General features: G+C 25.8%; 3 protein-coding genes and 2 long non-coding RNA genes across 5 annotated transcripts; 4 read left to right on the top strand and 1 right to left on the bottom strand.

Moving 5' to 3' along the window:
- The first annotated feature begins 29858 nt into the window (after positions 1-29858).
- Positions 29859-30786, top strand: LOC122501773. Its single transcript, XM_043611497.1, has 2 exons — positions 29859-30193; positions 30556-30786. Exons 1-2 carry the CDS (start codon positions 30025-30027, stop codon positions 30735-30737), a joined length of 351 nt encoding a protein of 116 aa, XP_043467432.1. The 5' UTR covers positions 29859-30024; the 3' UTR covers positions 30738-30786.
- Positions 30787-38026: 7240 nt separating this feature from the next.
- Positions 38027-39551, top strand: LOC122501772. The gene is made up of 5 exons (XM_043611496.1): positions 38027-38149; positions 38525-38596; positions 38661-39026; positions 39164-39290; positions 39408-39551. The coding sequence occupies exons 1-5, from the start codon at positions 38113-38115 to the stop codon at positions 39529-39531; spliced, it is 726 nt and encodes a 241-aa protein (XP_043467431.1). The 5' UTR covers positions 38027-38112; the 3' UTR covers positions 39532-39551.
- A 4768-nt stretch (positions 39552-44319) lies between these two features.
- On the bottom strand, positions 44320-44907 carry LOC122501802. Its single transcript, XR_006301585.1, has 2 exons — positions 44714-44907; positions 44320-44435 (listed from the first exon to the last, which is right to left on the bottom strand). It is a non-coding gene; the product is annotated as an uncharacterized LOC122501802 (long non-coding RNA).
- Positions 44908-45886: 979 nt separating this feature from the next.
- LOC122501771 lies at positions 45887-46625 on the top strand. Its single transcript, XR_006301584.1, has 2 exons — positions 45887-46108; positions 46388-46625. It is a non-coding gene; the product is annotated as an uncharacterized LOC122501771 (long non-coding RNA).
- Positions 46626-51868: 5243 nt separating this feature from the next.
- On the top strand, positions 51869-57595 carry LOC122501793 (transmembrane protease serine 11G-like). Its single transcript, XM_043611542.1, has 9 exons — positions 51869-52001; positions 52334-52535; positions 52717-52966; positions 53057-53194; positions 53403-53541; positions 56078-56279; positions 56574-56823; positions 56977-57117; positions 57285-57595. Exons 1-9 carry the CDS (start codon positions 51953-51955, stop codon positions 57426-57428), a joined length of 1515 nt encoding a protein of 504 aa, XP_043467477.1. The 5' UTR covers positions 51869-51952; the 3' UTR covers positions 57429-57595.
- Positions 57596-72089: the final 14494 nt, after the last annotated feature.

Genomic DNA, 72089 nt, shown 5'->3' with positions numbered 1-72089 from the left:
CAAAATAAAAACTTCAAATAATTTCAAAAAAAAAAAAATTAATAAAACTTTTTCAACAAAATTTATTTTACAGAAATATTACATAAAAGTACGAAAAACTTCGATTTTCAAAGATTTGGATTTGAAACCTTTTAAAAATTCAATTATTTATAATTTTATTATTATTTATCTAAAAATTTTGTCCAAAATTAATTTTTAAATCAATTTTTATTAAAAAATTCTACGAGAATTCAATTATTTAAATACAAAAAGAAAATCTATTTAATAATTGAATGTTTTTTAAAATTGAATTTTTATTAAGAATTTTATTAACAACTTTTGAAAATCTTTAATTTCATTTAATATGAATTAAATTAAAATTTTATTGAATTTATTATATTAAAGAAATTTATAACAATTTTCTCTTATAATTCAAAACTTTTTGAAGAATTTTATTAAATTCTTTTAAAATAATTGAATTCCTGAGAAGAATTTAAATAATAATTTATGAAAATAATTGAATTCATAAGAAGAATTTTATTAAATTTTGTATAAATAATTGAAATTTCGCTATAAAGTTTATTAAAATTTTTGACAATAATTTAATACTTGAGAAGAATTTCGCTATCTATTTATAAAGATAATTTCATTCTTGAGGAGAATTTTTCAAAATTTCTAAATTAAATAGTATTAAGTAGTAAAAACAAGATTTAGTCAGACGTGTCATATATCCTTTGTTTTGCATTTTTTTAAAATAAGTAGTAAAGATATGTTTTAGTCAGACGTTATATTCTATTTTTTGTATTTTTCTAAATTGAGTAGTAAAAATAAATTTTTGTCAGACAAAAATACAAAAAAAAAATCTATTCAGTAATTGAATGATTCTTAAAATTTAATTTTTACTAACAATTTTATTAACAACTTTTGAAAATATTTAATTTCTTTCAAGGAATTAAATTAGAATTTTACTGAAATTTATTATATTAATGAATTTTATAACAAGTTTTTAATTTAATTCAAAACTTTTTAAAGAATTTAGAATTATATTAAATTTTTTAAAAATAATAGATTTTCTGCGACGAATTAAAAGTTATTTATGAAAATATTTGAATTATTGCAACGAATTTTATTTAAATTTTTGAAAATAATTGAATTTTTGGCAAAGAATTTTGCTAATTGTAAAAAAAATTGAATTCTTGACGGGATATTCGTTAAAATTTTGAAAAATAATTGAACTTTGGCAATTTTTCGAGATAATGTTTCTTTGTGTAAATTTGAAGAGAGGATTTAAAAAAATGATTTACTAGATCTAAAGGTATGTGGTGTAGAAACTAAGATAATAATACCATATAAAAAATACTTTTCTAAAGGGATGATGGCACGACGTTTGAGAAACCGAAGGGAAACCGCGGAACGAGTCTAAGTGCATAGCGGGTTGAGTTTCCCGGCTTGTAATATAACCCCGACCTAAGGCTAAGAGTCGGTCGTCTCTCATAATGGTATTTCCAGTTGGCTGGAGGGTTGAAGAGTGCCACCTTCGGTGTTTGCCGTCGGTTGAAAGTTTTTCGGTGATAACCCCGGGAATTCGATAGGCTTTCCAAAAGAGATAGAAAAAAAGACAATCTCTCTCAAGAGGCATTCTTCTCATTCTTTTCGATAAAAGTTCGCAGTTTAGGTTTTAGAATTTTAAATTGCACTAGAACGTTCAAAAACTCTACTGATTGTTTGCTCAAGAAATCGAAAGTTCTAAAAGACAAAAAGTTATTTCGCAATGTCTCCGAGGTGAATCTAAAAGTTATAAAGTTTCTCCCTTGTGGTTATATTGTCAATTTTTTTGACGAAATTGGAAAACATTGAAATCGAAATGTAATGTAAGTTTTATTTTTCTTATTTTCCATCAACAAAATTTATGCGTAATTCACAAAATTATTAGTTAATCTTATAGATGGTACGATTGGGAATCCGAAATTTATTCTGTATTGGATGATGAAATCATATTGACAAGACCGTCAATGTCCAGGGTTGCCACAAAAATTTAATTTTGTTTTCCCCTGATTTCCGAAAAAAATTTTGATCCTTTCCCTAGCCCGAAACAATATTCTGATTCACTCTAAAACTATTAGATACTCAAAACAATTTTCTAGTACATTTATTTAAGAATTTCTGTAATTGTAAAATTGTTCGAAAACATCAATAACTTCTTTTTTAAATAAATATTTAATTATTATTTTTTCCTAGGAATTAAAACAAGATTTATTTTTTACAGTGCAACATTTTTTCAAAAATTTCAATAAAATTATTCGTATTTCAATTATTTTCCAAAGTTATTCGCACTTCAATAATTTTCAATTTTCACTATTTTCATAAAATTTATCAAAAAATTTAATTATTGAAAAAAATTTTTGATACAATTCTAAAATCATTCAATTATTTTCATTAATTATAAAATTTCATTTAGGAATTTAATTATTTTTATCGCAGAATTTCAAATATTTTTAATACAATTTTAAATAAATTCCTGGAAAAATGCAATTATTCTGTAAAATTTTATTAAAACTTGACGAAAGAATTGAATTTTAAGAAACATTCAATTATTCAATAAATTAATAAAATTCGTTGCAATAATTGAAATATTTAAAAAAATTATTCAATTATTATTTAAATTCTTCTACTTAATTTAGAAAAATTGAAAGAATATGAAATTATGTCTGACCAAAATTTGTTTTTTCTACTTATTTTGGAAAAATACCAAAAATAGGAAATGAAGTCTGACTAAAATTTATTTTTACTACTTAATTTAGAAAAATATTTATAATATGATAAAACGTCTGACCAAAACATGTATTTACTACTTATTTTGGAAAAATACGAAAAATAGAAAATGAAGTCTGACTAAAATTTATTTTTACTACTTAATTTAGAAAAATAGGATACGACTTTTTTCAAAAATTATAAAAAGTAATTGATTTAAAGAAAAATGTTAATTATAAATTCTAGAAAATAATAATTGAATTAAAATGATAAAAATAATTTTGAAGGAGTTGCAGTAATAATATTATTATAATAATAAAAATAATTATTTTTTTACTCTGTCATCTTTAATTATTATAAAACATAAAGAAATCGATTACTTCGAGTCGAAGACTTGAAGTGATCCATTTCTTCATGTTTTACAATAATATTCTTATAAGTTATTGAATTTCAAAATGTTTGAATTTAATATTTTATTAAAATCATTATTTCTATGGAAAAATAATAATGAAAAATATTTATTTAAAAAAGAATTTATTCGTGTTTGGAATAATTTTACAATGAAAGAAATTCTGGAATAAATATAATAGTATTTTTTTTGAGTATCTAATAAGAATAATAATTTTTTATAATAAAATAATTATTAATAATAATAATTTTTTGAGTATCTAATAATTTTTAGAGTAAATCAGAATATTCTTTATAGGATCAGGGAAAAAATCAAAATTCTGTCTGGAAATCAGGGAAAAGTCAGGGAAAAAGAAAGTTAAATTTGTGTGGCAATCCTGAAAATATATATAGATACAGTTTAAGTAAAAGTTTTTTAAATTTTATATTCACAAATTGAATTACCAATCAATATAAACTGCGATGAATTTATTGAGATTTAAAACAATATTATATTACCCTACATAAGAAAATAGAATTTTCATTATTTATTTCGTGTCGATAGGAAATATAATTAATTTTTTAATCTTCATTATAAATTTATGGTTAAATTCTCTACTATTTTGCACCTGTCAATGTTTTAATTTAATATAGTGTATCGTTAACTGACATTTAAAATTTTATTACCATTGGTCAAAATCTTATATTTTTAACGTAATTAAATTTGAAATTTTGTTAATAATTTATAAATTTTATTGATAGTTAAAATTATTATAATTTATTTAGCTATTTTCAATTCAGATAGCCAAGATTGTAAATATATTTACTGTTCACAATGTACATCGGATAAATTAATTTTACAATATCAAAAAGTAATAAAAAAATTAACTCTAATTAAGTAATAAATTTTGTGAAATTCCCCTAAAAAAACTAATTTCACATGACTGCCACTGGGTAATAAAGCAAAAATCAGAGTGTCCATATTTACATCTACGTCACAGTATGTATAATTGCCAAAGTTTCAGCAATATTTCAACGCGACGCTCCATTCCAGTTGAATCTCTAGGTTTGTAGCATGCGGATGATAAAATATGCACAATGTTATTTTCCAGAAAATCTCGTGAAACATTTTGCGAGTGAAAACGACGCCAAACGAGGCTGAGTTTATGTGCTGCATATTATATGAGAATGTATATAAATAAAGTATCAATCGGTTACGTGTTTATTTTAATAAATATACAAAATATTCCCCACATTAAAGTATTTGATTAAAACTACAAAATTCATTTTTTGAAAATAATTAATATACATTTATATATCATTGGCTTTGAGCGTGTTTTATTAAAATACAAAAATCTAATTATTTATTTTTTGAAACGTATATTGCGTATTAAAATTGAAATGCTTTATTGGAAACATATTATTAATTCACATCAGTAATATTGAATTTTCGATAGAAATATGAATATATTTTTTCTCTTTTTAATTGAGATTCTTTTTAAAGTAAGAGGGTTTTTTTTTATCCTTTTGAGAGAGGATTGAAAAAATTTCTAAATTATATTAGCGTGTAATTGAATATGAATAATAAGATATCCCTCTATGAAGAAGACGTGCGAACAGCTAATTTCAAGTTGCGAATTAGGAGCGCAGTAGAGCGAGTAATTAAAAAGTTTGTTGAGAGGGTTGTTAAGTGCGGGTCAGAAAGAGTGTCTGCTGGATAATTAGACAGTTACGGCATCACCCTTATCCCCAAGGATTCCCATCTTGCAGTGGTTTGTTCCTGAAAATGAACGCTTTACTTAAAACACCCATCTTCGCCCGTCTTATTCTCTCCTTAGTTCATAGTTAAAATTACAAAGCTCTCCATTCTTTTACTGCCTCATCCACATTTCTCGTCTGCTTTGTAACTTTCATCATTATCTAGAGAAAACAAAAAATTAATGTGTTTGATACATTTCTGCAATTCTTCTTCTTCTTGGAGAATTCCTTATTCCAGACCTCGAACCATGTGAAAGTATTTAAAAATACGGACTTAATGAACCAAAAATTAAAAATTACGGTCCAATCACTGACAAAAATATAACTAGACTTAGTCAAATAAGAGAATATTTTACTTAAAACTATAAATTAAATTTTTCAAAACCATAAAATATAAAGAAATGGATCACTCCGAGTCTTCGACTCGTAGTAATCGATTTCTTCATGTTTTATAATAATTAAAGATGACCGAGTGATACAATCATTATTTTATATTATAAGAATATTATACTTCTTCAAAATTATTTTCATTATTTCAATTCAATTGTTATTTTTTAGAATTTTTAAAAAAAAGTCATATCCTATTTTTCGAATTTTTCAAATTAAGTAGTAAAAATAAATTTTAGTTAAACATTATTTTTTATATTTCGTATTTTTTTAAAATAAGTAGTAAAGACATGTTTTAGTCAGACGTTATATCGTATTATTAATATTTTTCTAAATTAAGTAGTGAAAATAAATTATAGTCAGACTTTATTTCCCATTTTCCGTATTTTTCTAGAATAAGTAGTATAGGCATGTTTTAGTCAGACGATATATCCTATTATATTAATATTTTTCTAAGGCAAGTAGTAAAAATAAATTTTAGTCAGGTTTCATTAACTATTTTTCGTATTTTTCTAAAATAAGTAGAAAAAACAAGTTTTAGTCAGACTTCATTTCCAATTTTTCGTATTTTTTCAAAATAAGTAGTAAAAATAAATTTTAGTCAGACTACAATTTTTATTATTCGTATTTTTCCAAAATAAGTAGAAAACCCCAGTTTTTATTTACAGACATATTTTCCTATGTTCAATTGAACTTTTTCAAAAAAATTAATTTCAAAATTCAATTATTTCTAAAAATTTTTGCTTTAATGCTTTTAATATTCAATAATCTAAAATTTTAACTGAAATCTATTTTTAAATCAATTTTTATTAGAAAATTCTACGAGAATTCAACTATTTAAATACAAAAAAAACAATTTATGGAATAATTTCATGTTTCTTAAAATTGAATTCTCATAAAAAATTTTATAAACAAATTTTTAAATAATTGAATTCTTTCGACGAATTTTAATAAAATATTTAAAAATAATTCCATTTTTCGAGAAATTCGATTAAAATTGTATTAAAAATAATTAAAATTCAACGATGAGTTTTATTATTCAAGAAAATAATTGAATTCCTTAAAAATAATTTTAATATTTACGAAAATAATTGAATCCCTGTAAAAATTGTATTATTTATAAAAATAATTGAATGATTACGAAGAAATTTATAAAAAATTTGTAAATAATTGTATTCTAGTGAAATTTTTATTATTTTATAAAAATAATTAAACGTTTTGCTTAGAATTTCATTAAATTTTTTTTAAATAATTGAATTTATTTGGAAAATTTTATTAAAACAGTAGATATTAAAAATCATTGAATTGAGGGAAATTTTTGAAAAATATTTGAAATTTTGACAAAAATTTTATTAAAATTTTTGAAAATAATTGAATTTTAGAGGAGAATTTTATTATTTCTAAAGATAGTTACAAATTTTTAGGAGAATTTAAAAAAAATTTTGAAAATAATTGAATTTATGCGAAAAATTTTATTACACTTTTGAAAGTTATTGAATTTATGCAAGAATTTGTAATTTCTTTAAATTCATTCAAATTATATCGAATAAATTTAAAGTAAATTGTAGAACAATTTACGAACTTTTTGTCTTTTCGAGCGTTACAGGCTCTCAATTATAGAAAAGCAAAAGATATTTCTATTACAAAAAATAATAAGTGAAAAAACAGAGATTATATTTTCCAAAAAAGAATATGCTACAAAAAAAAAAATATTTTCCAAAGGGTAAAATTAGGTAATTTTGACAAGAATGTGTTATCTGTGAAATGGCTTAGTCAGGGACGAGTTCTGTATTTTCATCAGAGAGAAAACGAAACAGCACTGGTAAGCGTACGATAAGGTATAATTGTGTGCATTAAGTTATATAATATATGTAGACGCATATATATGCATGCGAGAGCTACATAGAGTCCTACTGGGAAATGTGTCTGAAAGGTGGATCTTTCGTGGACCTGTCTTGCTCGCTATTTTGTCTCCTGCAACCTATGAATAAAGGATACGCGCTTGGCGAATTATATTTCCATAAATGTCCGTCCGGGACGCATAACGGAATGCGTGCATATGTGGCATGTTTGACAAAAGGAAAGTAGGTTAACAAATTACAAACATGAATAATAAATTTAACATCTTTCCCTACCGTTTCTTTTTTTTTTTTTTTGTTACTAAAAATTATGTAATTACTCTTATTTTGTCATGTGAAAAAACTGCAGAATAAACAGCACACGAAAATTTAATATAGAAATCCCCGAGAGAAAGGCGAAAGAAAAAAAATATAATTAAAATTATTAGAGCTTTTTACCTTGATATACAATTTCAAAAACAGAAATCCACTCTGAAACCATATTTACGTAGATTTATATTTAGGGATTTAAAAGTGAAAAGCTTCTGAGATATATGGGAACCTATTTAGAGGAACTTTATTCCGTAAAGCTTTGTCTCTCTTTCTCTTTACCTCCCCCCTCTTTTTGGAGGGGTACTTTCAGGGGTACTTTCAGGGGTACTTTTAGGGGTAGAAAAGTCTGATAAGAATTATGACAGACTTGACAAAAGGGTGTTAACCTTTTGCAACGAGATGTCTGGACATTATATACCCCTTTGGATGACAGAAAAGCACCAGCCACGAAAATCTGCTTGCATAGGGCTTCGCTCTTGCCCCTGGGGGCAATGGCTGACTGCAAACATCACTTTTGCCATGACCAAAGAACAGGTCAAAAGGGTCGCTTATATACGGGAATTTACAATCACTTTAGCATCAGAATTACTTAGGCATAACACAAACATTTCATGATTGTCGCATGCTACACTGGGTCACTGCGCCCTTTATCAAGATTAGAAAATATTTTCAAACATAGTTAAATACGTTCTCCAGCAATTCCCTTATATGTTTCCTGTGCAATTAGTAGGTCGCTGCTATAATCTAATGCTAAAGCATTAACGGAAATAGCGTCGTACATTATCGTTAGAGAATAGGTTTTGTTGATTTTCAACACGAAGCAACGATAACAGTTAAGTGCTGACGTTTTATTTGACTAAATAAATATCTCTTTAAGTATAAATTGTATTTATATATTCAGATTGTTGCCACAGGTCAGGGGAATTTAGGGAAAAGTTGGGAAAAGAAGAATAATTGGTCTAGGAAATCAGGGAAAAGTCAGAGATTTTAAATTAAATTTTTAAAATTCATAAGAAAATTCTCAATTTTGGTGTCTTTTTTTGTTTACCTTAAACTATCAAATTACCACGAATTCTAATACAAAACATTCAATTTTTTCTATTTCTGACAATTAATTTCTTTTCAAAGAACATGTACTTTTTAAAATTTAGAGTGGCCTTCATGAAGTTTTTTTGCATTAAAGTTCAACAACAATAAAACTTATTTTATATTTTTGGTTTTTTCGTGCATTGTACGTTCGGACCTTTAAGAAATTAAAAGAACTTAATTCTTAAATCACTATCATCAAATTATTACTTAGGAATTATTTAATGAATCATTTTGAAATATTTCAAAAATAATTGAATTTTAGAGAAGTTACAATTGATTGCAGAAATTCAATTGCTTTCAAAAGTAATCAAATTTTTCAATTATATTCAAAAATTTTAATAAAATTTTTGGCAAAATTTCAATTCTTTTCAAAACTAATAAAATTCTTACTTTTATAAATAATAAAATTCTTCTCCAAAATTCAGTTATGTTCAAAAATTTTTTTAAATTCTCATAAAAATTGCAAATATTTTCAAAAATTTTCCTCAATTCAATGATTTTTAAATTTTTAATATTTACAATTTTAATAAAATTTGTCAAAAGAATTCAATTATTTAAAAAAAAATTTTTGGTAAAATTCTAATCAAGTTTCTCGAATAATTTTATGAAAATTCGTAAAAAGAATTCAATTATTTAAAAATTTGTTCATAAAATTCTTGAAGTTTTCTAAAGTTTCAATAAAATTTTTTGCAAAATTTCAATTATTTTCAAAATTTTTCTTTATTTCAATGATCTTCAATATCAACTATTTCAATATAAATTTCCAAAAAAATTAAATTGTTTAAAAAAATTTTTGGTAATTATGGAGTAAAAGGACTTTTTTAAATTTTAGAGATAAATGGTCAATTAATTAATTATAAAATTTTCCATATAAAATTCAACACAAATATTTAATTATTTTCATGAATAATAAAAATTTCACAGGGATTCAATTATTCAATTCTCAAACTTTAATAAATAAATAAGTAAATAAATAAATAGTTCAAGTATTTTCATAAATAATAAAATTCTTCGCAGAAATTCAATTTTTTTCTAAAATATTAATAAAATTTTCCACATTTCAATGATTTTCAATATCTACTATTTTAATAAAATTTTTCAAAAGAATTCAATTATTTAAAAAATATTTAATAAAATTCTACGCAAACCTTTAATTAGTTTCGTAAAATAATAAAAACTTCACAGAAATTTAATTATTTACAAATTTTCTATTAATTTCTCAGCAATCATTCAATTATCTTCATAAATAATAAAATTCTTCTTAGGGATTTAATTATTTTCATATAAATAATAAAACTTATCGACGAATTTCAATTATTTTTAATACAATTTTATTCGAATTTCTCAAAAAAATGTATTAAAATTCGTCGAAAGAATTTAATTATTTATAAATTTGTTAATAAAATTCTTCATAGGAATTGAATTTTAAAAAAAATTCAATTATTCAATAAATTGTTTTTTTGTATTTATATAATTGAATTCTAGTAGAATTTTCTAATAAAAATTCATTTAAAAATGTATTTCAGTTAAAATTTTAGATAATAATTGAATATTAAAAGTATTAGACCGTGAATTTTTAGAAATAATTGAGGTTTCAAATTAAAATCTTTGAAAATCTGAATTTTTCATATTTTTAACTAACAATTCTGTGGAATTAATTTTTTTGCGAAAGATTAACTGCAGATTTTTTTTTTGAAATTATTTCAAGTTTTTATTTTCTAATATCTATTTAATTTGAAAAATTTCCAAAAAATCAAAATTTCGAAAAATTAAATATTGTAAACAGATGGATTTGAAAATTGTCAAAGAACTTTTTCAAAAATTATTAAAAATAATCGATTTAGAAAAAAAGAATTTTATAGTTCTCGTCTTTGCTGATTACAAAGTGTTTTATTACAATTAATTTTTGAATTATTAACACTTTTACACATAACTGTTTTTCTTTATTATATTTTAGACTTTCTTAGAAAATTTCAGCTCAATTTATTAAAAATTTAAAGAGAAAAGTGGTCGGAAAATTTATACCATGGAATTTCTAACAGTCACATGCCGTTAAATATTTATTTGAAAATAAAGTTATTGATGTTTTCGAATAATTTTAATTTTACAGTTAAAGAAATTCGCAAATAGAAGTATTAAGACATTTTTTTCAGTATTTAATTATTTTTATAGTGAATCAGAATATTAGGAAAAAAGTGAAAATTCTGTCTGGAAAGCAGGAAAATACAAAGTTAAACTTTTGCGTCAATTTTGATGATGAAAATCTTTTCAAAAATTACTGACTAAATTAATCTGAATAAGAATATACACAAAATAAAGTAGATGGGAAAGTACGCCCATTAAGTTACAATTAAAAAATTGTCAACCGTACATCATCTTTTGAAAAATGGATCTAAAAAGATTTATTGAAAATCGAAATTTATTTACTATCGAAAGTAATTTGACTTTAGATTTTGAAAGTTAGAAGAAGTTGAATGCAGTAAGTTTTGAATTTAAGTAAGAGGGGCAATTTTCTAATTAAACTACCCTTGAAGAGAAGAACTGCAAGCAACGAGACAGATTCCCCTTTGCTTCGGAGTAAGCTATGAGGTCTGCAGTGCAGTCCTCGTGGCTTCGTTCCGCGTGGCTTCCATGGAATCGGTAAGAAAGTTACATTATTGCGACATTTCGGGCTTCACGCCTCATAGACCACTAGGTCGCGGTCGTAATTTAAAGACAACGATAGTAACCCAGCCGGAGATATAGTGACAGTGTCAGCAATGTCACTGTTTCTTGTTAGATACAGCAATAACTTCCCTCGACGTCGAGACTCTAATGTGCCGTTGCAGGTATTCCACTTTTATTGGCGTATCATCTGCCACCAGGTTCAAATGATATTGTCGTGCATCTCTTTTCTCGGTTGGCTTTTTCCTTTCCACCGTCACACCTGTTTTACGAAATTCAACGGGATTTCCTCACTGAAAATATCTCCGAGAATAGGCGTCTGCTGAACATTTCGAGAGAAATAAAACCAAGACTGAATTAATTTTTTCCACCGGGATTTGCCATAAAAGTTTTCACTGCCAGGGAGATTTGATTACTGCAGAGGAAGAGTTGCTTGAAATTTACCCTTTCCTAATAGAATGTTTCCTATTTTTCTTGTTGCTTTTGATTTTTTGTTTCTGTTTTCTGATGTAAAGTGAAGATGATGTAAAGATGAGTTATGAATAAAGGAATTTGAACTTTAGGAAGGTTTTACACTCAAGCAATGGCGAGGTTTGGTTTGAAAAAGTTCAAGATGATAATATATGCGCAAAGAAAGGGCGACGAAGGATAAAAGTGATGGAAAATCTCGATGGAAAGATGCAAAAGGGAGAGGGAGGTTTTATATGTCGTGAACATAAAGATACCGAAGCATCACAGCTAAGCGATTCTGAAGTATGACGAATGAAGCCGCACTATATCGGGGTGCAAGTGGAACTACTTTCGAGAGACTTCAGTTTATGTACATCAAACATATATCAAAATTTGCCTTGTAAATCAATTCCAGATTCGGTTTATAATTTATCACTGATGATGATAAGTTCGCCAGTTAGAAAATCATAAAAGTCATTGTTTCTTCCGTGCATAAGAAACGTGACTTTTCGCTCGATTTGATTCTTCGCTTTTGGCAAGTCGAGTGAAACTGATTTTAATTCCTCGCAATCTTAACCATTCAAGAAAACTCTTTGCAAAGGAAATTAAAACTGTTACGCCTCATCTTTACCAATGAAATCGTCGATTTAAATTTCTTGTACGAAATTCAAGAGTCGAATATTCTTTTTTATAGCCGGAAATAATTTACAATTAAATTTTCATCCTTATTTTATGCCATAACGCTTCATTTTGTAACGTAGAAAATTAATATTTTGTTTTCAATTCAAATGCAGGGTTGCCACGCTTTTCCAGATTTTCCAATAGAATTTTTCCATGTTTTTAAAACTATATTTATTTTTATACCAAATTAAATAACTAATAAATTATAAATAAATATATAATCATTATTATTTATCCAATGAAATTAAAATTTTCAAAATATTCCAATTTTCAAACCTTTATAAAACATGACAGAATCATTATTTTAAAACTATTATAAGAATATTATTACTGTAACTTCTTCAAAATTATTTTCATCATTTCAATTCAATTATTATTTTCTAGAATTTTTAACACAAAATTTCTTCTTTAAATAAATTATTTTTAATAATTTTTTGAAAAAGTTCTACTTAAGAATTTTTAAATCCATTTGTTTACAGTTTAATTTTACGTGAAATTTCGATTATTCGAAAATTCTTCAATTAAATCTAGGATTAGAAAATAAAAACTTGAAGTAATTTAAAAAAATTCAATTTAACATTTTTAAGAAATTAGTTCCATAGAATTTTTAATTAAAAATAGGATAAATTCAGATTTTCAAAGATTTTAATTTGAAACTTTTACAAAATATTCAATTATTTCTAAAAATTACAATTACTAGTAATTTCTGTAAAATTTAATTATTATCTAACACTTTAAGTGAACTTAATTTTTAAAACAATTTTTATGAGAAAATTCTACGAGAATACAATTATTTAAATATAAACATAGATAATTTATTAATTGAATTAATAATGTATTCTTATACATCATTTTATTAACAAATTTTTAAATAATTAAATTTTGTCGAATAATTTTAATAAAATTTTTAAGAATAATTACATTTTTCGAGGTATTTGTGATTAAAATTGTATCAAAAATAATTGAAATTCTTCGCAATAATTTAATTATTTATCAAAATAATTGAATTATTGCGAAGAATTTTATAAAAAAAAGTTTTAAGTACAATTAATTTTTTCAAAAAAATTCATGCAAATTCTATTATTAATAATTGAATTCCTGTAAAATTTTCATTATTTTAGAAAATAATTGAATATTCGTGTAGAATTTTGTCAAAATTGTTTTTTAATAATTGAATTCTTTTGAGAAATTTTATTAAAATAGTAAATATACAAATTATTGAACTAAGAACAATTTTTGAATTTTTTTTTTATTAAAAAAATTTTGAAAAAATAATTGAATTTTATAAAAAAAAATTTTTTAATATTAAAATTCTTTTCACGAATTTTAAAACAATTTTTAAGAATAAATTCATTTTTCTAGAAATTCGATTAAAATTGTATTATTAAAAATAATTGAATCCTGTAAAAAATTTGATTTTTCTTAAATTACTTGAATTATTGCAAAAAAATTTATAAAAAATTTGTAAAGAATTGAATTTCTGTAAAATTTTTATTATTTATGACAGTTTAGGAAAATAATTAAACATTTGCGTAGAATTTTGTTACTTTTGAAATGTAATTGAATTTCTGCAATTATTTGTAACTTCTCCAAAATTAAATTTGTTTTAGTGTTTTTAACTAAAATTCTTCTATGAATCCATTATTTTTAATAACTAGTTAAATATATATTAAAAAATTTAACTAATTTCAACAGAATTAAAAATTAAAATTATTCAAAAAAATTAGTTCTATAAAATTAACAATTAAAATTATGAAAAATTCAAATTTTCAATGATTTTAATTTTTGAAACCTTTTCAAAATTATTTAAATACAAAAACAAATAACTTATTGAATAATTGAATGTTTCTCAAGTGAAATTGAATATTTTTCCAATACAAAAGAACCTATAACTGGAAAACAACAATTTTCCAGGATTCCGATAAATATTTCCTCACTTTTCCAGGTTCTTTCAAGGTTTATAAAATTCCCTGACATTTTCAGATTTTTCAGGTTTTAAAATGTCAGTTTTGCATTTCGGTAGAAATGGTAAAAAAAAATTAAATTTCTTTATTACTATTTAGATTGTTATCAAAGTGAACTTCTTAGGTGTTTGCTGCTTTCTTATCAGCTCAAGAAAATTTAACTTGATTTCCTGCACGCGCTCAACGGAGCTCTAGAGAAATACGGAGCATCCGGACTTCAACCCAGACTTGTCTGAACTCTGTTTACGATAAGGAATAAACCTTGCTATACACTTGGCAATCCCATCTCCAATGTCACATCTTCTTGACCAAGCCAGACAAGTTTTCGTTGGACCAAAAACTTTTCAAAACAAAGTGGAAAACACTTCAACTTTTCTCTCTCTCTCTCTCTTTTCTTGAATTTGATAAGAAATATGCTAGCAGACAATAATTACAGAAGAAATTTATGCTGTTTCTAAAAATGTTGACAAAAATTTTAATGAGAATTTTAATGAGAATTGGTAAATTTCTATTTTATTATTGATGTTTGTATCAGTGATATTTAGGACGTAGAAGAAAATTTTTAATAACCACCGAAGTTTTATTGATACTTGACAATTTTTTCTAAAAGGACAATAAAATACAGAGAAGTCACTTCAAAATGACGGGCCTCGGGAGACCTACACAAGTAGCGTATGGTGTACGCAGTCTGGCGCATATTCTGTATAATTTAGTCATATCCATGCTAATCCCACTGGCCTGCGTTATTCCCCATGATGGATGCACGGCGACTGGAGAATTGCCCTTTTCATTGAAATACAACTAAAATTAAACTCATTTGTTGCCCTTGTAAATTTACGACAGTTATTATATCAAAAATGTTTTGTCTGCAATTGTTCACATGTAAGGTTTGATTTATTAAATAGTTTCGACGGGAGTCAATTTTTCCCAAATTTACAGCAAAATTAACATTAATTAATTGTATTAATTTTTTTTATCTGTTTTATTCTTTCCATTCTCGTTGAAAAATTGAGATTATAAAAAATGTCAATTATGTACTTGAATGGGAGGGAAAAAATAACAGTATTTCAAGGAATATTTCTCATAACGGTCCAAGTTCACTACGATAGAAACGTTGCAGCAGATGTTCGAGATTCTTATTTGACAGATATGTCGATATTCTCAAAAGGACTTAAGGGGCAAAGTGGAGACTTGCCAGATAATATTGCCGAAAACGTTGCGTTCTGAGACGTCTTGATAGACATTACAATATTGCTACTGTAGTTTAGAAATATTTTAATGCTATGCTATCTTCTTCTCTAATTTCTGTTATACACCTTATATTAACTATTTCAGTCATTATAGACTAGGATTAGAGTATATATTAATCGGAATCATTAATTTAGGGAGCACAATGTGTAACATTATGTATTACTTCTCGAAAGAGTTTTTTTTAGTCTTTTTTGGGTATTCGTGAATCATATCCGAATGTTTTATTTTTATGCACCTCTTCTATGTAATGCTGATCTAAAAATTATTAGATTTTCAAAAATATTTTCTATTACATTTAATGACAAATTTCTTTAATTCTAAAATTATTCGAAAACATCAAGAACTTTATTTTCAAATAAATATTTAACAGCATGTGACTGTTAGAAATTCAATGGTAATTTTTTCGACCACTTTTCTCTTTTAATATTTAATAAATTGAGCTGAAATTGTCTAAGATAGTCTAAAATATAATAATGAAAAACATTTATGTGTAAAAGTGTTAATAATTTAAAAATTAATTGTAATAAAGCACTTTGTAATCGCCAAAGACGAGAAATTGATTAGAAGTGACAGTGACAAGTGATCATTTTTAAGTGATTTGTAATCACTTAAAAATTACACATCTCTGCTCTTCTTTATTGTATTTTAGACTTTCGTACAAGCAGCTCAATTTATTAAATGTTTAAAGAGAAAAGTAGTCGAATTCTAAAAATTAATTTTTTTTCAGTACATTTAATAAAAATTCTTGACTTTTCCCTGAATTTCCTGATTTGTAGCAATTCTGAATGAGAACATAAGCTATCTGTAGATTCATGGAGGTAATAATATTTTATAACCTGTTATTTTTATGCCAGAATTTAATATGTCGTAACAGATATTAAAATTTTTATTTTTGATGCGAATTATCGTTATAGAATTAGGGAGGATATGTGTCATTTCCGTAAAGCCATTTCTGTCAACGAACAGCAATCTGTATCGAGGAAAGTTTAATCCTGTGCTGCGTGTCTCTGACGAGGTTAATGAAAGCTTAGAAACGTAATACAATCTGTCGGACAACTGACGTGACGGGTGTGACTAAACTGCTATATCGCCTTACCACAATCGTCTCCCTGAATACAAGTGGATTATTTATTTATTTCCTTTAGTTTTCTTCAATATTATCAGCCTTTTTCCTTATTTTATTGATAGTATCAAATCGTGTTATACTGATCCTGCAAATGACACCACCGAGGATTATCAAATTTAGGTATATTTAATTGTAATACATCCAAACTTTTTTCAATCTGTAGGTTCTCAATTTTTATATTTTAGAAATTAATTTTGAGAAATAATTCCTTTAAAGTTCCCTTTTGAGATAATTTCTAGATTCTCTATAGACAATTTTATTTCGTGAGTCAAATGACTTATTTCTTAAAAATACTATAAAGTAGAGAAAAGAAAAGTAAATCTGTATTGCAATAGAACATTTACATAAATCAGCGTGTAAATCGAGGAAGTGCTTTTCTTGCCGCAGTAGTGCCTTTGTAATTTGGTGTCCAAGATACGAACTCGCGACATGCTATTACTTAATTTCATGCAACACGACAGCGTCCTTCTGAGAAGAATTCAGATTTGTACTATATTAGACTGCAAAAAGAGAATTGCAAATGGAACGTTAAATATTCGAATAGCATAATTTTATAGTTTTCATTATAAAATTTCAGTATAATTACATAAGCATTCCAATTATTGAACTAAATGATGAAATATGAAATATGAAAAATTAATGGAAAATAAACAAAAACTGTTTGTGAAAAAGAAAAACAGTTTATCGAACTAAAAATAAAGAACAGAATCCATTAGTTTGATTTTCATCTATCTTCATTAAGTAATTTCTTCATTGAGAGAATTTCTTTTTAATTACAATAACTTTTATTGTTTCGAGTTTCTCATCTTGACTGTTACACAGTTTTGCTTGGATGGAAAAGTTGTCTGTGAGTTCAATATTATAGTAGAGGAGTTGGCGAGAGGTTAAACGTTTTGAATAACGGCCCGAAGATGTGAAGGAGAAAGAAGAAAGATGGAGACAATGGAAAGAAGTATATATATATATATATATATATCTAAAGATGGGAAAGATGGGAAAGATGGTAGGTAATCAAAAGGAAGAGAACGTTGAGTTCAAGTCAGCATTTTCAGCAGCACTTCGGGCACGTATTAAATCTGTATAATGGTCTTCAATACAGTGTGTGCGTGTACGTGTGTTTTCAAGAGCACCCGATATATGCGTTTCAATAAAATATTGAGACAGGTAGGAGGCAGCTTTTGGGGTGTGAGAAATAGAATGGGACGACAAGACTGCAACTGAAAATAACATATTGAATATATTCTTCCACTATGAATTTCTCGGAATTTAAAAACTCTGTACAAAATAACCGTTAGACCTGCTGGGAATATCAATATATATTTTATTTCGCAAGAGTTGCGTTATACATATGCATATTTTTGCACTCACGTACCCACCAAACGAACAAAATTGCTTTTTCTTTTGCCTTTTTTTCATACCTGCAATAATTTCAATTTATACGATTAATTTATTTCAATAATCTCATTTCATAGAAAATGAGATTTATTGTGATTTGTATTTGTTTTCTTTTTTTATTGCAACAGTTGAAGAAATACGAAAAGGATGGACGCCATCACCAGATGGCGCATTGCAGTTCAACTGATCGCAATGGTTTTCACTTCCATTTCAAAATTGCGTTTTCTATTTTTTAACATTGTAGCAGCTCGACAATAAAAAAATTTTACTGACTTTTCTATTTAAAAATAATTGCTTTTCCATAATTTCCTGTCATGTCTAGTTATATTAGAATTGTAAAAGAACTTGGCAATTATTGTACTTATATAACGCATGTTTAAGCAGATTCAGTATACTGACGCTAAGCACGCAGCCATAAAGGAGTAATAAAGATGGCATACTTCAGATACAAAGTATACTAAGAAATACACAACAACTCTTAAATTTAAGATATTCTATAAATGTATTACTATTACAAATAGAGAATAAGAATTAAGAAATTTAATAAATATGACTATAAAAATAATTTTTAAAAATGATTTTCTACAGGATTTACGTAGGTCAGGAAAATCAGGGAATTCAGGGAAAAGTCAGGGAAAGTAGAATTGGTCAGGAAAAAGTCACTGATTTTCTATTAAAAGTACTGAAAAAAATTAAATGTTCAGAATTTATAGGACAATTCTGAATTTTTGTGTCTTTTTTGCCGGGCTTATAAACTTTGAAATTACCACGAATTCTCAAAAAAATCTTAAATTTCTTCTACTTCTGACAATAATTTATTTTAAATAACTTAATTCTATTTAAGAACTGCCTTAAAGTTATTACTTATAAATCACTTGATAAAGTATTTTTTTGAAAAATTTTAATTTCAATTCTGTTGAAATTAGATTCAATTTTAAAAATTTTAAGGCAATTCTTTAAAAGAATTCAACTATCTTAATAAATATCAAAATTCTTCCAGAAATTCAATTAATTTCAAAAAATAAAAAAAATATTCGTCAACATTTAAATTATCTTTATATAAATAGCAAAATTCTTCACTAAAATTCAATTATTTTTAGGAATGTTAATAAAATTCATTGCAAAATTTAATTATTTTCATAAAGAACAATATTTATCATAAAAATTCAATTATTTTCAAAATTAATAAAATTCTACGACAAAATTTAATTATTTTCATAAAAATCGAAAAAAATTTGTCAACACTTCAATTATCTCTATAAATGAATAGCAAAACTCTTCGACAAAATTCAATTATTTTCAGGAATTTTAATAAAATTTATTGCAAAATTCAATTATTTTCAAAATTTTTTAATAAAATTGTTGACAAAATTACAATTATTTTCACAAATTATCCTCAATTCACTGATTTTTAATATTCTACGATTTTAATAAAATTTACCAAAACAATTCAATTATTAAACAAAAATTTTGATAAAATTCTACACAAACATTCAATTATTTTCAAAAAAAAATAAAAATTTCAGAAGAATTTAATTATTTAAAATAGAATTTGCATAAATTTTTTCGAAAAAATCAAATGTTTTAAAATTTGGCATTAAACTCTTCCGCAGTAATTCAATTATTTTTATAAATTTTAAAATTCATTTTAGGGATTTAATTATTTTTGTAAATAATAAAACCATTCGGAGGACGTCAATTATTTTCATAAATAAAAATATTTATCTTAAGAATTCAATTCTTTTTAAAAATAACAAAATTCAAATATTTTCAAAAATTTTAATAAAATGCATTGCAAAATTTCAATTATTTTCAACAATTTTTCTTAGTTTAATAATTTGTATATTTACTATTTTAATAAAATTTCTTAAAAGAATTCAATTTTTTAAAAAAAATTTTGACAAAATTCTACACGAATAGTCAATTATTTTCTAAAATAATGAAAATTTTACAGGAATACAATTATTAAAAATAGAATTAGCATGCATTTTTTCCAAAAAATCTATTGTTTGAAACTTTTTTATAAAATTCTCGTCAAAATTTCAATTATTTTTATATACAGCAAAATTCTTCACCGAAATTCAATTATTTTCAGGAATTTTTCTTAATTCAATGATTTTTAATATTCTACCTACTATTTAAATAAAATTTCCCAAAATAATTCAATTATTAAAGACAAATTTTGATAAGATTCTACACAAACATTCAATTATTTTCAAAAAAATAAAAATTTCACAGGTATTCAGTTATTTAAAATAGAATTTGAATACATTTTTTCAAAAAAATCAATTGTTTGAAACTTTTTTACAAAATTCTTCGCAACAATTCAATTATTTAAAAAGAAAAAGAATACAATTTTAATTCAATTATTCAATAAATTATCTATGTTTATATTTAAATAATCGAATTCTCGTAGAATTTTCTCATAAAAATTGTTTTAAAAATTTCTTTCACTTAAAGTTTTATATTTATGTATAATAATTCAATTTTGGAGAAGTTACTTATAATTGCAATTTTTAGAAATAATTGAATTTTGTAACGGTTTCTAATTAAATTCTTTGAAGGTTTGAATTTTTCATACTTTCAACTTACAATTTTGTAGAATAAATTTTTTTTAAAAAGTTTAATTGAATCTTTTTTAAAATTACTTGAAGCTTTTATTTTCTAATCCTATATTTAATTGAAGAATTTCCGAATAATTGAAATTTTACGTAAAATTAAATTGATAACGAATGGATTTGAAAATTCTCAATAAGGACTTTTTCAAATACGAAAAATAGGATATGACTTTTTTAAAAATTATAAAAAGTAATTGATTTAAACAAGAATGTTAGTTAAAAATTCTAGAAAATATTAATTGAATTGAAATGATGAAAATAATTTCGAAGGAGTTGCAGTAACAAATTAACAATATTCTTTTAATGAAAAACAATGATTTTATCACTCCGTCATGTTTTACAATAATATTTTTATCAGCTTTTAAATTTTGAATGTTTTGAAAATCTTCATTTCCAGGGAAAAATACTAACAAATATTTATTTAAAAAATATTATTATTATTATTATTTATTTATGTAAAATTAGATATTGACAGTGATTCATTTTGGAAAAATTTATTAAGGGGGGGTTTACGAATTGTAAACCCAAAAATGGGCTAAAAACGTGAGACGTAATTTATGGACGAAGCCTTTCGAATAATTTTAAAAGTAAGGAAATTTGTCAATAAATGTAATAGAAATTTTTTTTTGAATATCTAATAATTTTTAGAGTGAATCAGAATATTCTTTAGGGTCAGGGAAAAAGTTAAAATTTTATCTTGAAATCAGAAAAAAAATTAATTTTTTTTCGCAACCCTGTTCTAATTTTTGGATAATTTATTAATTTAGATTTATTATTTTGACATATATCGAGAAGTTGGAAATTTCGATTTTGTATGTAGTTCTCTTCGTTTTCCCAGATTGATGGGAAATATCAATTTTATGTCTGAAGTTATTGCTAGACTGTTTGTGCTCATTCAAATATATCCGAGCATAAATCGAGTAATGCCTCGACGAGCTTTTCGTGCCTCGAGCGGAGATGTTTTCCGCGTCGTCTCGTCGTTGTTGGCCGAACGGATATATTCATTCACCTATCAATCACCTCCCCTCGCTCGAATCACTTTCTTTCGTTTACGGATCATGTAATATCTTCACTTTTTCGCTTCGATCTCATCCTTTTTTTTCTTCTTTTTTTCTTTCTTTCTTTTTTCAATTCTCCGTACATAACTCGATAAAGCTCATGTCAGGATTAAAAAGTTTCATGTCGATCGCCAATTTATTTCATCATTGAGTTTTATACCGGACCATTTTTCCAACCTGGATATTGCATTTTCTTTTTTAATATTTTTTTTCTTTTTATTTCACACTATAAAAGGTGGAGTTTAATATTTTTTTAAAGGTTGCAATCAGATTATCAGTCAGATTTAATTTTTACAACTTTGATTTTAGTCTTTTGTGGGCGTGAAAAGTCTTTTCGACGCGTTTTAATGATTCTTGCAGTCTTTTGAAATGCTGCTTTCATGATTTTCATGAAATTTGATGATTTTATGATCAACCCCTCTTTTATAAATTCCATCAAAATTGTAGAAAACCATGTTCGGAATTGTAAAAAAATTCTATCTATAAATACTTTGTAATAAAAGTTATCCAACTGAGAAGAACCTTTTTGCAACGAAAGAATTTTAGAAATTATTTTTTGATATTGAAGTGCCTTTTGTTATGATGTGAGTAAAAATAAATTTACACAGATAAAGGTTTTTTCAAACAAACTTTTATTTGTTGGGCACTGACCCAGAGAATTGGGGATTATTGGATTCTCGTTAGGCTGCCCGGCTGACGCTTCACACCGTCGAAATCAGAAAGGTTCTCTCGTTACTTTCTAAGATCCCGTTTCTTTTAAACTAAAAAATATTTTTCAAAATTTTTTAAAAAATTACTTAAAAAATTACTTATTTATTTCCTCCGCGTGTATCATTTTCAAAAATCCAATAAGTAAATTAATAATAAATTTTGAAATTGGGAGACAAATTTAATAACATGGCGTGCATTTGATATCAATCAGAATGAATGAATTTAATAACTGCATTGAAGTTTTGCAATTTGTTTTTTTTTATATTGCTTGCATGAATTTCAAGCTCTAATAACAAAAGAGAAAATTGCAAAGTGAATTCGCGTATGCCCGCCAGTAATGAAAACCGTTCATTGCGGTTATTATCAAACGAACAAATTGGTTTTAAAAAAATATTCACTTCAAAGCAACGAGCATTTCTTTAATTGCAACAAAAAAAAAGAAAAAAAAGAAAATAATCATTCTTGTTCAAAGGCATTAATCATACCTTCTGAAATGGTAATTAGCTATCTTTCTCTTTCTCTTTTCTCTCCGACAAGCAGTAAAAGACGCAGTGATCTGAGAATGCATTAACAACTTGGGTATTATCAATTCCAGCAGAGAAGTTGCTACAACTTTGCTACCAACGATGCATTTGCGTGATCACACATTCTCGTGTAAATTCTTGTACATCGACAATAACTGTACAGAGACTAGACGCAAGACTGAATATTACGAAACAAACCGATACACATACATGCGGGCACACTTACTAGTCCATTTAGTTGGTGAATTTTCGCGAGCAACTACCTACGTGACACATAATTCAACCAAACTCTGTAACCAACTTCCAAGTTACAGCAGAGCAACGATAAGTTGCTTACCCATGTATTTTCCAGATACATCCAATTTACCTACAACCGGTCAGTTCCTTCGGGCCTTAATTAATAGTCTATTTTACTCCGCACGACAAATTGCAGCAGTTTAGTTAAAATCAGTTAAGTTCCGAATTTGTAAAACCAGAGAACTTTCATTTTAGTTATAAAGAACTTCAAATTCCGAACCTAAAATTTTATCGCTTCTCCGAAATTGGAAACTTTAAGAAACATCCTTTTAATGTCTCGCTCTGCAAAATACATCTTTTGAACGACTCTAATTCCTAAACGATATTATATAACATAATTAATAATATATGCCCTAAAACTGTATCTCCTTAGCTAACTTCTTAGCAAAAATTTTTTTTTTATTTTACTAAAGAAACGACTTTAGAAAAACTGCTGAAATTTTCCTTTAAAAAAAGTGTCCCCACGGTGGCCACCATTCAAAAATTCACTGAAAAATTAAAAAAAATAGTTGCAAAAATCAATTTATAAGGTCATTTTTATTTGAAATGTTTTGTTTTTGGCTTATAATCAAAAAATTCGTTACAATTCTACTTTTGTTTGTTTTTCTTCTTAAATATTTCACGTTTCAATCCCCAAAAATATATTTTCCTTATTATTTTATTGTACAAAAAGCAAAATAAATACGTTATCTTTACTGACTTTCCTCAAAAAATTTTCGATAAATATTATTCAAGTATAAAAGAAGAATCACTTTGACGAAAAAATTATTTGCGACAAAATGTATCTTTCAGTAGTTGTACTTTTTGCTCTTTTAGGCATATTTTTATTAACAGAAATTTATGCCATTGGCGCTGGTGGTGATGGAGATAAGAATTCCGGAGATGTTCCTAACAGACCTTGTCTGAGAACAGGTGAACACTGCAATAGAACGAACTACAGGGATTGCTGCAGCAGACAATGTATCCGAAGTGAGTTTTCATTTTTAAAATGCTTAAATAAATATTATAATATTTTTTATTATTAATAGTTAATACCTTTCAATTTTGCTAACGAAGAAATCAAATTTCACTTTAATATTTTATTATTTAATACTTTTTAATTTTCCAAACGAAAAATTAAATTTTACCTGAATATTTTACTATTTAATACTTTTTAATTTCTTGACAAAAAATTAAATTTTATTTTAAATTGTTTGATTCGTTTTTCGTTTCAATTTGGAATCCTTAGAAAAACTGTGATAAGAAAAAGTTACAATCTTATTTTTATTTTGCAGGAAGTCACCGGTGCTTTTAGTTTACCAATTTACATTCAGAGTTGTTAATTCTTCTCATGGGATATAACAAAAACTGAGCAAATATATTATTAGAAATAAAATTTAAAAATATTTAATTAAGTAGAATACTTGTATTGTGTTGAGTTAGAAAAAATAAAATAAAGTTCCTTGAAATAGTTCTTCCTTCCATTATAATGTTTATAAAGTACCTAACTCTCATACAGAAATATTTTATAAATTCAATATTCGTAACATGCGAGCATTATTGTTTTGAAGCAAAGTTTACAATAGCGCAAAAAATTAATTTAAATGTAGAAAGTAAACATTTTACCCTATCCCGAGGTAATTTGCTTATATGTTACATAAGAAATGCAAAAAAATGTTTGTACTTTGTAATAACTGGTCCAATATATTCAAATATTAGTTTACAGACAAATATAAAAATGCTGAATTGCTTTATCAGGATATACTATATTATAATTTGATAAAGTAAACAAATTTGTGAAAATATGCAGTGATTATAAAAATGCATTTATACGTAAACAGTTGAAAAGAGTGAATACACACATCAAACGAATCGAATTAAAAGCAGTTAGAACAGACAATAAATTTGGCTTTTGAAAATCTACACATAAAAATCGACATTACAACTTGTGTTTGCCATTGTGCTTTTCGCGTAAATGTAAAATACTCGTCGAATGTAAATATTTGCCGTTCTGTCGACAAAGGACTTTTCAGTATTCAGAGAGATTTAAATGTTGAAAAATAAAAACTTGACGCTATGGAATTTGGAAAATTTTTTAACAATTCAAAGACGTGTACTTGATTTAGATGCAATTTTTATTTTCATTTTATTTTTTTTGGGTACTGTGCATGTGCGTGAAATGAAATGAAATTATTATTCGTTCCGAATAACAAATGTCTGGCTATACACTATGCTATCGCACGCCAGTGATTTTCGAACGTTTACGCAAACCCGCCGTTTATAGCCCGGTCACGCCCCAGGCACTGTGGGGCGCCTAAAGGGGTGACAACTGCGGGGGCATAGCGCACAAGCCCCTTTAACTCAGCGCGATATAATCTATTGTAATTGAAAATTATGCCGCACGACTGGATCTCTCGGGACGGGACTGCGGCTCGAAAGACTAAAGGAATGAAAAAATTCCCTCACACCGCGAAAATGGAGCGAGCTTTTAAACTTGTGAAACGACTCTTCTCTCAGTGTTGCGTTGGAATAAACAGATCCTTTTAAACAGGTGTGTTAAACCGAAAACAAATGTTTTGTTCTTTTTTTTATCAAAAACACGCGACTAGGTGCTCTTTACATTCGTCTAAGTATTGCAGGACCTAATCTAATACTTTTTTCAGATTTGTGACACTAAACGATACTTTTTTGTACTAATCTCTTAATTTGAATCAGTTAAAAATCATCGTTTTAACTTACAATCAGTGACTGACTTTTTCCTTTTGAAACTGTTAAAAATAACTGATTTTCAGTGAAAAAATAACTGAAAAATTAATTAAACTTGATTAATTGAATCAGTCAAAAAAAATTACTGAAACATCAATTATCTTTAACTAATTGTTGGTAGAAATGTTACTATTTGAATTAGAGACTGACTTTTTGCTTCTAATCAGTTATTTTTAAATTTTAACTGATTCTAATTTAGAGAGTAGATTTTTTAACTCATTGAATTAGTCAAGTTTAACTATAATTTTTCAGTTATTTTCTACAGAAATCAGTTATTTTTTCAAAGAAAATTAGCTATTTTTAAACTGATTCAGAAGCAAAAGTCAGTCACTGATAGTCAGTTAAAACCATGATTTTTAACTGATTCAAAATAAGAGCTTGAGAATTTCCAATACTTTAAATTCCTCTAAAAGTTTAAATCAAAAGATTATTCTAAAAAATTTTAATAAAATTCATATAAACAATTCTAAAAGTTTTTAAAACTCTACGTAGAAATTTAAATAAATTCCAAAAATTTTACGAAATGCAATTATTTTCAATATTTACTATTTCCGTATTTCCCTAAAAAAATTCCCAAAAGAATTCAAATATTTAAAAAAATTCTATAAACTTCTTTGTAAACATTCAATTATTTTTATGAATAATAAAATTTTCACTGAAATTCAATTATTTAAATCACAATTTTCATGAAAATTTTTGAAAAAAATAATTTTTAATAGAACATTAAATGAATTCCTCAAAAAATGCAATTACTCTTAAAAGTTTTATTAAAATTCTTTGAAAAAATTCTGATCTATAATTTGTGTAATTAATAATTTATAATAGTGTAAATAATCTTCGTAACCATTCAATTTTCAAAAAATTTTAACAAAATTCTTCGTAGAAATTTAATTAAATTAAAAATTTTTCGAAATTCAATTATTTCCATTATTTACTATTTCCATAAAACAATTCCCAAAAGAATTCAATTATTCTAAAAAAAAATTCTATGAAATTCTTTGTAAACATTTAATTATTTCCATAAATAATAAAATTTTCTCAGAAATTCATTTATTTAAATCACAATAGGATTCATAAAAATTTTCGAAAAAAATTATTTTTGCTATTACTCTTAGAAGTTTTATTAAAATTCTTTTAAAAAATTCAATTTTAAAAAATTTTGATATAATTTGTTTATATTAGAATTTAATAATTATTCTCAATGCATTTTCAATTAAATTTCATTAAAGAATTTAATCATTATCAATAACTTTAATAATATTCTTCGTAAAACTTCAATTTTCAAAATATTTTAATAAAATTCGCCATAAAAAATAAATTAAATTCATAAATTTTTCTCAATTCACTGATTTTCAAAATTTACTATTTCCATAAAAAACATCCCAAGAGAATTCAATTATTAAAAAAAAATTCTTTAAAATTCTTTGTAAACATTCAATTATTTTTATCAATAATAAAATTTTCACAAACATTCAATTATTTAAATAACAATTTTCATAAAAATTTAAAAAAAAAATAATTTTTAATACAACTTTAAAATAATTTTTCAAAAAATGCAATTACTCCTAAAAGTTTTATTAAAATTTTTTAAAAAAATTCAATTTTAAGAATTTTTAAAAACTTTAATGATATTCTTCGTAACAATTCAATTTTCAAAAAATTTTAATAAAATACTCCGTAGAAAATTAATTAAATTCAAAAAATTTTCAAATTTTAATTATTTTCAATATTTACTATTTCCATAAAAAATTCCCAAAAGAATTCTATTATTAAAAAAAAATTTATATAAAAATTACTTTCAGAAACTTTTAAAAAATTCTTTGGAGAAATTTAATAACTTCCAATGCAATTTGAATAAAATTTCTCGATGGAATTATTATTTTTAAAAAGTTTAACAAATATTTGTTAATAAAATTCAATAATTCCAATAAATATTATTTGATTCAAGTAATTATTTAATTGATAATAGTCAATTAATCGGTTATTTGAATTAAATAAATTTTTTTTTCAGTGTAATAAAGCAAAGGGACGATTGATTGAATAAATAAATAAATAAAAAAACATCAGTTTTCAGCGAAAAATCCAAAGATTCGAACTATCCATGAAAAAAAAAGATTCTGTAACAGAATCAACGGTATTATTCTGAATTTGCAATTCTTTTGTTTTCGAAAAATATCTCTAAATTCAGTTTCCATGAAAATTAAAGTACTTTCCTCACTATACACGTTTTAACGGATTTAAAGGGAAAATGCATGAATTTTCAACAAGTTTCGAGTGAATAATTTAGATGAGGTTGTCGCTGCTAGAGTAAAGCTTTTGTCGAAACTATTGATGTTCATCCAAGTTAAGCCACAATTTGAGATTCATACAAGAATCAAAGAGACGAAGATCGCGTAAACCAGTTGGGATGTTGAACATCTTCAATGCACACCATACCCCCTCCCCCCAAAGTTCTTCCTTCTCCCTCTCTAACGTCGCATATAATATAATATAATGTAATGCTAAGATCAATTTTGTATTCTGAGCGTCACTTCCTAGTCTTAAGTACAAGCTTCTAGAAATTCCATTCATTACCATAGTTTTCACCTCTTATCACTTTAATATATTAAAACATCGTGCAGGTATGCGCGGGCATAGATGGCAGAGTGATTTCTAAAAGTCATTCTCTGGGATTTTCAACGTGAAAGAGAAATACGAGAGACAATATTGTTTTTTTTTTCCACAAAAAAAGGGCAATGCAAAAGGGAAGAGAAATGATTAACATGTAAATGAGAGAAAAGCGGGACCTTCACGGCTTTTCTTTTTTGTTCCCTCGTTTTCGGATGGTTTGAAGTTCACTTTGTGATTGCGCGTAAACGAATCAAAGCGTGAACTCGTTTTTTGCTTTATTAATTTCTCATGGAAATGTGTTCGGATATTCTTTTTTTTTTTTGTAGTTTGTGGTGCAACTTTATTTCTAATAAAATTTTCTTCTTAGAAAAAAAATTTCTTTTGAAATCATTGAAAATATTTTTTAAATGTTACGTATACTGTGAAATGTTGGGTCAAAAATTTCATAAATGAAGTTTTTAATTAACAATTAATTAATTAATTAAGAATTCAATTTTAAGAAACATTAAAATATTCAATAAATTGTTTATTTGCATTTTATTAGTTTTTAAATAATTGAATTCTCGTAGAATTTTCTAATAAAAATTGATTTTCATTTTATAAAAATGAATTTCAGTTAAAATTTAAGATAATAATTAAATATTAAAAGCAATATAGCGTGGATTTTTAGAAATAATTGAATTTTGAAATTAATTTTTTTGATAAATTGTAATTTAATTTTTTTTATATTATTTGAAGTTTTTATTTTCTAATATATATTTAATCGAGGAATTTACGAATAATTGAAATTATTGGTAAAATTGAATATTGTAAATGGGAATAGATTTTGAAAGTTGTCAAAGTATTTTTTTGAAAATTAATTGATTTAAAGAAAAATTTTTAAAAATAATAATTGAATTGAAATTGAGTATAAAACTTTTTCAGCTGGGGATTTAAATAAGATTTAAAATAATTCTTTCTTATTTGCTTTGCGTTCTCCTGACGTTACAATAACAATTGAGCAACGAAAATAAAAAATACATTTCATATTTTGAGAAATTAAATTATTTTACGTGACATATTGTTTATATGATCAAAAAAATATTTTTTATTTACTGATCTCTTTTGGTCTGTAATTTGTTCAATTTATTCAATTTCTTACGTAATGTAAACATTTTCATCAATCTCGACAATTGAAATGTAACTGTAGTCGACTATATTTCCGATTTTATTATTGCAATATTATATCATCAGTCTTATTGCGAACTTCATGAAAGCCGGAATTGTTAAATTCAAATTTTAAAAACTATCGTCAATCAAGTATTTTGATTTAAATCTAAATCAACTTTTTTAAGTACAACTTTTTTTTGAAAACAGATTTTTTGTAAAAAAAATCAGTAACAATAATTTTGTTTTTTTTAAATTTACCATGAGTACAATACGAGTCAACATTTTCTGTTTGACCATTTTTCTTATAATCATTGTTTGCAATTCGTTCAGTTATTTCGACATTGTACAAGATCCTGATCTTGTTGGCAAACAACTAGCTTGCATTAAGGGATTAAAAGAATGTAGTGCCTTGGAAGAAGAAAATAGAGGTAAAAAAATTTCGATTTACGATTTTAAACACTTAACTATTCATTTTGCTTTCATAAAGCAAAATTGATATTTATTCATCTTTTATAAAAAAAAATAAAAAATGAATGTCAATTTAATCTGTTAGTTGAAACAAAGTAGTTGTTTTTTAATCCTTTTTATATATTTTATTAAAATATTGAAAATGAAATTTTTAAATTTGAATATAAAAATAAAGCACTTTCTGTAAATAATAAAAATCTCTCCACTCTCACTTAATTATTAGTAAATTTTAAATTGTAGGTAGCTACTCTAATATTGTTAATAAATAAAAACTTTTTGTGAAATTTTAATTTGAAATATTTATAACTTTATTTTGTTGCAGCATTGTTTATAAAATATGCATTAAATAAATGTCAAGAGTGTACTGAAAATGAGCACGAAAAAATTCGACTTTTCGTTTGGTATTTGTCAAATTATTATCCAGCAGTTTATGAAGATCTACAAAATCTCGCAACACAATTAGCCTCATCATATTATGCAAATCCAAAATATTTCATTGGTTAATTTTCACTCATCAATTTTTTCCAAAAAAAATGTTAAAATTTCAAATTTACCGATCTCAAAATAATTTCATTATTCATGAATTTATAATATTATGAATTTCATAAAAATAAAATGAAATTTAACAAAAATAGAATTTTATTACAAAACTTTGCGCAAAATTAATTAGGTCATATGCAATGTTTTATTCATTCTGAAATTACTTCTACCTGAATAAAGAAAAAATAAAATTTAATAAAAAATGAAGTAATTACTGTTTCTGAGTTATTTCCTTTTATATAACAATTGAAAAATTTATGTTGTTTCACAAACTTGCAGACAAAATTAATTAATAAAACAAAATTTCAATGCTGTTTATAAACTTCATTTAAAATATTAAATGTATTTACAATTTTACATTTTGTACCTAGAAGGGTTTTAAATAAAAATACATTTAATATTAACTTTTATTTATTTTTCAAGTTAAAAAATATATTTCAGTGCAAATAAATTAATTTAAATTCATAATTCTTTTAGATCATTAAATTTCTTAGAAATAATATTTTTCTAAATATTTCAAAAATTGGTAAATAAAAAATTGAAATGTTGCATGAAGAGAAAAAGTGTATTAAACGTTTTCTCATTTTTTCCAAATAACAAAAAAAAAGGAAAAAAATGAAAGTAAAAAACTTGTTGGAAAACTTGCCATTGGTAGATGGCTTTGGTAATTTAAAAGTTCGCCTTTCAGGCAAAATGTACTCGCTTTTTTTATGTGGTACATAGAGAAGTCTTATCGCAGCATGTACGTGATCATAGAAGAAATATTATTTTCCATCGAATTTCAAATCTCTCTTTGCACGAAACCGAAAAAAGGGATCTCGCGACCACGCTGAGATCGACAGATTTAACCGCGCAATGCAATACGGTTAAAATTACCCTCAGATTCACCAAAGTTCGTGAAAAAGTTTTAAGCGAGAAAATTTTTAGAAATCACTTTAAATCTTCTATCAACTGGTGACGTCACTTTGAAATTGACTTCAATTCACTCACGATGGCTCTAGACATATATATATTCTCCTATATAAAATTTCTTTTTCATACACAAACTTTTTATATAAATAATAAAATAATTTTATTTTAATAAAATCATTTCAATTCGTTTATTAAAAATAAATTGCTTGGTAGATATTTTTTAAAATTATTACATTTATTAAAAAAATATTTTTATAGTTAAAAAATTGTTCAATAAAAAATCAATAACTTCATTTTTAAAGAAATATTTTTTTATTATTATTTTCCATAGAAATTAAAATTTTCAAAACATTCAAATTCGAATCTTTTTGAAATTAAACAATTTATAGGAACATTTTGTTATAAAACATGAAGTTATGAATTACTCCGAGTCTTCGACTCGGAATAATCGATAGCTTCATGTTTTATTATAATTAAAGTTCACCGAATGATTTTCAAAGATTTTAATTTGACACCTTTTCAAAATTCAATTATTTCTCAAAATTCATGCTACAATTCTTTTTGTATTAAATTATTTATTATGAAAAATTTTAACTGAAATTCATTTTTAAATCAATTTTTATTAGAAAATTCTACGAGAGTTCAATTATTTAAATACGAAAATAAATAATTTATTCAATAATTGAACGTTTCTCAGACAAAATTAAAAATACTTACAAAGAATTTTATCAAAAAAATTTTAAATAAATAAATTCTTTTAACGATTTTTAATAAAATTTTCGAGGAATTCAATTAAAATTGTATTAAAAATAATTGAAATCCGGCAATGAGTTTTATTATTTCTGCAAATAATTATGAATTCTTCTGAAGAATTTTATAAAAATTTTCAAAAATAATTAAATTCCTGTGAAAAATTCGCAGTAATTCAATTATTTTCAAAAATTTTAATAAAATTATTTGCAGATCTTCAATTACTTTTAGAAATTTTAATAAAATTTTTCGCAAGAATTTTAATATTTTCGTTAAATAATAAAAATCTTTGCAGAAATTCAACTATTTTGAAAAATCTTAATAAAATTCTTGGCAAGTATTCAATTATTTTTAGAAATATCAAAATTTTCGAAGAAATTTAAATATTTTCAAAAACTTTGATAAAACTTTTTTGTAGAGATTCAATTATTTGTGATTCAATTTTAAAAAAATTTCTCAAAAAAATTCAATTATTTAAAAAATTTTAATGAAATTCTTCGAAAAAATTCAATTATTTTTAAGAATTTTTATGCAATTCTTCATGAGAATTAAATAATTTTCAATATAATTTTAATTCAATTCCATTTAAAGAATAACAAATTTTTGAAAATATAAATGAAATTTCGCAATGAATTATATTATTTGTGAAAATAATTTAATTTTCGGGAAGAATTTTTTAAAAATGATTTTAAATAATTGAATTCTGGTGAAAGATTATATTATTTATGAAAATAATTGAAATCTTGCAAAGAATTTTATTATTTGTGAAAATAATTAAATTTTCGGGAAGAATTTTATAAAAATGATTTTAAATAATTGAATTCTGGTGAAAAATGATATTATTTATGAAAATAATTGAATCCCTGTAAAATATTTTCAATATTCAATATTTTGTAAAATATATTTTTAAAATATTATCAACTAATCTAATATATATTAGAAAATTTCACAAATTACAGAAGAATTTTACTTAGTAAAATGTTTTTAAATTCTAAGTTTCATTTTCTAATTAAATTCATTCAAAATTGAAATTTTATTTAAAATTTCAAATTAAAACCTTTTGAAGTTGATCTGTATTTTGAATATGGTAAACGCAACAAGTACTGTTTTAACATTCAATTAATTTTGAAATATTTAATTAAAATTTTCAAATAATCCAATAAATAATTTATAAGTCATAATTTTGTGATAGAATTAAGTTAATAATAAATAAATTATTGTCAGAAATAGAAAAAATTGAAGGTTTTGTTTTTTGTATTAGAGTTCGTGGTAAATTCATAGTTTGCTAGGCAAACAAAAAAGATAAGTTTCAGAATTTTTTTATAAATTCTAAAAATTTAATTTTTTTTCGTACTTTTAATAAAATTTCCTATAAACTGTCAACCTGTGACAACCCTGTTTAAAAAATTTTTTTTTTGTAATTACCTACCATTATGCACAATAAAAAATTTTGTTGTAGTTTATGTATTTCTGTAACTTATTTTTCTTCATTTGAGGGGCCGATAGTAAAAGTGGTTTAAAAAACTTAGGGAGCAAAAATGGGATAAGAGACATGGGAGCAAAAATGGGTTAAAATGATTTGGTAATTTATGGATAAATTAATTATAATATTGATAGTCAAAAAATATTTAAAATATTAAAGATTAAAGAAAGACTTATTTTAATTACAATTAATATTTTGCAAATCATTAGTATAATGAACTTATCGATAAATACATAAATTATTTTAACCCGTTTTTGATCCCAAGTCACTTATCCCACTTTTGTTCCCAATGATTTTTTAAACCACTTTTACTATCAGCTCCTCATTTACGAAAAAGCATGGGGTTTTTTTAATTTGACTATTGATTCGATATTAACTTTGGATTTTGAATTTGACAAATTGAAATTTCATGAAACTGGAGGTAAGAAATATTGTCGCAAACAAATTGTTTGTTTTTAGCGTGGACATTTTGACATAGTATCGAATAAAATAATAAATTATACCGCATTAGAGCTGTACAATAAAAAGGGAAATAGTATCGTTTGGTTCGTGACATTCCTCAAAAGTTGGCAATGCAGCATTCTACAGTGAGAGTTAATTCGTTGATTATCATTGTGCCATCTTGAAAGGGCAAGCTATAGCGAAACCATTCGAGTCGATTATTTAGACACGCATGAGCAGGTACAATTTTTAATTTGATTCTCGGTTACTTTTGTAGTTTATAAAGGGGGGAAGTAATTACGGTACAAGGACGATCTAGGTAGGTACGCACGCGAGAACAAGAGAGAGAGAGAGAGAGAGAAAGAGAGGGTGACTGTGTGGAGTTGATCGAAACTCGAGTGTTCGTAAGTACAGCAATCTTGCGGGGTAATTTTGTGCAAATAGTAATATCGTGCAGACCGACTGGCTGCTGTGGCAGGTTGCTCGCGTGCCAAGGTATCATTTTCATTACGGTCCCTCTGCGCGGCACAGTCAGATAAAACCAATTATAACCTATCCCCGATATCAAGCCAAACGTTGTCAGCGTGCACCAGTTCGCCTATAGCACAAGCTCTAGATTTTACTTGCTAAGCAGCCATTTTCTATCATAAATATTCTCAACGACCTTACCAACTGCATCAAATACCTCAATTAGAAAAATCATTTTTAGTCCTGCATAATTTCTACCTACCAAATTCCAAGTCTCCATACTTCAGTTCAAATGCTCATTATGCAAAACATTGTTTCTGAAACATTCTGAAAAATTCAACCATATATTTTTCAATTAAAAACACAAAGATAGTATCAATTTTTCCCATTCTTTTCTCCATTACTATTTTTTATTGCTATTTAGATCCATTTTTAGTTTATTTTCGTCCATTAAACTGAAAACTTCTTCTCCTCTTTGTTAAATTGTCTGCAGCAAATGTTTCATCAAAATTGCCAGACGAACGAGAAGTCATGAACGATTTAGAGTAATTTTACTTAAATGCGTATCCAGAATGAATGGAATATCCAATTTATTATATAAGTCAATCTACTTAATGTAAGTGCTGCAATTAGAAATTGGATGTACTCTTGCCCTTTCATAAAAGCCTTATCAAATTTTACATCTTCCCATACGACATTAATTTCGAAATCGTTAACTCTGACATTTAACGGGAGTAGAAAATAAAATTCGGTATTAATCAAAGTTCGTGATTCAACCTAGAAAATTCTCTCTCTGACAAAAATTGCAAATACGGTACTTCTAATCTATTTCGTTTTTACATACTTTGATTCCTAAATCCCCACGTCGAAAAATTACATGCTTTTTATTTTAAAAATATTTTAACATTTCCAGGGTTGTCATTGGTTAGGAAAAGTCAGCGATTTTTATTAAAGTACTGAAAAAAAATTGAATTTAAAAGAAGTTACAAATGATAGCAGAAATTCAATTTATTTTCAAAAGTAATAAAATTCGTCGCAAAAATTCAATTATTTTCGAAAATTTTCCTCAATTCAATCATTTTCAATATCTACTATTTTATAATAAAATTTTTCAAAACACTTCATTTATTTAAAAAAAAAAAGTGTTGATAAAATTTAAAGCAAACATTACATTATTTTCATAAATAATTAAAAAAAATTTTCACCGAGATTCAATTATATTCATGAATAATAAAACTAATCATAGAATTTCAATCATTTTCAATACAATTTTAATCAAATTCCTCAAAAATTAATTAACTATTCTTATGAAAATTTTATTAAAATTCGTCGAAAAAATTTAATTATTTATAAATTTTTTTTTATAAATTTCTGCACAAAAATTCAATTATTTTCAAAAGTAATAAAATTCTTCTAAAAAATTCAATTATGTCGAAAAATTTAAAAAATAATCCTCAAAATTTTAATAACGTTTATAAATAATAAACTTCTTCTCCGTAATTCAATTGTTTTCGAAAATTTTAATATATCTCTGGGCAAAATTTCAATTATTTTCAAAAAATTTCCTTAATTCAATTATTCTCATAAATAATGAAATTCTCTTTAGAAGAATTCAATTATTTGCATAAATAATAAATCTCATTACAAGATTTCAATTATTTTTAATACAATAAATTTTAATTGCATTCCTCGAAAAATAATATAATAATTCTTAAAAATTTTATTAAAATTCGTCGTAAGAATTCAATTATTTAAAAATTTGTTGATAAAATTCTTTTTGAGAATTCAATTCCAAGAAACATTCAATTATTCTATAAATTATTTATTTTTGTATTTAAATATAATTGAATCTGTGAGCCAAAGATCTCTTGAGTGTCAACGTCCAACCTAAATGTGTTTCTAAATCTAAAAAATCTGATTTGGAAAATATTGTTTGCAATATTTTTGTTTTTAATTATGCTCAATTAACACGCACCTATGATCGATTGTATAAAACTTTAAAGTAAAAAAAAAGATAAAAGAGTGCGCATAAAACTTCCCCTCTCAATAAAAATCTTTAATACCTTTCATCATTTTATTATTTTAGAAGTATTACTTTTTGATTCAACGGAACTTTTTATTTTTCCAAAGAAAGCAGAAAACTTTGATCTAAAAACCGATTCAGAAACTCTTTGCAATATTTAACGCGCAATAAGATGAAATTCTTTCCAAATACAGCATAAAATGTGATGGATTTTAAATATTGCAAAGCAACCTCTTTTTTAAATGAGAATTATACTTTTTTTTTTGAAATTCTAATTATCATTTATAAATCATTTTTATTTACTCTGCAGGGTTGTCTTAGAGCTTGATTAAAGGTTGAAACCATCTTATGCATATTAATTATTATTTTTATACTACCAGTAAATGCATTGCGCAACTAAAACTTCGTTTATTAATAGGAGTTACCCTCATAAAGTGGAGGCGCAACCCTGGCATCTTTAGAGGTTCTTAATTATACAAGATGAGTATCTTGGTTGTGCAAAAAAAAAACTCTCTCAAGTTTCTAATATGCTGAAAAAAAATATTATTTTAACTCTTTCAAAATTCCGTCAATTATATATTGACAGAATATTGATAAGGTTTTTTAAATACAACGTCAGTAAGTTTATTAATGAAAAAAAAATTATTTTTTAACGAACTATGCCGAAATTCAATTATTTTCAAAAGTAATAAAAATTTCACAGAAATTCAATTATTTACAAATATTAAAATTCGTCGAAGGAATTCAATTATTTAAAAATTTGCTACTCTTTAATTTTTAAAATTATTAAATTATTATAAGAAAAAAATTAATTTTTTATGGCAAAACTGTTAAAAAATAATAAAAGTTAAAAAAAACCGTACTTGACTGTATTTATAAAATATCAGTTTATTTAAAAAAAAATCCCAACTGTTCAAATGCAGAAAACAAATAAAACGCAAAGGCCATTATTAATAAATATTCAAATTTCGCTTTAAATATCATCACAGCTGGTGTTTGAGATTAAATTTTATTTTCTTTAGATATATAAATTTTTAAAAGCGTACGTTACAAATTGCAATTTAAAAAAAAAAAATATCTATGTATTATAAATCGACAAATCGTTTCAACGATTTTCAATAGTAAAATTACCATAAAAATAAATATTTAAATTTTAGTGCGTTCTTTGTAGTTTGAAGTATAAAAAGTATAAAAAGCGCATTGACGCACAAACTTTCATCCATATATATATATCTGTTCTGCTTTTTGTCCCAACAACGAAAATGTCGATTAAAATTTTTACATTCATTTTATTATTCTGTAAGTGCATAAATTAGCAGTAAATTCATCACTTTTTGTTTTAATCCGTAACTGTAATTTCATTTTTTTATGCACTGAAAAAAAATTCTGATTAGTGTTTAATTAATATTTAACACGATATTGTAGTTAAAAACCAGAACTCTGGTTATTTTAACCAGAATTTTTTTTTGTATGTGTGCTGGTGATAATTTTATTGAATCTATTATTATAATATACTACTATTTGTATCAGTAAATTTGTATTTAAATTTCTGTAATTTAATTTATATACAAATATATAAATAATTAATATATAAATATATAAATAATTAATAATATTTTATGTTTATTATTATTTAAAAATTTATTAACACGCAATTAAAAAACATTTAATTAGATTTTATTGAAGAATTCAACTGTCATGTGTCAGCCAATGGAGAAGTAGACTTCAAGAATTCTCAATTCGCAAGTAAGTGAATACTATCTTTCATTAACAATAGATTCTAATTTATTTATTTTTTATACATTTACAGAAACATTATTAACATTGGCAAATATCTTCGAAAACAAGACAGACGAATCATATTTCGAAGCTGAAAAATTATTGAATTCAGAAGTAATTGACATAAAATCTCAATGTCGAATGAACAGAAATTTATATTACGTGGATTTGCAACAAAAAGAATATGAAAATATGTTGCAGAAAGTGTTAAAGACTAATTACAAATCACTTTCATCCTTTAATGCTAAAGAATTATGGAATAGCATAGAAATTTTTTTTCAAGAAATATCAAATTGCTATCCATTCAATTTTCCATTTGGAACATTATCAATCCATAAGATTGCATTTAATATGATGTCAATAATTGCTAATGCAATAATAGACAGATTTAATTTTTGTAAGAAAAATTATTTTCGCCTTTAAATTATAAGAATTTAAATTTAAAGAATTAATTAATAATTAATTCTTATTAAAAAGAATTAACAGAATTATCTACTGGCAAATAGGTATCGTAATTTTTAATATGCTTTACAGTTATAACAAATGGCAAACAACTTAAAAATACAACTTCTCATGAATGTCAATTGGGTCAAGATAAAAGAAAACTTCTATTTTTCCAAGAATTGCTAATGCAAATGTCACCAATTATTGGTTCTTGCAAGTAAGTTTTTCCACGAATTTGCCGAAACATTACTTAAAAATTCGAAAAATTAAAATAAAATTAAAATAAAAAAAAATTTTTAGAGATTTAGTTATTTATATTTTTTCTTCTTTTTAGTGACAGTGTTTTACAAAGAAAATGTATGTTAAACAAGTTCCAAAATGTAAGTCAAGATTTACGGAATCAGCTGAGAACGATTATGAGTCCAATAGGACCAGAAAATTTATGTAAAGATGTTTAGGAATAAAATTTTTAAAAATATATACAAAAAAGTATTCGTTTATTCTTGCTTTAGTAGTTTGTTTTATTGAATTTAATTATAAACAATTACATTTCCTACACACTTCAATTATTTTCAATATTTACTATTTTCATAAAATTTCGCAAAAGAATTCAATTATTTAAAAAAAAAATTGATAACATTCATCCAAAATTCAAGTATTTTTATAAATAATAAAATTTCCACAGGAATTCAATTAATTTAGAATAACATTTTCAGAAAAATTTCGAGAAAATCAATTATTTAACAGAATTTTTATAGAATTCTTCACAATAATTTTATTACTTTCACTAATAATAACATTTTTCATGGAAATTCAATTGTTAAAAAAAATTGTTGATAAAATTCTAATAACAAAATTTTTTAGGTATAGAAATTCAATTCTTTTTAAACATTTTAATACAATTTTTCTCAATAATTCAATTTTTTTCATAAATAATAAAATTATTCTCAGGAATTCAATTATTTTTAAAAATTTTAATAAAATTATTTTTAAAAGTAATACATTTTCCTTGGAAATTCAATAATTTAAAAAAAATCTAATAAAATCGTTTGCAATAATTCAATTATTTAAATAAATAATAAAATGCTTTTAAGGAATTCAATTATTTTTGAAAAAAATGTTGATAAAATTCTAACAACAAAATTTTTCAAAGAAATTCTATGCTTTTTAAATATTTTAAATAAAATTTTCCGCAATAATTCAATTATTTTCATAAAAAATAAAATTCTTCTTAGAAATTCAATTATTTTTGAAAAAATAAAATTCTTTACAACTATACAATTATTTTCTCATAAATAATAATCAAAGTAATCGCAAGATTTCAATTTTTTTAATACAACTATACTGGAATTGCTCAAAAAATGTAATTATTCTTAAAATTTAATTTCAATTCCTCAAAAAAATCAATTATTTGAAAAAATGTTTTTTTTTAAATTTCTTTGGAAGAATTCAATTATTTTCAAAAATATTAGAATTTTCACAAGAATTCAATTATTTTTAAATATTTTAATAAAATTGTTTGAAAGAAATCACTTATCCTTATTAATAAAATCAGACTTTTGTCTGTACATTGCATAGAATTCAAAATTTCTATTATATTCCTTCTTTTTACACTCTAAGGAATGCGAAAATACTATTAAGAAAATTATGTGTGTATGTGTATATGTGTGTATGTGTATATGTGTGTATGTGTGTATGTGTGTATGTATGTCCGCAAATTTTCGACCGCGTATCACGGAAAAACGGTTCGATCGTTTGAAGTAAAACTTTGCAGTCTTTTAGGCATTAGCCTAACTTAAAATCCTAGCGATAGTAGATTAAAAAATATTAATATGGACGAAAGTTATGCCATTTTTTCAAAAATTCGAAAATTCGAAATTTTTAGTTTTTTCATATACTTTAGTGAATTGTACTTAAACTTGGTACAGGGTTAATTTTAGTGTTTCTTATGAAGATTTAATCGCCAGAATAATAAAATTTTGAATAACAAATAAAAAGTGTTAGATTTAAATATTGAAAAATTAAAAAGTTTAAAAATTGAAATTCTTTGTAATTAATTTTTATACGGTTGTATTTCTTAGGTCAACAATAAAAATTTGTTGTTGAAATCATAAGTTTACTTTCTTAAAAGAATTCTATTAGGTCAGAATATTAACAATATCCATATACTTAATATGAGACTTTTGTCAGTATGTTGCACAGAATTCAAAATTGCTATTATATTTTATTAATTAATGATCAAAAAATGAAAAACTCAAATTTCATTCTGATGACTAAATTGTAATAAAAAATACTAAAATTAACCCTGTATAAAATTTAAGTAAAATTAATGACAATAATTATTTCAAAAGATAAATTTTGAATTTTAAAAATTTTGAAAATATATAGCACTAGCTGTCATGTCGTACCCGTCTTCGACGGGTTTTAGTTTCTACCAATACATTTAACAATGTTTCTACCAATCTGGAAAATCAAAAATACCCGGGATAAATTAATTAATAATTAATAATTAATAATTAATAATTAGTTAATTAATAATAATTAATAATTAGTTAATAATTAATTAATTAATAATTAGTTACCATTAGCTATTTCGGTAGTATAATTATACTATTTGAATAGTCTCCACCCTTCAGCAAAAAATCAAAAATTATGGAAAAATAGCAAAAATGCAAAAAAATGAATTTCTTAAAATTAAACATTTTTCCTTCTTTTTATGGCATTTAGCTTTATTATTTTTGTGCTCTTAAAAAATACTTTACTTATTCAATAGTCTCCACCCTTCGGTAAAAAATCTAAAATTATGGAAAATTAGCAAAAATTCAAAAAACCGAATTTCTTAAAATTCAACATTTTTCCTTCTTTTTTATATCATTTAGCTAATTATTTTTGTTTAATGTAGCAAATTTTTTACTTTACATACTGATCTTTAAATAAAAAACTTTAATAACTTTTCCTGAAAAGCTTGCTTAAAGATTAAAAATCACTATTTTCTTAGAAAAAAGTTGATCTAAAAAAACGAAAAAAAATTTCAAAATACATCTTTTTTAAAAATTTTATCCTAGAAATGGGTTGTATTTATCTGAAAAAGTTAGCTAAGGATAGTTTTTTCATTCATTTTACAAAAGATAAAAAATTTGCATTTTTTTGTTTTTTTGAATTTTTTGGAAAAATGTCATAACTTTTGTTCAAGTTAATATTTTTTAATCGGATAAGGCTATGATTGTAAGTTACTTTAATACCTAATAGACTGCCAAATTTCACTTTAATTGGTTGAACCGTTTTCAATTGATGCGCGAACAAAGTTTTGCATACAGACAGAGACAGACAGACAGAAATTTTTTTTACATTTTTAGAATTCTAATGTCTCAAAACGAAAAAATATATAAAAATTTTCAAGTTTGGAGCAATGTACAGATAGTAATCTGATTTTATTAATATAGATAATGTTCGTTCACATTAATAACTTTTAGTTTACTATAGCTACACTAAAAAAAGTTATATGATTCAAGTAATTATAATTATTTGAAAAATAATATCTTATTTAAAAAGTTTTTATTTCGATCTAATAAGAATTTATTTCGTTTAAATAATTTTATTTAGTTGAATCAAATAAATCTTAATTGGATTAATTAAATAAATACTTGACTCTAATAAATAAATTTATTTAACACAAATCATTTCTAAATTTTATATTTTTTCATGGATTGCTTCTAAACTTTCTATAGTTGAGTATTACATGTTATTTATTAACATTTTAGCATAATTTTTCAAAAATACTTTCTTATAACGAAGATGTAAGTATAAAAATGTTTTGAATATCAAAAAATTGAAAAAATTATAATTGATACCAATTGCTATGAAGCTTAATTCAGTAGTATTTGTGGGCTCTCTGATTTAACTTTTAGAGATATCTTGATCAATGTAAAGACAAAAGTTAAACACGGTGTTTATTTTGGTTTAAAACAATTTCCGGCTTTGTCCAAATTTTTCCTGGTTTACTGGACGGGTTTTTTTTAATAATACATTTAACAGGGTGTCTACCAACCAGAAAAGACGTAAAATATCAGGGAATTTAATGTAACCGAGAAAAACTGGATCTACTTGCTATACAATTAGTTCGAATTAGACTGTACTATAACTCAAAAAACTGGAGGAAATTTTAGATTGATTTTAATACATTATATTGATTGAAGTACTACAAATTGAGAAATATTGTTTTCTGCATTTGAATTAGTTAAAAATAACTAATTTGATAATAAAAAGTCGGTCACTGTTTCAAATGGTATTATTTTCCTAATGAAATAGACAATAGTAACTAATTATTATTTTTTCCCTGTCAAATCAAATTCCCGGCTATTTTCCGGTTTTCTAGGTTGGTAGATACACTGTTAAGTGCATTATCAGAAACTACAACCCGTCGAAGACGGGTACGACAGCTAGTTTTAAATATAATTTTAATTAAATTTTTAATAAATAATTTAATTATTCTTTTAGATTTTAATAAAATTCGTCCCAAGAATTCAATTATTTGTATAAATAATTCTTCGAAAGAATTCAATTATTAAAGATAAATAACAAAATTATTCCCTGAAATTCAATTATTTTGAGGCATTTTAATAAAATTTTTGGCAAAATTAAATTGATTTCATATAAATATTGTGATATTCATCACAAGAATTCAATTATTTTTAAAAGTGGTAAATTATTTCTTGGAAATTTAATTATTTTAAAAAATTCTTTTAAAATCGTTCGCAAGAATTCAATGTATTTAAAAATTTTTTTGTAAAAATCTTCGTATGAATTCAATTCTTTTCAAGAATAATAAAAAATTTTCATGAATTCAATTATTTAAATTAAAATTTGCATAAAATTAGACGAAAGGTGAAATCAATTATTTAATTTTTATAAACTTCTTCGTAAGAATTAAATTACTTTTATAAATATTTAAATTCTTTCGCATGAATAATAAAATTCGTTGGAGGAATTCAAGTTATTAGCAGGATAAGAAAGAAGTAAATATTTTTGATGAAAATTAGGTAAAATTCAGGAGAATAATATATAGAATGTATTTTTTGTCAGTTTTGTGAAGTGTCTAAAAATTAAATTAATTATCGAGTGCTCTCAACTATTTTTCAAATTAATCAGCTTAAATCAAATTTCATTTTGTTATTATTTAGCATTCGGTTTCTTAGAGGTAGAAAGGTATTATAGATATAGTTTGCAAAATTAAATAAAACAACATATTTAATATCCAAGTTTATTTAGAGTTTCAACATTCAAAATATGCAATAGTCTTCATATAAGTACAATCCACGAATATTTTCATCACCTGGCGTCAATTACTTGCAAGTTTTTGATCCTGTTAATGCAAAAATGAGGTATTTGTTAATTGAAAAATTTAATTTTTTTACTGGATATGAAAAATTAGATTAAGTCAAGTATATTTTGTGTAAAATATAATTAATAATAATCTTTGACTACAAGAAGAAATAATTAGTTTTGTCAAAAATTACCTTTTTTTAAATTTTTAAATTAAGATTTTTTTTCATCTTTTTTAAATTAATTTAAAAAAAATTGTTAATTATTTTTATTTACAATAAATTAGAATTAGATGTAAATAGAGATGAAAATACTTACTTGATTGGCAGACTTCGCTGCAACATTGCCTGTTTCTTTGACAACTCTGACCCGAATTTCGACAGATTTGTGCATTAGCAACTCCTGTCATCAAAAGAACGCTCAAAAGAGCTAAAAGTGCAAACAATGTGAAGTGCATTTTCAATCAAATTCAACTGATGCTGAACAATATCGATACCATGGTATATATACCGTTGAAATTAAACAAAAGAAATTTTCATATCTTTAAATGTAAATAAACCGTTTTTCCTGATCTCAGTAAAAAATAATAATTTTTTTTTCCGAAAAAGACAGTTATTAAGAAAAATACAATTATCGTATGTTGTGACGCCAATCATCATAATAAGAATTAATTTCCCTTATATAAACTGCATAAATATTTGTTCTTAAGACTCCTTTGTAAGATAATTTGTAAAATGCATTTTATTGTATTTGTTTTATTTTTAAATATATATTCTTTATCTTTTTATTATTCTCATATTACTTCCTTTCTAATAATATAATGTATTTCAATTTTATGTATTTTGGATTCTATATGTATAGAAAAGTAATTAAAAAATTCGGTATTTAGATAACAATAAGAAATTTTGCAACAAGCTTGCTGCAAGCTTAACTTACGGAAAATTCGGTTACTTGGTACATTGGACAGTAGAAGTTCAAATAACGTCTTTGAATTTTTGCTATTAAATAACTAAAATATTAGATCGCAGCCTAAATTTTCCTGACACGGGATATAAAATTTAAAAAATTAAATTATCAAATTAAAAAGAACGTATCAAAAAATATTAAAATAGTTGCGAAGGAAGCAACGTTTTGAAACGTTCTGATAGATTTTTTGTCTTAGAAAAACGGTGACAACTATTCCAAAGAAACCTTAGATATAAAATTAATAATCTTAAAATTTGCATTTTATTTCGATATGTTTATGATTATCTCATATTTCTTATACAACAGACAGTATCTAAACAAGAAACTTTTACTTAATATATTAAAAATAAAATTGTCAACATGTACAACAGGATACTGTTATTGGTGATAATATTTATTCTTTTTCATATAATATGAGATCCCTTATCATGAAGCTTATGGCTCTTTTATTTATTTTTTCTTCAAATAACTGTCTTTTTCCGAAAAGTTTATCAGAAAAAAAGTTTTGCTTGCATTTAAAGATATGAAAATTATGTACTTTTGTTTAATTTTTCAGTATATAAACCACGATACTAATGGTGATAATCATCAGTTGAATTTTATTGAAAATGCACTTCACATTGTTTGCACTTTTAGCTCTTTTGAGCGTCCTTTTGATGACAGGAGTTGCTGATGCACAAATCTGTCGAAATTCGGGTCAGAGTTGTCAAAGAAACAGGCAATGTTGCAGCGAAGTCTGCCAATCAAGTAAGTATTTTCCTCTCTATTTACATCTAATTCTAATTTATTGTAAATAAAAATAATTAACAATTTTTTTTAAATTAAATTAAAAAAGATGAAAAAAAATGTTAATTTAAAAATTTAAAAAAAGGTAATTTTTGACAAAACTAATTATTTCTTCTTGTAGTCAAAGATTATTATTAATTATATTTTACACAAAATATACTTGATTTAATCTAATTTTTTCATCTTCAGTAAAAAAATTAAATTTTTCAATTAACAAATACCTCATTTTTGCATTAACAGGATCAAAAACTTGCAAGTAATTGACGCCAGGTGATGAAAGTATTCGTGGATTGTACTTATATGAAGACTATTGCATATTTCGAATGATAAATAAACCTGGATGACTATCTTTTTTTTTCCAAAATACTAAAATGTTACTTGATTTTTCTTGATTTCTTTTTTAAATTTTAATCTACTCTTATATATGTATGTACTTAACTATCTACCCTAATAAAAATGTTTAAGGCGTTATAAAAAATATTGTGTTACTTAATTTACTTAACTACTTCTAATGAATCCCTAATTCCCTACCTCTTCAGGGTTGCTTCAAAAATTTAATTTTGTTTCTCCCTGATTAACCAGATAAAATTTTGACTTTATTCCTGATCACTAAAATTCTTCTCGAAATCAAATATTAACTATAATTTTTGAAAAAGTTCTTTAAGAATTTTCAAATCCATTTGTTTAAAATTCAATTTTATGAAATTTCGATTATACGGAAATTCTTCAGTTAAATAAATGTTAGAAAATCAAAACTTCAAATAATTTCAAAAAAAATTCAATTTAAGTTTTTCTAAAAAATTTATTCTACAGAATTGTTTGGATAGAAATATGAAAAATTCAAAATTTTAAAAATTTTAATGTGTAACCTTTTCAAAATACAATTATTTCTAAAAATGCATATATTATAATATGCTTTTAATATTCAATTATTATGAAAAATTTAAATTGAAATTCATTTTTAAATCAATTTTTATTGGAAAATTCTACGGGAATTTATTTACTTCAATACGAAAATAAATAATTTATTGAATAATTGAACGTTTCTAAAAATTCAATTCTCACAAAGAATTTTATCAACAAATTTTTAAATAATTAAATTCTTCTGACGAATTTTACTAAAATTTTTAAGAATAATTACATTTATTTTTCTAGAAATTCAATTAAAATTATATTAAAATGAGTTTTATTATTTATACAAATAATTATGAATTTTATTCTTCTAAAGAATTTTATTAAAAGTTTCAAAAATAATTAAATTCTTGTGAAAAATTTGCAGAAATTTAAATATTTTCAAAAATTGTTATAAAATTTTTGGCATAAATGAAAAATAATAAAATTCTTTGCAGATCTTCAATTATTTTTACAAATTTTAATAAAAATTTTCGCAAGAATTTTAATATTTTCGTTTTTAAATAATAAAAATTTTTGCAGAAATTCAATTATTTTAAAAAATTTTAATAAAATTCTTGGCAAGAATTATGAAGATAATTGAAATTTTGACTAAAATTTTTAGAAATTTTTTGAAATTATTGAATTTCTGCGAAGAATTTTTTTACTTTTTAAAACAATTAAAACCCATTCCAAAGGATTTTGGATTCCATATACATATTCAAGGAATATTACAAGTTTTTATCTTTGGAATTTTTTCATATTGTATTAGACAGTATGCAAAGCAATATTTCGGGAATGTTTTGACAATTATTGCACAAATATATTGTTTTACCAATCTTGCAAAAATTTAACAATATTCTTTCGACGGTTCTCAAAGAAGTTTTTTATTATTCTTATAACAAAAATTAATTTTATTATTATTATTAATATATATAAGAAGTTATTATTTTTCAATAATATTAAATAATATTATTATTATTATTATTATTTTATATATAATAATAATAATTCTATAATAATAAAATTGCTTAATTATCATGCAAATTATAATTCTTTTTCGATAAATTATTATCGCTTTTTGTCGATTTAAATTCCATTTATCCTTTTCCTTTCAATTTTACCTTTGTATTGCTTTCCTGTCGCGTAATTCAACGTTGTTCGAGCTTAGTTTGACAGGTAGTCTCAGAGCTTGACACAAAGCGTACACCACCAAACATATATGTACAAGCCAGTTAGACTATCAGAGGGGGTAGGGGGGGGGGTTGAGGGGGTGTACGGTGCAAGCAATGCGAACTTCTCTCACATCTCGCGTCGTGCGCACACTCTGAATTTGAATAATCTCCATTCAAAATTACATCACGTACGACGAAATTGCGATGATTATGGAACTTGAGAATTTCAGAGAATTCATCGCCCAAAATTTGCATTCCGCTGTCCGGGATTCAGCCAGAAGTGTTTCGAAACTCTTGCACTCATGAGTTCGTTTTAAAATCGTTGATATATTGAAATTTTATTGCCTTATCAAAACTTATTATACTCGCATTCAATTAAATTCGTAGTTTGCAAAAAAGATTCTATTATATTTAATTACGAATTTTTTTTTAATTTGTAAAATATTATTCCAAAACGCCAATAAATTCTTTTTTAAATAAATATTTAATCATGATTATTCTTCCATAGGAATAAGGATTTTCAACAAATTTCAAATTCAAACCTTTACGAAATTCAACAACTTATAAGAATATTATTATAAAACATGAAGAAATCGATGACTCCGAGTCAAAGACTCTGAGTTATTGATATATCTTCATGTTTTGTAATAATTTTAATTTCCAGAAAATTTTTCAAAAAAAAAAAATTAAATTATTTACAAAAGTTTTAATAACATCGTTCCCAAGAATTCAATTATTTTTCCAAATAATAAAATTTTTCGCGAGAATTCAATTATTTAAAAAGAATTACATAAAATTCATCGCAAAAATCCAATTATTTTCATAAATAATAAATTTTTTCTCAGAAATTCAATTATTTATTTAAAAATTGATAAATTTTTGAATTCTTTCTTCAATTCTTCACAATTATTTAATTATTTTCATGAATTATAAAATTTTTCATAGAATTTCAATTATTTTTAAAACAATTTTATATAAATTCATAAAAAAATGTAATTATTTTCAAAATTTTTTTGCAAGAATTCAATTACATTTCACAAATAATGAAATTCTTTGCTGAATTAAAAAATATTTTCAAAATTTATTATTTTAATAAAATTTCTGAAATGAATTCAATTCAAAAAACAATGTAATAAAACGCATTGGAAGAATTGAATTATTTTCATAATTAATACTAATTCTTCACAGAATTTCAATTATTTAAAAAAAAATGTAATAAAAATTCTTTACAAGAATTCAATTATTCTCCTAAATAATAAAATTCTTTACAGGATTTCAATTATTTTCAATACAATTTTAAGTAAATTCTTCAAAGAATGTATAATTATTTTCAAAAATATTCAAAATTCAATTATTTTTTGAAAATTAATGTAATGTTTGCTTTAAATTTTATAAACACTTTTTTTAAATAATTGAAATCTTTTGAAAACTTTTATTATAAAATAGTAGATATTAAAAATGATTGAATTGAGGAAAATTTTGGAAAATAATTGAATTATGGGGAAGAATTTTATTATTTTTAAAGATAATTGAAATGTTGACGTGTCATTTTTAAAGAATTCTTGAACATAATTGAATATCTGTGAAGAATTTTATTACTTTTGAAAATAAATTGAATTTCTGCAATCATTTGTAACTTCTTATAAATTCAATTTTTTTCAGTACTTTAATAAAAATTCGTGACTTTTCCCTGATTTCCCTGACCTATGACAACCCTGGAAATGTTAAAATATTTTTAAAATAAAAAACTTGTAGAATTTCCATGGAAACTCCACGGAAGTTCCATGGAATTTCCAGGGTGTACTTCCATGGAATTTTTCGACTTGGGTAGAAATAATTCTATAATAAAAAAGTTTAGTTTATTGTTTATTTTCTTTGATGTAGGTACATAGACATTTTTATTAAAAAAAACAATGCGAATTTGGTTATTTTTCTTATTATATATTCATGGAAAATTTACAAGTTTTATGAAGGTTTTAATTTCAATTATCCGAAATAGTTGATCAAAATTCATTTCCAAAGACAAATTTTTTTGTGTTTAATCCAATTCAACACACTTTTGTGTTCCTGTTAATGTAAAAAAATATACATTAGTAAAAAAACACTTTTTCTTTTATTAAATTATGAAACTAGTATAATATAAACTAATAATTAAAATTAACTGAAAAAAAATATTAACTTTTATTTCTATATGATACTATTAACATTTAGCCCTAGGAACTTTGATTATTATAACTGAATAAATAAAGAAATAAAGAAATAAATAAAAATAAATTTAAATAACAAATTAAATAATTTAAATATACAAAATACTTACTTCCACAACAACGTTTGCTGCAACATTGTTTTCCTCTCTCGCAATCTTTTCCAAGTTCTAGACATTTACCAGCATCATCGGCAGTCACAACTCCCGTTAATAAAAATACGCTCAAAAGAGCAAAAAGTGCCAACAATGCGAGTTTCATTTTTCAACTGATATTAATTTGCATCAATACTTCACTTTATACAGTGTAGCACTAAGGATGCTAGTATTTATACTATACTAAATGAGGAAAACTCTTTTCACGATTTGCATAAAAAATAGTTAAACATTGAGGAAAATATTTTATTTCTTTGCGATAATTATTATGAAACTTGTTTTTGTACTTTTTATCATATCGCCAACGAATATAAAAACTAATTATTATTACGTGAAAACAGAAATATTTTTTCTTTAAATAAATTATCAGAAGTGAGGAATTCCCCGTTTTGTGTTTTGTAATATATTTCATACTCTATCTTCGACAAAAGTTTTAGATTATCCACTGCAAAAGAACACAAATTTTCAGTTAGAGTAAAATTAGAGTTTATAATTTTTATTAACCACAAAGTTTATTAAGTTTATTTTTATTTTTTTAAAATATTATACTATTTTTTTTAAATACTATATTATTTTTTTTAAATATTATATTATTTTTTAAATATTATATTATTTTTTTTATTTATTTATTAAGTACTTTAAAAAATAAAAAATTAAGTTGACCTAAATATGAAAAATATAAACACCCTTTGAATCAGTTGCATAAAAATTAAAGCCCTCGTTCATCGGTTACTGTTCCATAATATTTTAAGAACTGACTGATAAATATTTTATTTGTGTGCTTCTCGTTCTCTTATCAATATTTTGATGATGAAGAATTTTTATACATTATCAATTTGTCTATTTATATACATTTAAAAATTTTTATCAATATCAGTCGATGCTTCTTTAGATTTACTGAATTTAAATACAAATTTGTAAATACATGTACATTGTATCATTATTCGATGAATAACAAAAATAAAAATATTACCTTTATTTTTGTTAGAAATAAACAAATATCGATAATTAATAATTTTTATATATATATATATATATATATATATATGTATTGAATGATAAATTGATGAAAATTTTTATTAATTGCAGAGAAACAGGTACTTTTTTCGTACACTTCAGAAGAAAATACGTCAATAGGAAATGATGGTATCAATTATCTTCTTTTTTTTTGACAAAAATTTTTGCTTAATTACATTTTTGGGGAAGCAATCAATATTACATTTTGTCAGTTGATATACTGATAGGAAAAAATTACAATAATGGAAGGATGATGAAATAAATGCTATCTTTGATGATTTAATTTGATTGACAAATATTTTAGGGTATATAAAACAGTTCCGTGAATTAAAATTTCAAAATTGGAATCATCGCAAAAGTGAAATGGAGCTACCGTCTTTAATTCTATTTTGCCTCCTGGCTTCTGCATTTGGTACAGTACAAAAAATATTTTTTATATATTTATGAAAAATATTCAATTTATTGACAAATACTTTTTTTTTATTTACTTTTTTTATTATTTATTATTATTTATTATTTTATTGATATGATTTTATTATTATTTACAATAAATTCTTCTCCATTTTTATTTCTTCTGATTTACGTTTTTTGGCGCAATTTAAAAATCGTTATTAAATAATATTGATGGTATTAATACCATCAATTATGAATCTATAAATTTTAAAAAATTACGAAAATGAATCATTTTTTTATTAGTAGTTAAAAATTAAGCCTGGGAAATTTAATATCTGATTTTTTTTTAAGGCTCACCAATATTCGAAGAATTTGAAATTGACGATGAATTTGCATTTAATAATAAGCTAAGTGGACGTATTGTCGGTGGTAATGAGGCAATTTCTGGAGCATTTCCCTATCAAGTTTCACTTCAAAGGGGTCATTTTCATTTTTGCGGTGGTTCCATTTTAAACAAACATTGGATCTTGAGCGCCGGTCATTGCTTCCAAGAGTGAGTTAATTTTCCGAACATTTATTGAAAATAACAAACTAATTATTTACTAAAAAGCAAAGATTTTGAATCTTTCTTTCCTAATCTTTTAAAAATAAAAGATTAGAAAATAATGAAATAATTCTTTCAATGATTGGTAAACAATTAAGTAAACAATAGTAAAAAAATAATATTTTTCCAGTCATAGCATATTCGGTAAAAATGTTGTCGTTGGAACGAATAATTTGAAGAAAGGAGGCGACAGTTTTAAAATAAAAAGAGTTATTGTTCATCCTGAATTTAATATTCGAAAATTAAAAAATGATCTGGCGCTTGTTGAAATTAAAGGATCTTTAGAATTTTCCTCAACAGTGAAACCAATCGCCCTTCCACCGAATGATATTCGAGAAGCAGATACATCAGTTATTGCATCCGGTTGGGGTAGACTAAAGGTAAATTTTTGCAAATAATCAACACTTTTTAAGTATTTTAACGGAATTATTGAAAAATAAATTTTTATCACATTTACTTTTCATGAAAAGGTGAACGGAAAATCTCCCATACAACTGCAATATTTGAATAGTAAAATCTTCGATCATCAGAAATGTAAATCATACAATCCACTCGTGACAGAGACAAATATTTGTACATTCACCAAGAAAGGGCAAGGTTTATGCAATGTAAATATTACCACATTATTAATAATAAAATTTTCTTTTAGTATTAAATAAGCAAAACAAAAATAAGCAAAGAAATTTGAAATTTAAAAACTTAAACATTTTTAATTTAAAATTTAAAAACTTAAACATTTTTAATTTAAAATTTTAAAACTTAAAAATTTTTAAATTAGAAAATGTGGAATCAGTTTCTAAGTTGATCAATTTACAGGGCGATTCTGGTGGTCCAATCGTAGCAGGCGAATATCAAGTTGGAATTGTTTCATGGGGACAACCGTGTGCACGAGGCTTCCCAGATGTGCATACAAGAGTGTTCAGTTATGTTGACTGGATCAAGGCCAATACACATGAATAACAATACAAAAAAAAAAGAGTTCCCAATTTTTTGGAAATCTCATATTTTTTTTAAAAACACCCGATGTTCTATATGTTTAAAAGAGACTTCAAACATTTAAGTATTACGATCGAATTTTGTAAAGTAGATTAAATCTTTTTTATATTATAAATTAAACAAACATCTGTACATATTTTTAAGGATAAAATAAAACCATCTTTTACAATAATTATAATCTCATTTTCCTTCAGTTATTCATTTTTTTTTAAATTCTACTAAAGTAAAAAATAAATTTATTATATATTTATTTATTTAAAAAAAATTTTAGAATTCTTCTTTTACCCACTTCTCCAAAATTCAATAATTTCAAAAATTTTAATAAAATTCTTGGACAAAATTTCAATTGTTTTCCAAAATTTTCCTCAATTCAATCATTTTCAATATCTACTATTTTATAATTAAATTTTTCAAAAGATTTCAATTATTTAAAAAAAGTGTTAATAAAATTTAAAGCAAACATTACATTATTTTCATGAATAATAAAATTTTTTACCGAGATTCAATTATTTTCATAAATAAATAAAACTCATCATTGAATTTCAATTATTTTTAATACAATTTTAATCGAATTCCTCAAAAATTAATTAAGTATCCTTGAAAATTTTATTAAAATTCGTTGAAAAAATTCAATTATTTAAAAATTTGTAGATAAAATTCTTTATGGTATTTAAATAATTGAATTCTCGTAGAATTTTCTAATAAAAATTGATTAAAAAAATGGATTTCAGTTAAAATTTTAGATTATAATCGAATATCAAAAGCATTATAACGTGAATTTTTAAAAATAATTGAATCTTGCAAAGGTTTTTGAATTAAAGTCTTTGAAAATCTGAATTTTTCATATTTTTAATTAACAATTCTGTGGAATTAATTTTCTTAAAAAAGTTCAATTGAATTTTTTTAAAAATTATTTCAAGTTTGTATAAAGAAATTTTTTTAAAATATTTTATTTTTGTATTTAAATAATTAAATTCTCGTAGAATTTTCTAAATAATTGATTTAAAAATGATTTTCAGTTAAAATTTTACATAATAATTGAATATTAAAAGCATTATAGCATGAATTTTAAAAAATAATTAATTTTTGAATATTTTTGAAAATAATTATACATTCTTTGAAGAATTTACTTAAAATTGTATTAAAAATTATTGAAATCATGTGAAGAATTTTATTATTTATGAAAATAATATTGAATTCTTGCGAAGAATTTATTTAATTCTTTTTAAACAATTGAATTTTCCTAAAAAAATTTATTATTTATGAAAATAATTGGATTTTTGCGAAGAATTTTATTTAATTCTTTTTAAATAATTGAATTCTCGTGAAAAATTTTATCATTTGGAAAAATAATTGAATTCTTGGGAAGGATTTTATTAAAATTTTTGTAAATAATTTAATTTTTTTTTGAAAAATTTTATGGAAAAAAAATTTCGGGAAAAATTTAAAATTTTGTCCGGAAATCGGGAAATTGCAACAAAGTTTATTATTAGACTCTAATCATAATAAAATTTTAAAAATAATATTAAAATATAATAAACTTGCAGAATTTCTTACTTCCATGGAATTTTTCGACTTGGGTATTTATACAATATATTTAAAATTATTAATATTATTATTGTTATTATTATTTGAATTTTCCCAGAATTTCGTGCCCCAGCAGAGTTAATCCCTCATTTTTTCATAGTTTTAAATTTATTTTTCGATTATTATTATTATTATTATTATTATTATTATTATTATTATTATTATTATTATTATTATTATTATTATCATTATTATTAATGTTATAATACTATGTTAAATAAATTTTATATAACCTAAAGATTAGAAATAGATAAATGTTTTATCATTTTTTGATTTATCGACTTTGATTAAAAATTATAGATGTACTGATTAGTCCATATAAAAGTGTTGATATTTTGAAATTTTTTCTCAAAGGCGCCTAAAGAAAGTAACATGGATAATTTGTCGTTACTGGTGGTCCTTTGCCTAGTGGCAAGTTCATGCGGTAACTTTTTTCTCTTTTAAAAATATCCACTTGTTAAATTATTTGTTATTGCTAATGTTATTCAATTTTTTTTAATTAATGTGTTTTAATTTTTTTTTAATTAATATTATTCCCTTAATCATAAACAAACTCAATTAAAATAATTATTAAAGTATGTGATACAATGCAAGATGTTATTAAAATTTGCTTCTTTTGAAATTAAAAAAACACTCTTAGAGTGTTTAAAAATTTTTTTTAAAAATAAAATTTCTAATTTAAAAATTTTTTTAATTTTAATATTAGAGTCTATCGTCTCACCGTTTTTCTGCAGATATCAAATTGAGACAAAAGACGAATCAAAAATATTATTTCGCAACATTTTTGATTCGTTTTTTGTCTCAATTTGATATCTGCAGAAAAATTGTGGCTTCTGTTATTATTATTTATTATTACATTATCTTTTAATTTGAAAGAATAAAAAATAATGAAATTTAACTCATTTCAGCATCATGGCTTGATAAATCCAATGAACTTTCCGAAGAGGAAATTTTAACTTATAAACTCGACGGACGAATTGTCGGCGGAAGTCCAGCTCCTGAAGGCGGTTTCCCATATCAAGTTTCTCTTCAACGGAAAGGAAAGCATTTCTGCGGTGGTTCAATTGTAAATGCAAAATGGATTTTGACAGCAGCTCATTGCCTCCAAGTGTAAGTGTATTAATTTACTTCCAATTCCATCAAAAAATAGTGTTTATCAATTTTCTATTTTTTAATTTTCATTCAAAATGAAAACTTATAATAAAATAAAATGCTAAAAAAATATTTTATGCGAAATTAAGAATTTAAATCAATTTAGTTGTAATCTTAAATTCAGAAAATTTCTTTTATTTGCTCAAATAATAATTTACTGTGAAAATTTAAATTGAACTAGAATTAAAAGTTGTGAAATAAATATTCTCAGAAAGAGAAAAAAAAGTAATTTGTAAAATTTATTTTCCTTAGTGTCACGGCAGAGCAAGTTACAGTTGTTGCTGGTACGAATAACTTAACATTAGGTGGAACAGAATACAAAGCAAAACGTCTGGTCATCCATCCAAATTTTGATCTGAGAAAAATAGCCGGTGACATTGGTCTAATTGAAATTGATGGAACAATAACATTTTCAACGAGAATAGGAAAAGTATCTCTTCCATTAACTGATGTTTCTGATGCTAATACAAAAGTTGTTGTCACTGGTTGGGGAAAAACTTGGGTCAGTAAAGTTGATCATTATTTATTTGCTTATATTCTAAATTTGAAATTTTTTCCCCTCTTTTATCCTTTTTCGCTCCAAAAATACATTTTAAAATAATAAATAAATCCTGTTAAATAATAGAAATGAAATTAAATTATTATCAATTTTTAGGTCTTTGGCAAAGTTTCAATTGTGCTAAAATCATTGGAGACTAGAATTCTTAGGCACACCTTCTGTAGACTTTTCAATGTCATGAGAATAACTGACAAGAATATTTGCACAATTAGCAGATTTGGAAATGGAGTTTGTCACGTAAGTATCACACCCACTTGAATCGAAAATTTCGAAAAAAAATTTTAGTTAACTGTTGTTAGCTTATCAATTATTTAGTTGCATAGTATATTTAACAGCTTTTTTATAGTTAAAAATTACATTTTCTAATTTGTAATTTAATTTATAATGTAATTTATAATTCACAGGGTGATTCTGGTGGTCCATTAGTTGCCAATGGTGTTCAAGTCGGAGTAGTTTCATGGGGACTTCCATGTGCTCTAGGAGCACCCGATGTATACACTCGTGTGTACAGTTACAAGGACTGGCTCAACGGTTACATTAATAATTAAAATCTCTGAAATTATTTATTATTTTTTAGTGCCATATGAAAAATCTAATATCGTAGAGTATTTCGTCATTAAAACTACTGGAATTTATTGTAATATTCGTTTTGTACTACCAAATGAAACTCAATATTGTAAATACATCAATAAATTTACATTTACTACTTACGAAATTAATAATTAAATTATTATCGCTTTATATGAAATTTATCTGTGGAATTAACGAAACTAAAATTTAGTAGCAGTGATTCTGTTCTGGCTCGAAATTGTAATCAAAATCATTAGAATTGTATAGATGCTAATCAGTAACAATTTTATTAAAATAAGAGATTCAATTCAAAAAAGCGAGTCCAAAGAAGATTGTGAAATTTAAAATTTATAATGAAAAGGTAAAAGCCTTAATAATATATTATAACAATTTATAAATATAATTTATAATAATAAAATTAAAAAGTTGTATGTTCCATTCCTCGTCACCCAGGAGGTTGAACATCAGACGCGTTTTTGCGTGATTCCTCACTGCACATTTTTTATAATCCCAATTTTCTAACAAAATACTGATAAAATTGATTTCTGATATTCGAATTTAAACGCATTTTGAAGTTGTGACTAGATTAAAATGTGGAATAGGCCTAACTCCACTCCCCCCTTCATCCAGAGAAAATATTTTATTTGAATCGAATAATATTTATGTCAGTTAAATAAAATTGTATATATGTATATCTCAAATCTTAAGCTCTGAAGTAAATATATTTTTTCTCTGGATAAACACATTAAAAGCAAATAATAAATAAATAAATAATTTAAAGAGAAAAGTTAGTGTAATTAAATAATCCTTTTTCTCCGTGAATTTAAAAAAATATCCAAATAGTACCAAATTGTAAAAAAAGTATAGTAAATAGTAGGTTTTAGTAGATGAGTGCGAAGCCTGCAATTTTTAAAAATGGAAGGGGTTTTTTTATGTATTTTAGTAAAAATTAACAATAAAACAAAAAAAGCAGGAAAAAAATTCAAATCAGCAGTTCACTGGTGCCGAGGAGGTTCTCTAAAAACGATCACTGAAGGCTAATTATAAATGAAAAGAGTGGTAAATAAAACTGGAAAATAAGTTGCAAATATAGAAGGAGCAAAAAATTAGCTAATTAATGATTCGATTATAAAAGGTAATTTTTTTAGCCATTCGGTAGAGGCCCTTTGAGAATACACCAATTCAAAACAACCTTTATCTACCTATACACGGATAATGAATAATTAAGGATGCCATGGCCATCACCTAGACAAAGAGGGTTTCACTAACCATGATCTATGAGCGTCCCTTATATGAGTGACCTTTGACCATTTGGACTTTCTCTAGGGATAGAGAGGCGAGACTTTACTTCCCTTATTTGAAGTTCCTAATGAAGAAAAACTTTTCTTGCCTTGAAGGTTGTTTAGGCACTTTCGACACGCTATTATTATTATCATTACTTCATTACGTTTCGTTGCCTTTGGAATTATATTTTATATTAACATTTACTCCAACATTCTTATCTTGTTCAATTAATATTTTCTTATCAAAAAAATATAACTCTTTCGTTAATTCATACTCATTCGATTCATTATCATCACAAAAGGTGTATATTATAATCTTAAAGTTTTAAATTCCTGTATAAATTTTAATGATGATTTTTAAAAACTCTGTCACAATAAATGCATCGTAGCGTAAATTGGAAACCTCTTTGAAGAAATTATTATTGATCATCGTGGAAGGGTCGTTTATTCGTTCCTCAGTGAGACTTTAATTATCGTTAATGAACTCGGCTGGAATTTTTTCAAGGGAAGGAATAAAAGTATTAGAAGAAAGAGGAGAGGTGGGTTTCAATGATTCATTTCTACAATGAGGTATTGAATTGTCGATTGTCGACAGGACAATATACTCTAAACGAAGTGATAAGGACTGATTAATAGAACGGACTGTCGGCAAATCTTATTTTCAAAAGAAGATGAAAATGTTCACGGTGATATTTAAAACTCTTCAACAAGTCTTTCTTGGAAATAGCAAAAATGGTGGACCTTTTACATTTCATTCTTTATTCAAGTTCTACGAAGCCTCAATGCTTAATTTACTTTCTTTTCTCTCCCTTTCTTTTTTATTAAGTCACTTGAGCTTCATCTTCTTTACGATCGAAAGTGCGCGGACTTTTATATAGATTACGAAAGGGCATAAGGCAATTGTGTTCGTCATAAGATTTGCAATCGGAAGCGACAGACTGATTTCTTTTAGTACCTTTCGTTGTATCCTTCGCATTTCCCTTTCCATACAAACTTCCATTCCATTCCATTCTATATTCTTTATTCTGAATTTTTGAAAAATATAAAAATTTCATTGTTAGTGGGTCATTTGTAATTGACATTTACCAATAATTCGTAAATTCATTCTCAATTTTCGATAAATCTATGCAAATTCTCAATTCGAGGTTCAATTTTAGTATTTCGAATCCAAATAGTATAACCACTTATGCTTTTACGCATGAAAATGAAATTGCTCTGCAATCAGAGTTATTAGACCAAATGCAAATGATGTCAGTAAATAATTAAAGCAATTTTCAAACAATGGTATATTGTTCATGTTGAGTTAAATTTTATTCACAATTAGAAATAAAATTTTAAATAAAAAAGGTGAAATGGATGTGCCAAAAACTTGTTTTCCTGTATAACTGGATAGTAATTAATGCAATGTATAGATGATTACACGCCGGTGAGTGCTACACTAAATAAATAATTATCTTGCTATCTCGTACGCGAAGTGGCATTGGTTGTACATTACGTGGTGTGACATTGGTGTAATGCGTAAGCTGCCTTGTCATTTAAATCAGCCCTCTCCTCTCTCTCTCTCACTCTCTCCCGATGCGCTGATATATTAATGACATTCGCCTAATTGCGGAAATTCGACACTTCGATCGTCACTCGATAACAAATTACAATTTACTCTTTGTCCTTTATCGCATCGTTGGCAATATTACAGCATATGTCATATATTTCATAATTGACAACTTACATTCCGCATTTGTATTTTATTTCATATTTATGATAAAAAGAGGGAAAAAATGCTCTTCTTTCTCATTAATATACTACAACGTGCTTTAATAAATTCATTTCTTTACAATTTTAAAAAAATTTATATCTAATCAGAAGTTGCAAGAAGAGTAAAAAAACACATCATTAATTATTTCGTTCTTCAAACGAACTTTGAATTCTATAACTCAGACATCTAATATCCAATTTTGAAAATCGATTAATTATTATCTAATCAGACATTCACGACCCAGAATCAAACTGATGCCTTAATTTTTCATTTTTTATAAATATCTCAACATTCTGAGTTCGACTATTCTGTGGAAGAATGAAAAAATGAGTACCACTATAATTATAGATGATTTTCAAAAGGTTGAATATACAAAAATAATTTTCCTTTTTCAAAAATCTTTAATAAAAACGGAACTTGTAGTGAATTAACTAATGGATAGAAAGATAATAAATTATAACTCAACGCTTGTCTGTTCTCGTGTTGAAAATTAAATTGTTCGATAACCGTTATCAATATAGCATAAAAATCTTCTGACTAAGAATTCCCACAGGGAAATCCAATACCAATTAATAATTATCATTGTATAGTAATATTTTTCAACAAAATGTGATTTAGATCAGGTTCAGTGGATCAATGTTCATAGACCTCTGATATTTGTAAACAAGAGAAATTGAAGATAAAGTGAATTAAATGAATTAAATAAATTCAATATATTTCACTACACAGAATATTAAACTAAAAAATATTTTAATTGAGAACTTTTCCTGGTAACACCAAAAAAGTTCATTACCATCTGGAGCATAATGTATAAATTAGTCTAGTAGGTATTGTAATAATTACTTAATGAGTGAAAAAAGCAATTGATATTCCATAAATTTAATAAATCCTAATATATATATATTTGATTAGAAAAAAAATTCTCCTCTCTGACAAAGTGCAATTTATCAATAAAGTTATTGGAAACTGGATACAGGAGCTTTAACGTTTTATAGGTCATGGGATGTGACATCAAAGTACAGACAGAGGCGAGGTCACGTCGTATCGAAATGTTAGCTGAGAAAGACAAGGTAGGAATTGGCCCTGAGGGGTTTTGATAACACTCACAACTCTCGTGACGAGTGCTTTCAAGGTAAAGGTATTACCTTCGTCTAAACACCTTATTTCCACGTCACTTGAACTTTCATTCCCATCCCTTCATTTCTTACCCACATCAAGTGTCGGTCGGCGTAGGCTAACAATGTCTGTCCACAAAAGAGAAGTGTATAGCCAGTTAAAGCCTTGTTAAGACCAGAGGATATTATTTGAGATATAGAGAATCACAATCGCTGAAAAGAACCGCAAAAGGAACAATGTCAAATGTAGACATACGTATTTCAAAATTAAAATTAAGATGCGGAAAAACCATTCTTGAAACTATTCTTAAAATTTAATTTTCAACATTTCTAATATTAATCAAATATTCAATTAAATGTCACGTCCTTCTAATCAAAGGAATATTGATCATAAGTCTTTGTTTGGATAGCAGATGCCAAATATGTCAATCCAGCAATCGCCACCAAGTTAACTAGTTGTGTACTGTCAACGAGTTTGTTCTTCGACTCCAGTCCAGAAAATCTCTTCATGTATCAAGTGCCTTCTTCGAGTCTCTTCCTAGTCAAATTCATTCAAGGAGATAATTTCTACTACGAGGCACATTTCTATTTTTATAAGGACTGCATTACCTCGACATCAACGTCAAATCAATAATTCGGTCACTCCTAGGTTGAGGGGTGTTTTATCTAATTTACCTCGACACCTGAACTCTGGATCTTTCACTTCGGCTGACCCGAAAACAATTTGAGGGATATCTACTGCATTCTCTGTTTCCGCTAGACAAAGACATTTCCTCGACCTCACACTGAAGGAGGTATTGTTTGTTGGGTCTACGAATCTAAGAATAATTTTCTACGCTAAGTAACTAATACTTTTAAATTTTGTCCTTATTTAAATTCTCGATTCAGTCCACAAAGTTCTAATTTTGTTTCAGTGCCTCTGAATACATCTGGATCTACTCTTTCTCTCTGATTCCAATTGTAATGAATTCAAATGAACACTTTAATAATTTAATTTCAATTTAATAGACACTCTTTCTTAAAACCTGTCCCTTAATATCAGAGCCTTTCGTTTGAATCACCGATGTCGGACAATTTTAATAAATAATTTTAAGATACGTTGGTTTCGTTCTGAGACATAACATGCTTTCTTCGCCGAATTAACCTCATGACACCCTCCCCCTCAATTCAAAAATCAAACATCTCAAATAATAATTTTTCTTCCGCCTGGTAGCAAATTGTGTAAAGATCAATTCCCCTGGCCCCATTCGAAAATTGAATTTCTAACTTGTATATTCGCGTACAGTTCAAAAAAACATTTTAGATGTGAAAACTATTTTAAAATGGAATCGAAATAGTCCAACATAAAAGTATAAGAAACAGAAAATTAAATCGAGGCTTTTGCTACTGACGTATTTCAAATACCAGTTGCGTATGGGTTGATGGGAAGTTTCCGAGCATAGTTCACTCCTATACTGAACGCGAATAGTTACTTGGAGTCGGGCGCATTATTGACAGGAGTAAGAGAGAGAGAGAGAGAGAGAGAGAGAGAGAGAGAGAGAGAGAGAGAGAGAGAGAGAGAGAGAGAGAGAGAGAGAGAGAGAGAGAGAGAGAGATTGTGTGTATGTGTGTGTGTGTAACTTTGTTGGGTCGAAGCTCAGGGAGCTACCTGCTCTGTTCTGAATTCGCAATAGGATTGCGGATTCCGCATACTAATAGAAAATAATTTTTAAACTTTCATGACTACAACGTGATCGACATTTACCGTTAGTGAAGATGAGGAAAAATCCATAATCATTCGTTTCAAGGGGAAAACAATCTGTATATTTCAACATATGTATATATATATTTATAAAAGAGCGATAATAAAATAAATTCATTGCTGAATAATAATCAATAATTTACAAATGGTAAAAAAAAGCCTCCTATGTCTGAGGAAAGCGAATGGGAAGGAAAAATAAATTAGCAATCTGCTGTTAACGAATGTCCCTTTGCTCTTCAATCAAGAAGTCGTTTCGAAGAGGAAACGAGAGTATTGAACTTTTACTGATATCCTCTTTCAAATGGCCTAGATAATCTGTTAGCCAGGTCATCAGCATTTACTCACAATATAAGATGTTCTTGTAAAAAAAGATCCCTATATTTAAGAAGAAATTTATTATTCAGATCGACACTTTATTTATATTCTAACAAAAAAAAAAGAACTAAAGTCAAAAAGAATTTAGAGTAACTACGGAAACCATTCGTCTTTTTGAACAATTAACCCCCTGAAAGTAAATCAATTTTCAGATATTGCGAGTCATTTGTGAAAATTGCATCAACATCATTCGACAAATAAGAGAACCCTTGTTTTGGTCTAGATGCGGTTCAGAAATTGTATGATATGAAATGGTCTTCAGGATATTAGTGCGATATTGGAAGCGCTTATTGGTTTTATTGATTTTCGCCATGTCCAAATGGGGTTGTCCACCGAGAAAATGGTTTGGCATCGCACTGATGACTTTCAAAGAGATAATAGAAATCCTTTCAAGCTAAATATTAGGCGTAAAGGAACTATATTTAAAAACATTTTTTAAATCGAATTTCATTTTTCCATCAGCTTATACCCGATCAATATCAGATAATTTATTTTAAAAAATGCAAATAAAATATCTTCATTAAAGAAAAAATACTAATAAGACAGTATACACGTTGAATTCAGATACAATATAAAAAAAAGTAACAAATATGTTTGTATTTCTCCAGAGAACAGAATTTTTACATTTTCCGGTCGTTTTAACGAATTCTTAGTTGAATTGTAAGGAAGCACCACAAGCTGATACATGTTTACAACCTCTTTTGATATTCCATCGAGCATTGCTCGCAAAGTTTGGATATCTACATTTCAGCGAACCCCTTGCATCCTAATTTATTCCCTCTCGCGTTTTCATAGGTATGCATTGAATTTCTGTGGGATTTTTCGTAAAATTGCTCAGCAGGGCATGACGAAGAAAACGCCGCGCCGGCCATCGTCCGCATAGAAATGGGTGCCTTGGGCTCGCCAGAAATACGAAAATTCTTATCGCAAATAAAATTCATCACGATAGTACTGAATCGTAAGGATGGCGGGCAGGGGGGCCAAGAGCATTTTCAGATGGAATTCCAATGCCATTATTGAGAGCGCGAGACTCCGGGAGATGAGAGAAGAAAACTTTTTTTTTCGTTCCTGAATGAATAAGTTATATCGCATGCCGTATCATCCCGACTTTTATACTCCCCCCAATTCGCCCCTTAAATGAACAACGAGCACCTTTCTCTGACCCGCACAAACAATGACGATGTGAAAATTTGATAAACCCCCCCATTACTTTTTGAAGAACAATTTCAATATAAGAGAAAAAGAATTCTTAATAAATAAATAACAGAAACACTTATAGCACACACACACAAAGCTGTTCCTTCTTTTTCTATCACGCCGCACAGCTGTATTGACCTTCGTCAATTTGCTTCAATATTGTTATGTCTCAGAACAAAATCAACATATCCTGAAATTATTTATTTAAATTGTCCGGCATCGGTGATTCAAACCTGATTTATTCACAGAGCGGAAAGCTATGATATTAAGGGACAGGTTTTAAGAAAGAGTAACACTTAAATTGAAATTAAATTATTAAAGTTTTTATTTGAATCCTTTACTATTAAAATCAGAGAGGAAGAGTAGATCCAGATGTCTTTGGGGACACTGAAACAAAATTAGAACTTTGTGGAATGAATCGAGAATTTAAATAAGGACACAATTTAAAAGTATTAGTTGCTTACATTTTAAAATTATTCTTAGAGTCTTAGACTCAAGAAGCGATACCCCCTTCAGTGTGAGGTCGAGGAAATGACTTTGTTTAGCGGAAACAGAGAATGCAGTAGATTTCCCTGAAATTGTTTTCGGGACATCCAAAGTGAAAGGTCCGGAGTTCAGGTGTCGAGGTAAATTAGAAAAAACACCCCTCAGCCTAGGAGTAAACGAATTATTGATTTGACGTTGATGTCGGGGTAATGCAGTCCTTATAAAAATAGAAATGTGCCTCGTAGTAGAAATTATCTCCTTGAATGAATTTGACTAGGAAGAGACTCGAAGAAGGCACTTGATACATGAAGAGATTTTCTGGACTGGAGTCGAAGAACAAACTCGTTGACAGTACACAACTAGTTAACTTGGTGGCGATTGCTGGATTGACACGAAGAAGACGCGAAGTTGATTCGGTGGTGACTTGTGGACTGCTTAAGTAGAAGGGATTTTCAATATCGAAAATAAGAAATTAAATTCTCGTATTGTACCACTAACTTTTATTTTTTTCCGAAATCTAAATCTTTCCAAACAAATGATAATTACATTTACTATTAAATCAGTATTTGTTATCTGTATTCAAGTTTAAAGTGTTAGAGATCATTGCAAGTCTTGAAATTAACGAGCAATTACCATCAGTATTAGTATCGTTCACTATCAGCAATCACTATTCGGAAGTAAACATGAGTTAATATTGATTTACCACAAATTTGCCTAGGAAACTCCAATTAATGAAATTAAGTATTTAGTATAATGCCTCTCATTGTCACTGCAGAAATCTATCTCCTTTCCAAATAAAATGTAAACTTAAACAATTTAAATATTTACTGATAAAATTATTATTGATAACAATTATAATATACACTAAGTAATAGAAAATATAATAAATAATCCAAGCAAATTAGTGTCATACAATGTATTCAGAGTAAGTAATTGAAATTTTGATTTAATTTGTTGATTTAGAGCAACTAAGGGTTTGGAATTGCCTGCTCTGGAGTGGACAATACGAAACATTGTTTTAAGCCTATAAATATTCGTTATTGCCACGTTAACCACACATAGTCAGGGGGTACCATTATTCTATTCTGGAACCCTAGCGGCTTGCTATATGTTATTGCCCCTTTAGGCGAAGGGTCGTCATCACTATCCCTTGCACTTCGGGTACACCAGACATACCTCGAATTGTTGAGAATAAACCGATCTGAACGTGAATACGCAGACTAACTTCAGAATTCACTTTATTGGTATTTACATACTCAATGAGTTCTCTATCCGTTGGCAAACAATTCTTCTAAACTTGGAAAGGAATAATTGGCATTCTTCTTTCTTTAAAAAATCTTCATTAAGAAATGCACGGACATCATTTAATCCTGATTCTATTTTTTTCCCTCTCATTTCTTGCGCGGACTATTAGAAGGGAAATTCGCAGGTATTTGAAGGTATTGGTTCTGGTCGACCCAGTAAAAACTTTTACCTCCTTTTACCTTAGGATGCATTATCAGTAAAACAGTTGAAGATAAATTAAGTAATATTCAACAGATTATCTGTATCATCTCTTTCTGATTATTTAAAAGAATCTTCCATCCAAAATTGCTAGCATCAAATTAAACATCCTTTTGTAATTATTTGCAACAGAAAAGGTATAAATTTTGAAATATGCGATTACATACGGTGTCATTTTAAAAAAATTACTTTTTAAAATTATTTTCAATTAGAGTTCGGTTGGAAAATTTTAAATATACATTTCTATCATTAGTAGAAAGTAGAACATGAGCGGAGTATATTTCGATATCCCGAGAGATCAACACAACTGTGCTCTGATTACCATTGTTGATTTGTGAATTATATTACTATATTCGTTATCGTGATTGTTTCGCGAAATTGTCGTAATTAATAATTAAATGAAAAGTCGACTGGCACAGGAGCACTTCATTAACAAGCTTAGAATAGTTTATTAGTGATAATAAAAATTAGATAAAGTTGTTGTAAATCTCATTATTAGATTGGACTAATTATTTATAACTGAAAACAAACTTCAAAGTTATAAACTAAAATAACTTTAGTTCTAATTAATCGTTTTGTTGAGTGTTTTTTATTATAAGTAGCGACAATAGTTTTTGAAAGCTATTCACAGTCTATTTAAGGGATTTTCTAAAAACATGTAAATGAATATATTCTTTCAGAAAATCACAAATAATTTGGTTTTGATTTAAACACATTTTCTCTCACAATGCATCCCAGTACTGTTTTGGTTGCTACCAACCTCGTTCCCTTCAACTTTTTTCACAATTCCTCTTCTACATGTAAAAAAAATCACCAGAAATAAAAAAATAAATAAAAAACTGAAAAAAGCAAAATCAAAATTCCAGTTTGGATAAAAATGTTTTTGGACAGAACCAAACATGGTTTATCAGCGACTTGAAATGCTTATTTTGTGGGGTATACAAGCTCATCGACATTCTAATAAATCAAAGGCGGTGTCAGTAGCAGGCTGAGGAGCAGACAGACGAGATTAACTTATCGAACCGAAACTAAAGCCCGATTGCGAGGTGACTTTCGGTCAACCAAATGCAAGCTTTGTTTCATGGGGTTCGAAATTACGAGATCTACCAAAATCCCTGATAATCAAAACAATGTATGTGTTCGTGTGGGCGTTTTCATTCTACAAATGTAGAGAACTCAAATTCACTAAAGTTTTTGCGTACGTATGCTCTATTCGAGAATTGTAGGATTCGTGCTGACCCTGTGTCATTTTGTACTTCTCTCTCTGACTCTCTCTTTCTCTCTCTCACTCCCTCTTGCCGACTAACTCATCGTTTTCTACATGTTCCAAAGTTACCTCCTTCCTGCCGTACGCAATACGTATACGCAATTCCGTTGTTTTAGGACGCGATCGCGAGGAAATTTGCTGGCTCGTCGAAAGCTTTGCTGGTAGGTTGCGCTAATTGCGGACAACATAGACCCAGCACACACCCCTAGGATCGAGAGAAATTCGTGGTCCCGGCATTTCAACTGCGTAAGCCACGACCAATGAGAGTATGCCTCGATGGTTATCGAATTAGTTTGAACGTTCGAGTTTCCCAAAATATCGTTAATCACTCGAGTAATCTAGTTTTGTTCAACTTTCCAGTTAACATACTGGGTAAACTTTTTTCTATTCGTTATTGAATTTGTCACAACGAGAGCGGACAAACTTACCTCCGATTCGGTGATTTTTTAAATTTTTCTCTCAATTCCAATTTACGTAACTGTAACGAAATAGAAAAATTATTCTATTCTTTCAATATGTTGTATCTATTTTTATAAGGACTGCATTACCCCGACGTAAACGTCAAATCAATAATTCGTTTACTCCTAGGCTGAGGGGTGTTTTTTCTAATTTACCTCGACACCTGAACTCCGGACCTTTCACTTTGGATGCCCCGAAAACAATTTGAGGGAAATCTATTGCATTCTCTGTTTCCACTAGACAACGTCATTTCTTCGACCCATTTAAATTCTCCATTGATTCCACAAAGTTCTAATTTTGTTTTCAGTGGCCCCGAAGACATCTGGATCTACTCTTTCTCTCTGATTCTAATTGTAAAAGATTTAAAAAAAACCTTTAATAATTTAATTTCATTTTAACAGTTACTCTTTCTTAAAAACTTTTCCTTAATATCAGAGCAGATGCCGGATAATTTCAATAAATTTTTGGATATGTTGGTTTCGTTCTGAGACATAACATTAAAATGCAATTAATTCCAGTACTGACCAAAAAGGTAAAATTAAATTACAAATTTAGAGAGGTATTCGACTTTTTTTTGGAGAATATTGTGAATTCTTGTGATCTACGCGGAAGACAGCAGGCAAAATGCAGTCTCTCACGTAGCACCATGAAATTTATAGCAACCAAACTATAGCATTCTTTTATTAAGGTTCATTTCGGTTTATAGTGCATCATAAACTTTGACTATATTTATAATGTAAAGTCGCTTCTTAGATGTTGCTTTCTTAAGCATAACCAGAGCATCAGAGGTATCTCTCTCTCCTCTCGTTTCTTAGACCTAAACTATATTTTTAGCCATCAACACCCTGTCGCCTATGATAAGATCTTTATATTATACATCCCGGAGATTGAGTCACGTGCTTTTTTCAAAAAGAATTAAACCTTTCGAAACTTTAGAAACATATTTCTTTCTTCTTAGATGCGACTTTTGGCATATCCGACAATTTAATAATTAGAATAAGTCAATTATTCCTATTATAATAGTGAAAATGTAAAGAACAACACAATTAAAATAATTAGCAATTAAGAATTAAAAAAGAAGGGGAAAAATGCAGATAATGTATTAAGTCACTCCACAATGATGGCATTAAGTAAAATATAAATAGTCACTGCTTAATCACTCTCGTCGACATACTGGCTCATTTTTGTCTTGTCGCGCCTTCAGGTTTTCCGGAAAACTTCCTCATTTATCATTTTGGCGAATCTGTATTCTGTACATTATATTATGTTTACAAACTTTTAAATTCACATTCTAGGAACATTTTTTCAAGTGCCTCAAAAATAGAATTTGAAATGACATTTTTTAATCGAAAAGCACTTGAAGGATCAATGAGTATGCCCTAGTAGAAATTTGCCATAGTATCTTTAAGGGCACTGGACAGTTCCACTGGAAAATTTCGAGGCACTTTACAGTTAAACTGGCTAAAAACTATAAAGTGATGTCACGCTAATTTCTTCAAGTTATTGTCCAGTCAAATTTTACAGTTTCTGATCATCAGTCCTGTAGAAAAACTATACAAAATAATTCACTTGGAAATGTCAAAACTTTCTTTATATTGACGTTACGTATTAAACACGTACAAATTTGAAAATATAACGTTAAATTTTTTTGTCAACAAATTAAATAAATTAAAATTTTACGAAACTATATTTTTACTGTTGGTGTATCTATTGTTCCGTATAATAAATGATTTATAATAAATTATCTGTAAAATTATTTTTAAATAACTACATAATTAAAAAAAATATAAAAATTACTGATTCTTGAACACATGTCATTTTTTTACATTAAACAACATTCACTTTTTCCTTTAATTAAGCACAACACTGAAATAAATATTATTATTTTATCACACTACAAACTTATAAGTAAACCCTAATATGAAGAATTAATTCAGTTCAAACGAAAAATATCTAGCGGTTTCGGGGAGCGAACTCGGGTCACACTGGGACGAAATACCTAAACGCACGCTTTACGCATCACGGCCGTTCTAGTCGATGGACGATTCCGGAAAAATAAGAACCATACTCTACCGGCAGGTAAAGCAGTTCCCTTTTTCATCTTTTCTAGCTCAACTGGCGAATTACTGGACAGCTACTGCATAACACTCTAAAGTTGAACTTATTGATTATTACTGTATAGAAGTTCTGTCTGTCCAGTTATTCTCATGGTACTGTCTAGGCGTTCCGTGAAATTATGTTTCAAAGTTTGTCGTGGCGTTAGCGCTACCGTCAGTCCAGCAACTGAACAGTGTTGTGTAGACATTTTCCATAAATACATCAGAGTATACACTGAAAGAAATAATTCGCGGGTGTAACTAGAATTATGTCTATTTTTTCCGTAAGGAATTAGTAATAAATTGTTACTGTCTACTGTCATTAATTATAGACAGTTCTGTTATTCAGATCGGAGAGCTATACATATGTCAACGTCAATTCATCAATGTAAAACATAACCTCACTTTATTGGACCAATTCTAACTTTTTGTATGTAACAGGTTTGTTAAATTAATATTTATACATATAATAAGAGTATATAATCTTGAAAAGAAATTGTCTTCTGAATTTAAAAAATTAGTTATTTTAATTAACTCAATTAATTGAAGCAAATTTTAAAAAAATTTTTTTTTTCTAAAGGAATTGTCATTAAAAATAAATTTTGATTGAAAAGAAATTTTTATTATTAAATCAAAATTTTAATATTAAATAATTTAAAAAATTTGTTATTTAGTTGTCAACAGTAAAATAAAAGAACAAAATTAAAATTATAAAAACTATAAACTGTAAAACCAAAAGATTTATTTTATAGAAAATATTTCGAAAATGTCAATACACAACTGTTTAGTTACTGAAACTGGCGGTAGCGCTAACGCCACGACAAACTTTGGAACATCATTTCTCGGAACGCCTCGACAGTGCCATGAAAATAACTGTACAGGACTTCTATGCAGTAATAATCAAGTTCAACTTTATATTTTCTTTAACAGTGTTATGCAGTAGCTGTCTAGTAATTCGCCAGTTAAGCTAGATTAAACTTCCATGACTAAAACTGTACAGTAACTTGAATAAATCTAGTCATGCCACGACAAATTTCTACTAGGGTGATGCCACTTTTCATTGTAAAGGGAAGTCCAAGCTCTTGTAAAATTTTTAGAAAAACTGTGAGACATGGAGTAAACCTGGGACCACAAGATAGAAATCCCGATAAAGTGGTTTCTGTTCACGTATAATAATACTCGAGTATAGAACAAGTTATTACCTGAGTGTCCTCGACACCAGAAACCCGTCTATAGTCAATGCACTTAACGTTAACAGTGAACTAAGGACTTTATCGATACGAAACATCTCTTTCTTTACTCACTCTTAATTTAATGTCGCATCTTTATAATCGATATTTAATTTTTAAGACGAGCTTTTGAAA

This window comes from Leptopilina heterotoma, unplaced genomic scaffold, assembly GCF_015476425.1.
Source record: "Leptopilina heterotoma isolate Lh14 unplaced genomic scaffold, ASM1547642v1 Lhet_214, whole genome shotgun sequence".
Taxonomy (NCBI): domain Eukaryota; kingdom Metazoa; phylum Arthropoda; class Insecta; order Hymenoptera; family Figitidae; genus Leptopilina; species Leptopilina heterotoma.
The sequence above is the reverse complement of the archived record's forward strand: the minus strand, read 5'-3'. Positions and strand labels throughout refer to the sequence as shown.

Bases quoted from the DNA above. Each gene is read 5' to 3' on its own strand.
- LOC122501773 (XM_043611497.1), top strand. From the start codon at position 30,025: ATGAGTACAATACGAGTCAACATTTTCTGTTTGACCATTTTTCTTATA. The intron at 30,194-30,555 runs GTAAAAAAATTT...ATTTTGTTGCAG, and splicing joins CTTGGAAGAAGAAAATAGAG to CATTGTTTATAAAATATGCA.
- LOC122501772 (XM_043611496.1), top strand. From the start codon at position 38,113: ATGTCGATTAAAATTTTTACATTCATTTTATTATTCT. The intron at 38,150-38,524 runs GTAAGTGCATAA...ACATTTAATTAG, and splicing joins TACATTCATTTTATTATTCT to ATTTTATTGAAGAATTCAAC. The intron at 39,291-39,407 runs GTAAGTTTTTCC...TCTTCTTTTTAG, and splicing joins CCAATTATTGGTTCTTGCAA to TGACAGTGTTTTACAAAGAA.
- LOC122501793 (XM_043611542.1), top strand. From the start codon at position 51,953: ATGGAGCTACCGTCTTTAATTCTATTTTGCCTCCTGGCTTCTGCATTT. The intron at 52,002-52,333 runs GTACAGTACAAA...TTTTTTTTTAAG, and splicing joins CCTCCTGGCTTCTGCATTTG to GCTCACCAATATTCGAAGAA. The intron at 53,542-56,077 runs AATAACAATACA...AACTCATTTCAG, and splicing joins GATCAAGGCCAATACACATG to CATCATGGCTTGATAAATCC.